This window comes from Lissotriton vulgaris, chromosome 3_2, assembly GCF_964263255.1.
Source record: "Lissotriton vulgaris chromosome 3_2, aLisVul1.2, whole genome shotgun sequence".
In the NCBI taxonomy this organism is placed as follows: Eukaryota; Metazoa; Chordata; class Amphibia; order Caudata; family Salamandridae; genus Lissotriton; species Lissotriton vulgaris.
In genome coordinates this window covers 207229691-207301779 of record NC_141690.1, presented here as the reverse complement: position 1 = coordinate 207301779, position 72089 = coordinate 207229691, and positions in this window count along the sequence as shown.

Below are 72089 nucleotides of genomic sequence, written 5' to 3'. Positions count from 1 at the left end.
AGTGTCTTTATGACGAGGGGGATGCTACTGTAAGGCAGATGGCGCCGCTCGAGGCTCATCTTGCCGCACGGGCTTATTGTCTCAGTTGTGCATCTCATTAGGCACGTCCCTTTGATGCCTGTATCTCGTGCTTCTCGACACTCCCCTTTTACACCCTTTCCGATCTCCCCACTGTCTCCGTCTTCCTCTGCACCTGTCTTCGTTCCTATTTCGATCTACTTTACTGCTGATTGGAATTTGCTAATGGTGGGAAGATGGGTTTTTACAGTTGGGAACCGCCAAATGTTTCCGCACTTATGTTCCGGATCTTGTGTGTTTCAAAGTGATCTAAGCGACCCCTCTGAGAGCGACTTGTGGGAACCAGGTTGTAAACTATTGTGTATCATGTTATCCTATGGGTAGAAACTGTATAAAAGGAGCGATCCACAAATACAATTTGAAGCAGTCTCCCCGAACTACACTCGATGTACTTCTTGTGACTTCTGTGTTCCCTGCAGTAAATAAACCTTGACTCTTTGACGCCGAAGGAAGTGTCCCGTGTCTCTGTGATTTGTACGCCGGAGCAGGTTACCCACGAAGGTTTCAGGTGTTGTGCCCTGGCACCGCTGGGTCCAAAGAACCCAGTCCTTCAGTTGGCGCCCAACGTGGGGCTGCATCAGTGGTACCGGTCCAAGCCTGACGATCGTGAGGAACTTCGTGTGAAATCTCCGAGGGAAGGTGCACCCCGCTTCATCGATCCTGTTGTCGAAATAAGTGGCCCGAAGACTTTTCCCGCGAAGATTCCCGCCTCCTAACGGCTGCGACGGACTGCTGCCCTGACTGTAGACCTGTTTTGGCGCCTGGCGTAGACCTTGGTATAGCGAGACGATTGACGGGCCTTCCTGAGGACGCCATTGATCTTTGAGTTAAGTATTTGTGGGTCGCCCCCAGAGTTCTTGGTTGTAGACACTTTAGCGAGTGTCTTTGTTGTAAACACTTTAGCGAGTGTTTTTGTTGTAGACACTTTAGCGGGTGTCTTTGTTGTACACGCTGTGTGAGTGTTTTTGTCGGTGACACTTTGCTAGCGTACTTTGTTGTTGTTGTATTTGTTTGACGACTGCAGCCGCCAAAGACCGAGGGTTTAGTTCTTTGCTGGGACTTGGTAAATCCCGAAATCCCGTAACCCTTGAAGTTTGTGAAACTCGGCTAGTGTGCAAGATGCCTGGTCGCAGTACTTTGTTCAGTTGCTTTAGACCGTGTGGTGCGGATTCCCTGCTGGAGGACTCGTGTCCGATACCTCCGGTTGGAACTCCTACATATGACTTATATAGCAAACATGGGCTAGGCCCGATTGCTTTTAACGATTATTGGATCAAATATACAAAGAAAGACGGCGATCTTCGTTGGCCACCTCACGGTAGCTTCGAAGCGTCGATCTTAGATAATTTGGAAATAAAGTTGTTCGAACGTAAATCAAGGCCGGCCATGTTTGATGCCTTTCGGTTCTGGCGCAAAGAAGCCCGACAGAAAGAGATCAGACAGAATAAACGTAGTGAGCGAGATAATGTTGCTACTATAGTGAAGAAAGCTGAGCAGTTTCAGCGTGATAAGGAGGATAAGGATAAGGAAGTGTTTGAGAGATTACAGCGTATGTCCATAGACAAATGCTATCCTGTTTTGTCTACGGAGTCGGATAAGAAGGAAGAGGCAGTTGAGGATTCTTTAATGTCCTATCTTATGAAGTCGCCACCTCCGTACGTACAGGGTACCGCAGCTCCTGTGGTCCCTGCCGTACCTGTTCCACCAGTTCCTCAACCTGCACTTGCTCTTCCGACTGTTCCTGCTCCTTTGCCTCTTTCTATTCCTACTGCTCCTCCGCTTCCACATACTCCTGTTCCCGCTACTGCTCACGCTACTGCTCCTGTGTTGTTAACCCCTGTTGCTGCTAACGTCTCTACTCCTTCTCTTGTTAGTCCTGTGTCTTACTCTTCTCCCTCTACTCGTAATCGTGATTCTCCCCTTGCGACAAACTTCTTTCAGTCGCTCGGACCTGTTTTTGGGTCTGCAGGTTCTGATGGTCCACAGAGACGTAGCCAGCTTCCTGGTAATAGAGAACGTGTTGCGCTATACAATATGGCGATGGGTTGGATGATAAACCCTGTTAGAAATCCACCTCGTGTTGTCCTCGAAACGTTTGATCAATTCAACATACCTACTCAGAGATATGTGTTTGATGAAATGTGCAAGTTCTTACATGATCAGATAGCGGCCAATGCGCCTGACGAGGTGCTGACCGCCCTGTCTGAACTCCGGCTTCAGTTCGCAACTGGACTGATAGTCGACACTAATGTCCGACGTGCTATTGAACGGTTGCTATCTCTTCGTCCCGCTCCTATTCCTCATGCATTGTTCGTTGAGGACATTGAACAACGAGATGGGTCTGGCCAATATCCTATGCGAGAAGTTCCGCCAGTTTGGGTACCCGCTGATAATACTAATGCTAATGCTCCAATACCAGCACATTTCCAGAGAGTGTGGATACACCTCCCTTGGAAACGATCGGAAGTGCTTCAGGTGAAACAAACTTTGCCTGATCCTCGCAAAAATCCTGCGGGGTATTACAAAGAATTATCGCAGCTCGTAGACGCTACGATAATGAATCTGGCCGATATCGACATGTTGTTTGGCAATGTCGTACCGCAACCGGTATGGGCCAAGATTCGTCACCAAGATCACGCGAATGAATTAGGTGGTGATTGGGCTGCCATTACAGCGGCAGACGCTGGACAAGTGGCTGCTACTAAACCCGATCAGTTGATTGAACTTCTTCCCCAGCGAATCATTACATTAATGAAAACGCTTATGCCAGCTATGAGGGTAAATTGGGACAAGTTGTCAGCCTGCAAGCAGAAGAAAGATGAGAGTGTTTCAGACTTCTTTACGAGGTTCGAGGAAACATTCGTCGATCATAGTGGGCAGGATATGGGTACTGAGGGTGGACAGAGGTTGTTTGTGGATAAATTCGTATCGAACTTATTGCCCGACTTGAGCCATAAATTGAAAAATTCAGAAAGTTCATGGGCCGTTTCTACCTCAGCTCAGATATTGGCTACGGCACAATATTACGAAAATAGAGAAAAAGAGGAAAATGACCGTGCCGATAAAAAGACGAAAGAGCTGAAAACTAAAGTGTTGTTACAACAAGCATATCCGCCGCGTTCTAATCAGAATGCGCCTCAGCAGAATAGATCGCAGTCGCAATCGAATCGATCGCAGCCGCGTAATGATTCATCTTTTCAGAGATCTTCGTTGGGGTACAATCAATGTGCTTATTGTAGACAGGAGGGACACATTAAATTTGATTGTCCTGCTTTGAATGACCGTAGTGGTGGTAATTCGTCTAGAGGAGGTCGTGGTGGTGCACAGCACGCATCACGTGGTAGAGGTCGTGGTGCTCAGAACGACCGCTCTGACAACTCATCAAATTCTAATAATTGTTTCGACCAACGTGGATCATCGCAAGGACGATCTGCGCAGTACAATGTAGACGATTATTACGTCGATCAGGGAACTGACGATAGTAATTACTAGGACAGCCAAAGACAAGGAGAGGGGGTGGTATCAGTTCCGGTTGATCAGAGAGGGCCTTACGTCGCAGTTGCTACATCGGGCGTCGTTGAGCCTTTTCTGTTGGACACTGGTGCAGCGAAAAGTTCTATCATGCATTCGAAACTCCCTGGCGCACCTTTGTCTGGCTTAACAAATGTATCCGTTGGATTCTCTGGCGCCCCCGTTAGCAATCCAGTTTCGCGCCCTTTGCCCCTTCAAATTGGGCCACGTGAGCTCGAAGCTCCATTGATTTTGTCTACTGGTTGTGGTGAAAATCTTTTGGGTCTGGATTTGCTTAAACGTTTGTATGCAACTTTGTATTGTTCTCCTGCGGGTATAAAGCTTACGTTAGGAGAGAGGGTAGTCTCTCCCATGTACTTGTCCCTCGATAAGCTTCCACCGGAATTGAGTTCTCTTCCTGCATCTTTGTGGGCGACGGGTCCAAATGACGTGGGCCTACTTGATATCTCCCCTTATGTTGTTCAGTTGAAATCGAATGTGCGATTGCCACGTATTCCCCAATATCGTATCTCCCTTGATGGTGAACGAGCTTTGTTATCGATCATCTATGATTTGATCGAGAAAGATGTCATTGAAGAAACTCGGGGAAACGTGTGCAATAGTCCTGTACTGCCCATTCTTAAACGTACTGATCCTACCAAACCGCCTGTTTATCGTTTTGTTATTGATTTACGGGAGGTGAATAAAATTGTGGTTCCTCAATTCCCTGTTGTGCCTGACATTACGGCGCTGCTGACTCTGATTCCAGCTACAGCTTCATGGTTTTCGGTGATTGATTTGAAAAATGCGTTTTTCAGCATCCCGATTGCCGAAGAGAGCAGGGACCTTTTCGGTTTCTCTCTTGGTGGACGTAGCTTCCGGTTCAAACGCGCTCCTCAGGGCTACTGTGAAAGTCCATCGATTTACAGTCAAGCTTTGAAGGGTCAACTAGATGCGTTTAGGTTGCCGGTTGGTGCGGCTTTAATCCAATACGTCGACGACTTATTGGTGGCTGCTGATACTCAGGACATTTGCAAAATTGCTACAGTGTCGTTGCTGCAACATCTCTGTGAGTTAAATCACAAGGTGTCACCTTCTAAACTCCAATATTGTTGTCAAGAAGTAACCTATCTAGGTCACTTATTGTCAAAGGAGGGAAGGAGATTGACCCCAGAGAGAATTGCAGCGATTGCGCGCATGGCTGTGCCACAAACCCAAAGAGATGTGCGTGCCTTTCTAGGTATCACATCGTACTGCAGGCAGTGGATTCCTAATTTTTCATTGCTAGCGAAACCATTGGTGGCTCTTACGTGCAAGGATGTTTCGACTCCTTTACCATGGACGGAAGAATGTCAGAAAAGTTTTTCTGAATTACGTGATTCATTGTGTTCGGCCCCTGTGTTAGGTACCCCTGATTACAGTAAACCGTTCACGTTATATGTTCACGAGAGGGAAGGTTGTGCTTTAAGCGTCTTAACGCAACCTTTTGGTGGTAAGCAACGTCCATGTGCATATTTTTCCTCGACCTTAGACCCAGTAGCTAGAGCATTGCCGAGTTGTTTGAGAGCAACTGCGGCAGCTGCGGTCTCCATCCGACAATCAGCAGGATTGGTCATGGATAATATGCTTACGGTGATGGTTCCGCATGCAGTCGATACTCTTTTGAACCGTACGAAAACTCAGCACTTGACGAGTGCGAGGTTATCTGGGTACGAATTGACGCTCTTGGCAAGCCACATTCAGATAAAACGTTGTAATGTCCTAAATCCGGCAACTTTGTTACCAATTAGTGCAGAGTCAGATGCAGTAACAGAACATGACTGTTACTTGCGGACAGAGGAGGAAACAAAAGGTCGAGTGGACCTTAAAAACACTCCATTGGAAGACCCGGATGGCATCCTGTATGTGGATGGGTCATGTTTTAAATTGCCGAATGGTGATGTGACTACTGCTTATGCTGTGGTGACATTGAATACTGTTGTTGAGACTGCGAGATTGAATCAGAATTCTGCCCAAGCTGCAGAGCTGATCGCTCTTACTAGAGCATGTGTATTAGCAAAAGGTAAACGTGTGAATGTGTACACCGATAGTCAGTATGCTTTCGGTGTAGCGCATAGTTTCGGACGATTGTGGCGAGAACGTGGTTTCTTGACGTCACATGGCACGAAAATACAGCATGGCCAGCTTGTGAACGATCTTTTGGATGCATTGACTTTGCCTGCTCAAGTTGCAATTGTTAAATGTAGTGCGCATCGTAAAGTGACGGATGATGTTGGTCGTGGTAATGCGTTTGCAGATGAGATTGCTAAGGAGACTGCCCGGAACCTAAGCACTCGAATGTATGTGACGAATTCGGTTAGGTGGCCTACAGAATCAAGTATGTGTGAGAATACTATAGAGAGTGTGAAAGCAATTCAGAATGAGGCCACCGACACTGAAAAGATGAAGTGGAAAGAAAGTGCGGGAAGGTTGGATGTGAATGGTTGCTGGATTGATTTGTCAGATCAGAAAAGATGGATGTTGCCTGATGCGTATGTACTGGCCGTTGTGCAAATGGCACATGGGTTAGCACATATTAGCGCGAAAGGTATTTGCAAGTTGTTGGCTGATGTGTGGAAGAATGATGGAATTACTAAGTGTGCTGAACGTTTGGTGAAGAATTGTATGGTGTGTATAATGTACAATCCTGGCAAAGGAACCCCAACTCCCCCTGGCAGTTTTGCTCCTCCTTCGTATCCCTTTGAGGTGATTCAATTGGACTTCATCCATATGGAGCGATGCAATAACCTAAAATATGTTTTGGTTGTGGTTTGCGCATTCTCTCGATGGATCGAGGCCTATCCCCTCAAAGATAATACTGCTTTGTCTACTGCGAAAATCCTACTGAAGGAATACTTTCCTCGGTATGGAATGCCTAGAGTCGTGTGGTCAGATAACGGAAGTGAGTTTGTTGGAAGTGTGATGAAGAGTGTGTGTAAGGGCCTTGGAATTAATCAGAAATTCCATAGCGCCAATCATCCCCAGTCAGCTGGATTGGTTGAAGGGTACAATGGCACCCTTAAACTAAAATTAGCGAAGATCCAGGCTACGACTGGACTTTCGTGGCCTGACGCTTTGCCTCTAGCATTACTGTCAACTAGGGCGACTGTACACTCCCGAATAGGGCTTAGTCCCTATGAAATAGTGTTCGGCCGTCCTGCGAATGTGTGGGGGGTTCCTAGGCCAGGTATATTCGTTGATCTTGAGTACCCGATGTTGATTGACTACTTACATGACTTGACTGCTAAACTGAGGTTAATTCATCAACAGGTTTACGACGCCTTGCCGACGCAGACGGAGGGTCCAGGCCACCAGCTCCAGCCTGGTGATTGGGTTGTCACCCGAAATTTTTCGCGCAAGAAGAATCTGGACCCCCGCTTTGTTGGACCTCACCAGGTGCTTTTGGCCACGAGGACTGCCGTTCGTCTTGAGGGACGGAAGAACTGGGTACATGCTACCCATTGTAAGCGAGTCCCTATTCCTTTGCCGGCAGACCCGTGGGTGAGGAAAGGCATTGCGTCAACAGAAGCAGCGACATTGCCGGCGTTTGTACCTTTCAGTGACGCACAACTTGTTGGTGAACACTCAGTGCAGCAGAAAGCCATTGTTGGAACATTGTCAGCAAGAGACTCAAGACCAGACCAACGAACTGATCAGCAGGACGCTGTCTCTTCGACAGATCCTTTGTTCGACGTGCAGACACGTCCCGGGAAACATCGATATTCTTTGCGATCTCACACTAAGGACAAATAAAAATTTTGCTTGCTTTGCTGAAATTGATAACTGCAATATCTTCGTTTCCCATGATCAACTTTGAACATTCGTATCATTGAAAATTGTTTTGTATATATATATATATCAAGCTTCTTCCTTGTATCTTTTTCCTTCCACAGCTGAATTATTGTGCTAAATAAATACATATTGTGTATTGAGGGCCGTAGGGCCGCGCGCGTACCTCCTTCTGGACAGTAGGTCTTGACGCTAGGTTAAAGGCCGTCGGTTCCTAGGAACTCCTGGGAATTGACTATTGCTGCACAGAACGAAGTGCGTCAAGAAACGTTGCGGACGGTCGTAGGGAAATGGCATTTTTGAAGCTGAATGATTTGGAAGGAGCTCAGGCATATAGAGTCAAGCTGCAGAAACTTAGTCGTACGAAATGTTTTGTATCCCAATTGTTTGTATTGTTTTTAACTGCTTCCGCATTTTTGGCGGGTGGGGTGTATTACACTATGTCTTACTTCTTACTTCCTACCCCTACTCCTACTCCTTACCCTAACATTACTTCTACTGCTTCTCCTCATTCCTTTCATATGTTACCAGAACACGAACAGGCTAGACGTGTAGAATTCCGCAACAATTCCTTTATCCAGCTCCTCCATCAGCATCAGTTAGTGGTTAACACTACTAATTGTTGGGTGTGTGGGTTGATGCCACATACTACGGGTAAGGGAATTCCATATCTGGTGTTACCGTATAGTTCCCAAGGGTCGGCTCGAGCATACCAAACAATGCTTCGAAGCGCACTAGGTTTCCACCCCTCTCCAGAACGTTCCCCCAAACCGGGTCCTACCTCATGGCAGTGGGTGGTATCGATGATAATACAGGATTTGGAAGATGAGATCTATGATGCTTATCTCATCCCTAAGGCAGAGGTACAAGCCTATAGGGCACCGAATAGAGGGGAATATAGTACGTTCACTAATGAAAAGCAGCTTAAAAGCTCGTCTCCAATATGGGTCGTACCCCACACTGGTAATCTTTGTCTTGTGGGTCGTGGCTCGCAAGCCTCACTTGGAGTAAGTGCTTGCACTGAAAGTTACGTTCTGTCAATGTCCCCGAGCCCTGTGCTTCTGGCTGCCAAGGGTACGTACTTCATCTGTCATGATCGTGCATACACATGGTTGCCCGCAGACTTCATGGGCTCATGTTTTGTTGCAAATCTGTTGCCTCCGACGTTTACTGTAGATGCCGATTATCATAAGACTAGAGTTGTACGAGGCGTAATTAGTGAAGAGGATACTGCCGGTCAAGAGGCAGGAGACTTTTTCAAGGGTTTCCTCCCGTTTTGGGGACCTATGGTTAATAGTAGGAACCTGAGACATTTGACTCGAGTGGTAGAATCGACAGCTAACATTACTGCCAGTGCCCTTGGTAATATCACCACAGAACTTCAGGCGGAGAGACTTATGACATTACAAAACCGTATGGTTTTAGATGTTGTCTTAGCAGATCGCGGTGGGGTATGTAAAGTGATCCATTCGAGCTGTTGCATTTTCATTCCAGATAATGCTCCTACTGTCTATCAAGCCATCTCGAAGTTGCACAAGATCTCCGAATCCATACACGTGGATGTAGGGGATTGGACGCTACTTGGTTGGTTTTGGGGCCTGGTGTCGACTTGGGGTTGGAAGATTCTGACGATCATCGGGGTTGTGGTAGTGTTCCTGTTCACGTGTTGCCTTTGTGTGCAGTGTGGTCCTGCCTTATGTGGCCTCTGTGCTACAACGTGTATGAGACAACCATCTGTTACCAAGGGGACTCGGTTGGACAGAGCTATGCTACAACGACATCTTGATGGTCTGATGAATATCGAGTATGATTCCGACTAGTGCTTGCCTACATGAGGGCAAAAGGAGCGTCTGAGGTTCCGTGACAATTGTAAGTGGTGTTTTCGACTCACACGAATATGGTCGAGTCTAGTATCTATGAACCGCAAATGACGAGTTTAGCAAGTGTGCGCAGTTTCGCTGTGCTAACTTAAACCGTTCGTTTGTTATGTGGGTTTGTCATCTGTACCCACGGGTTCCATCTTAGATACGGCATCCATTTTGTCTCTTGCCCTCAAGTAGCCAGCGAACGGACGCTGTCCGCTTCGCGACCCTGGGACTCCCAAGATATTTGCGGAAGACACATGTTCTTTGAAAGTGTCTTTATGACGAGGGGGATGCTACTGTAAGGCAGATGGCGCCGCTCGAGGCTCATCTTGCCGCACGGGCTTATTGTCTCAGTTGTGCATCTCATTAGGCACGTCCCTTTGATGCCTGTATCTCGTGCTTCTCGACACTCCCCTTTTACACCCTTTCCGATCTCCCCACTGTCTCCGTCTTCCTCTGCACCTGTCTTCGTTCCTATTTCGATCTACTTTACTGCTGATTGGAATTTGCTAATGGTGGGAAGATGGGTTTTTACAGTTGGGAACCGCCAAATGTTTCCGCACTTATGTTCCGGATCTTGTGTGTTTCAAAGTGATCTAAGCGACCCCTCTGAGAGCGACTTGTGGGAACCAGGTTGTAAACTATTGTGTATCATGTTATCCTATGGGTAGAAACTGTATAAAAGGAGCGATCCACAAATACAATTTGAAGCAGTCTCCCCGAACTACACTCGATGTACTTCTTGTGACTTCTGTGTTCCCTGCAGTAAATAAACCTTGACTCTTTGACGCCGAAGGAAGTGTCCCGTGTCTCTGTGATTTGTACGCCGGAGCAGGTTACCCACGAAGGTTTCAGGTGTTGTGCCCTGGCACCGCTGGGTCCAAAGAACCCAGTCCTTCACCCCACCCACAAAAGCTCTCTAACCTTACAAAACCTGGATAACTCTCAAAACAGTTCAAAAAGAAAGGGAATCGACAACCGAACAGATGGTAAAAAGAATATGTCTGTGACACTAAATAAAGATCAAAAACAGAGAAGAGCAATATACAACCTCCGGACACACAGGCTAATCATCCCTAAGTATCCACTCAGGAATCAGAAGGTTATCAAAGATCTTCAGAAACTAGTCTGCAACTTGACACAAGTCACAAAGAGTACCGTGCAAGCGATTGAAGAAATACGAGAAGTGACGGCAAGCACCCACTCCAAGATCACGAATATACAAAATCTCGTACACTCCTTACACAGAAAGAGCAATGAGATGGACCGGTCCCTAGCGAATAGGACCAACCGCCCAAATAGGACGAAAGCCTTGTCAAAGGAGGAAGCCCTTGCCTTACTCCGAACTTATGAAGCGCCAGAACGGAAGAATGAGGAGAACATCAAAACAGTCCCGATTGACTTTAATAGAACATCAAGAAAGAAGGATAGGAAACCCAACCATAACAATTTACAACAAGTCCAGTTTAATTCTGAATACGAAAATTTGAATAATAATAACCTCGGGAAACAACTGACTTGCCTCCTACTCAACTGCCGATCTGCTACCAAACATGCATCAGACATAGCAGACCTCATCATTGACAAGGAAATTGATCTAGCAATCCTCACAGAAACGTGGCTATCGGAAGCATCATCTCCAACCATGGATCTCTTAGTACCACCTCATTATAACATTGTGAGACTAGATAGACCAATAAAGCCAGGAGGAGGAATTGCCTGCATTCACCGAGCAGATTTAGAGGTCAGCCAAATTCAAGCCGACCCTCTAGAATCCTGCGAATACTTAGGTATCAATATAAGATCAGCGACCAACCAAAGATGCAATATACACGCGTTTTACCACCCACCAGGAGAGAATGCTAAGTTCATTGAGCAGCTAATGGAGATCATCACGATCAACTCAAACATAGATGCCAATAACATATTCTTAGGTGATTTTAACTTACATTGGGATGACTGCAACGACAAACTAGTCAACAAGCTTAAGGATTTCCTTGCTGAGCTAAACCTAAACCAAGCATGCACGGAACCCACACACACTAAAGGAGCAACATTGGATTGGATCATATCAGGCAACAAAAACACATCAATCCTCTCAATAGACCCGTGCGACTGGTCTGATCACTATGCAATAACCTTCTCGATACCGATATTGAAAAAAGGCAAGACCGTCCAACCTCCCAATTGCAAAAAATGGATCCGAGACACAAGAGAGGCTAACATTGAGCTACTAATAGAAACCTGTGAGAGTGACTTAAAGACACCTAACAACTTGCAGAATGTAAACGAGTTGACAGAACACTATTTAACATCAGTCGGAAATATCGTCAACAACACCCTGCCATTAAAACTAAAAAGAATCACGGAGAAGATGAAAAATCCTTGGTTTGATGTATCACTGAACGAAGATAGGCGCAAACTGAGAATGGCGGAAAGAAAATGGAGACAACACCCATCATCTCCTGAGCTGAAAGCCCTTAGAAAAATGAGAAACCAATATAACAAGAAGATCATCAATTCCAAAAAGGAGTTTATAAGATCGGAATTGGACAATGCCAAAAACAGACCACGAAAACTCTTTGAAATCCTGAAACAACAATCAATCAAACTAGCCAAAACAGCTCATGAAAACGCAAAAATGATGCTTAGCAGTGAGGAATTCTCAACATTCTTCACAAAGAAAGCCAAATCGCTGGAAACAGAACTCTTAAACGCCGCGACTAAACCCCCCAACCATTTAATGGCTACGGGCGATTCCAACCAGACGTCAGGATGTAGAAAGACAAAAAACAAGGCAAACTGGGACACATTCGAATTATATGATCAGGTCACGATAGCCAAAACGCTATCCAAAATCAAACCTAACAACCATTACCAAGATCCCCTACCAGCGAAATGCGTAAGAGGAATCAGCCATATTTTTGTACCAATCTGGACCAAAATAATAAATGCATCACTATCACAAGGGATCCTCCCAGACTGCCTAAAAACAGGTCAAGTGGTCCCTCTGATCAAAAAACCAACTGCGGATATTACTGACCCGAATAACTTTCGGCCAGTGACCAACATCCCTCTATTGGCCAAATTAATTGAGAAATGCGTGCAGGGCCAACTGAGCCAACACATCTCTAAGTTCTCCCTACTAGATGAATGCCAATCTGGATTCAGATCAGGGCATAGCACGGAAACAGCGATCCTTCATATTGTGGATGACGCACTACAGGCGCTTGATCGAAATCAAGCATGCTTACTAATTCTCCTGGACCTGTCATCTGCATTCGACACAGTTAACCACGAAGCATTACTGGCCAGGCTAAAGGCCAGAATGGGACTGGCCGGAAATGTGCTGAAATGGTTCGACTCGTTCCTACGAAACAGAACACAACGTTTCCTGGTCAACCAATCAATATCATCACCTTGCCCCAACTCGATTGGAGTCCCACAAGGATCAACATTATCCCCTGATTTGTTTAACCTGTATGTAGAACCTCTTACAGCAATTCTTAGAAAATCAAAGATATCCTACCATATGTATGCGGATGACACGCAGTTATATATAAAGATATCTTCCATTAAAGACATTGAGTGTATGAATGAAGCGCTAAAAATGACAATGGAATGGTTAACTACTAACCACTTGAAGCTAAATGCTCAGAAAACTGAGTTCTTACTAGTTTCTCCACCAAGGAGCGTCACGGAAATAAAAGAGTGGACCAAGTTGGTGACGGCGCTCAACTGCACCCCGACGCTCGTCAACTCAGCCAAGTCATTGGGAATTACTTTAGATGAGAACCTTGACATGAAAGCTCACATCAATTCAATGGCTAAAAGCGCCCGCTTCCACCTGAACTACCTAAGAAAACTGAAACCATTTATCTCAGAATCCGATCTGAAATTGGCAACCCAATCCTTAGTCATCTCGAGAATTGAATATGGTTGCACTACCTTAGCGGGTTTACCAAAAACATCCACAGCGCCACTAAAAGCTTGCCTCAACGCTGCGGCGAGACTCATCTCTGGATCAAAGAAGTTTGACCACATATCTCCGCACTTGAAAGCTCTAAACTGGCTACCCTATGAGGCCAGGATTCAACTAAAGATCGCATGTATCACCCATAGAGCACTTCACCACAATACTCCGGGATACCTATCCAAGAAAATTGTGCTGTCAGGAGGAAACAGACCGGCCAGGAGTGCCAAGGAGTTGGTGCTGCGACCAGCCATCTTCAGAAAGAAAAAAACTTATGACAGAGCGTTCTCTGGAGCGGCCCCTAGAATCTGGAATTCACTCCCCCCTAGCATCAGGAAAACTCCTAACACCTCAACATTTAAGCGGGAAGCGAAGAGCTTCTTAATGAGTAAATACTTTACGTAGAGAATTTCATGGACTACGATGTGATACAATCCTGTACTCAAACCAAACTCTTACGCCTTCTAATGAGAATATTCGACGTGATGTTGATGAAGAGAAACGATGAGGCAAAACTGATGACACCTCTTGTGATTGATCTGAACACCTACTGCTACCTCATGTTAAAGTGAACTTATACCATTATCTCTACCTGAAACTATATAACCATATAACCTACTACCTCATGTGTACGACGAAAATGACTGTGTTAATATCTTATGCTTTAAAGTACCATATAATGTAATAGACTAACATCTTAAAATGGAAGGAAGTTATTTATGCATTCACTAAAGCCTTATAATCATCTACCTCATACCTATATGCTGTTTAATGGGCTTCATATTATTAACATGCATATCTTACCTCTATGTAAAGCGCTCTGATATCCACGGGTCTTGTTCGCGCTAAACAAAACTTTTCAATAAATAAATAAATAAATAAATAAATAATGTCTTTCCTAGACCGGAATCCAGCATCCAAGGACCGGTTTCTGGCTATCAGCCTTCTTCAGCCTGGATAGCTTGACTCCAGTGATGTGGAGAGCCTGGGACTAACGTTTGAGCATACCCAGCCCACTCGGGGTGAAAATTGCAAAAAACACAGTTGATGGACAGAATGCAGAACAATGTCTTACATTCACCCCAGTACAAAGATCTGGGCCTAAATCCATCGTTTTTTTGCTCTCCACACTACCCTAGGTCAGACACTGGCTGTATGCAAATCAGCCTTGACCCTGGGCCTCATGGGAACAGTCCAGCCCGAACTACCAAGCCATGTCTTTCCTAGACCGGAATCAAGGATCCAAGGACCGGTTTCTGGCTATCAGCCTTCTTCAGCCTGGATAGCTTGACTCCAGTGATGTGGAGAGCTGGGCCTCACGTCTGAGCATACCCAGCCCACTCGGGGTAAAAATTGCAAAAAACACAGTTGATGGACAGAACGCAGAACAATGTCTTCCATTCACCCAAGTGCAAGGATCTGGGCCTAAATCCATCGTTTTTTTGCTCTCCACACCACCCTAGGTCAGGCACTGGCTATATGCAAATCAGCCTTGACCCCTTGCCTCATGGGAACAGTCCAGCCCGAACTACCAAGCCATGTCTTTCCTAGACCGGAATCAAGCATCCAGGACCGGTTTCTGGCTATCAGCCTTCTTCAGCCTGGATTGCTTGACTCCAGTGATGTGGAGATCCTGGGACTCACGTCTGAGCATACCCAGCCCACTCGGGGTGAAAATTGCAAAAAACACAGTTGATGGACAGAACGCAGAACAATGTCTTACATTCACCCCAGTACAAACATCTGGGCCTAAATCCATTGTTTTTTTGCTCTCCACACCACCCTAGGTCAGACACTGGCTATATGCAAATCAGCCTTGACCCTGTGCCTCATGGGAACAGTCCAGCCCGAACTACCAAGCCATGTCTTTCCTAGACCGGAATCAAGCATCCAAGGACCGGTTTCTGGCTATCAGTCTTCTTCAGCCTGGATAGCTTGACTCCAGTGATGTGGAGAGCCTGGGACTCACGTCTGAGCATACCCAGCCCACTCGGGGTGAAAATTGCAAAAAACACAGTTGATGGACAGAACGCAGAACAATGTCTTCCATTCACCTAAGTGCAAGGATCTGGGCCTAAATCCATCGTTTTTTTGCTCTCCACACCACCCTAGGTCAGGCACTGGCTATATGCAAATCAGCCTTGACCCCTTGCCTCATGGGAACAGTCCAGCCCGAACTACCAAGCCATGTCTTTCCTAGACCGGAATCAAGCATCCAGGACCGGTTTCTGGCTATCAGCCTTCTTCAGCTTGGATAGCTTGACTCCAGTGATGTGGAGAGCCTAGGACTCACGTCTGAGCATACCCAGCCCACTCGGGGTGAAAATAGCAAAAAACACAGTTGATGGACAGAACGCAGAACAATGTCTTACATTCACCCCAGTACAAAGATCTGGGCCTAAATCCATCGTTTTTTTGCTCTCCACACCACCCTAGGTCAGACACTGGCTATATGCAAATCAGCCTTGACCCTGTGCCTCATGGGAACAGTTCAGCCCAAACTACCAAGCCATGTCTTTCCAAGACCGGAATCAAGCATCCAAGGACCGGTTTCTGGCTATCAGCCTTCCTCAGCCTGGATAGCTTGACTCCAGTGATGTGGAGAGCCTGGCACTCACGTCTGAGCATACCCAGCCCACTCGGGTTGAAAATTGCAAAAAACACAGTTGATGGACAGAACGCAGACCAATGTCTTACATTCACCCCAGTACAAAGATCTGGGCCTAAATCCGTCGTTTTTTTGCTCTCCACACCACCCTAGGTCAGACACTGTCAATATGCAAATCAGCCTTGACCCTGTGCCTCATGGGAACAGTCCAGCCCAAACTACCAAGCCATGTCTTTCCTAGACCGGAATCAAGCATCCAAGGACTGGTTTCTGGCTATCAGCCTTCTTCAGCCTGGATAGCTTGACTCCAGTGATGTGGAGAGCCTGGGACTCACGTCTGAGCATACCCAGCCCACTCGGGGTGAAAATTGCAAAAAACACAGTTGATGGACAGAACGCAGAACAATGTCTTACATTCACTCCAGTACAAAGGTCTGGGCCTAAATCCATCGTTTTTTTGCTCTCCACACCACCCTAGGTCAGACACTGGCTGTATGCAAATCAGCCTTGACCCTGTGCCTCATGGGAACAGTCCAGCCCGAACTACCAAGCCTTGTCTTTCCTAGACCGGAATCAAGCATCCAAGGACCGGTTTCTGGCTATCAGCCTTCTTCAGCCTGGATAGCTTGACTCTAGTGATGTGGAGAGCCTGGGACTCACGTCTGAGCATACCCAGCCCACTCAGGGTGAAAATTGCAAAAAACACAGTTGATGGACAGAACGCACACAATGTCTTACATTCACCCCAGGACAAAGATCTGGGCCTACATCCATCGTTTTTTTGCTCTCCACACCACCCTAGGTCAGACACTGGCTATATGCAAATCAGCCTTGACCCTGTGCCTCATGGGAACAGTCCAGCCCGAACTACCAAGCCCTGTCTTTCCTAGACTGGAATCAAGCATCCAAGGACCGGTTTCTGGCTATCAGCCTTCTTCAGCCTGGATGGCTTGACTCCAGTGATGTGGAGAGCCTGGGACTCACGTTTGAGCATACCCAGCCCACTCGGGGTGAAAATTGCAAAAAACACAGTTGATGGACAGAACGCAGAACAATGTCTTACATTCACCCCAGTACAAAGATCTGGGCCTAAATCCATCGTTTTTTTTCTCTCCACACCACCCTAGGTCAGACACTGGCTATATGCAAATCAGCCTTGACCCTGGGCCTCATGGGAACAGTCCAGCCCGAACTACCAAGCCATGTCTTTCCTAGACCGGAATCAAGCATCCAAGGACCGGTTTCTGGCTATCAGCCTTCTTCAGCCTGGATAGCTTGACTCCAGTGATGTGGAGAGCCTGGGCCTCACGTCTGAGCATACCCAGCCCACTCGGGGTAAAAATTGCAAAAAACACAGTTGATGGACAGAACGCAGAGCAATGTCTTACATTCACCCCAGTAAAGATCTGGGCCTAAATCCATCGTTTTGTTGCTCTCCACACCACCCTAGGTCAGACACTGGCTGTATGCAAATCAGCTTTGACCCCGTGCCTCATGGGAACAGTCTGGCCCGAACTACCAAGCCATGTCTTTCCTAGACCGGAATCAAGCATTCAAGGACTGGTTTCTGGCTATCAGCCTTCTTCAGCCTGGATAGCTTGACTGCAGTGATGTGGAGAGCCTGGGACTCACGTCTGAGCATACCCAACCCACTCTGGGTGAAAATTGAAAAAAACACAGTTGATGGACAGAACGCAGAACAATGTCTTACATTCACCCCAGTACAAACATCTGGGCCTAAATCCATTGTTTTTTTGCTCTCCACACCACCCTAGGTCAGACACTGGCTATATGCAAATCAGCCTTGACCCTGTGCCTCATGGGAACAGTCCAGCCCGAACTACCAAGCCATGTCTTTCCTAGACCGGAATCAAGCATCCAAGGACCGGTTTCTGGCTATCAGTCTTCTTCAGCCTGGATAGCTTGACTCTAGTGATGTGGAGAGCCTGGGACTCACGTCTGAGCATACCCAGCCCACTCGGGGTGAAAATTGCAAAAAACACAGTTGATGGACAGAACGCAGAACAATGTCTTACACTCACCCAAGTACAAGGATCTGGGCCTAAATCCATCGTTTTTTTGCTCTCCACACCACCCTAGGTCAGGCACTGGCTATATGCAAATCAGCCTTGACCCCTTGCCACATGGGAACAGTCCAGCCCGAACTACCAAGCCATGTCTTTCCTAGACCGGAATCAAGCATCCAAGGACCGGTTTCTGGCTATCAGACTTCTTCAGCCAGGATAGCTTGACTCCAGTGATGTGGAGAGCCTGGGACTCACGTCTGAGCATACCCAGCCCACTCGGAGTGAAAATTGCAAAAAACACAGTTGATGGACAGAACGCAGAACAATGTCTTACATTCACCCCAGTACAAAGATCTGGGCCTAAATCCATCGTTTTTTTGCTCTCCACACCACCCTAGGTCAGACACTGGCTATATGCAAATCAGCCTTGACCCCGTGCCTCATGGGAACAGTCCAGCCCGAACTACCAAGCCATGTCTTTCCTAGACCGGAATCAAGCATCCAAGGACCGGTTTCTGGCTATCAGCCTTCTTCAGCCTGGATAGCTTGACTCCAGTGATGTGGAGAGCCTGGGCCTCACGTCTGAGCATACCCAGCCCACTCAGGGTAAAAATTGCAAAAAACACAGTTGATGGACAGAACGCAGAGCAATGTCTTACATTCACCCCAGTAAAGATCTGGGCCGAAATCCATCGTTTTGTTGCTCTCCACACCACCCTAGGTCAGACACTGGCTGTATGCAAATCAGCTTTGACCCCGTGCCTCATGGGAACAGTCCGGCCCGAACTACCAAGCCATGTCTTTCCTAGACCGGAATCAAGCATTCAAGGACTGGTTTCTGGCTATCAGCCTTCTTCAGCCTGGATAGCTTGACTGCAGTGATGTGGAGAGCCTGGGACTCACGTCTGAGCATACCCAACCCACTCTGGGTGAAAATTGAAAAAAACACAGTTGATGGACAGAACTCAGAACAATGTCTTACATTCACCCCAGTACAAACATCTGGGCCTAAATCCATTGTGTTTTTGCTCTCCACACCACCCTAGGTCAGACACTGGCTATATGCAAATCAGCCTTGACCCTGTGCCTCATGGGAACAGACCAGCCCGAACTACCAAGCGGTGTCTTTCCTAGACCGGAATCAAGCATCCAAGGACCGGTTTCTGGCTATCAGTCTTCTTCAGCCTGGATAGCTTGACTCCAGTGATGTGGAGACCCTGGGACTCACGTCTGAGCATACCCAGCCCACTCGGGGTGAAAATTGCAAAAAACACAGTTGATGGACAGAACGCAGAACAATGTCTTACATTCACCCCAGTACAAAGATCTGGGCCTAAATCCATCGTTTTTTTGCTCTCCACACCACCCTAGGTCAGACACTGGCTATATGCAAATCAGCCTTGACCCCGTGCCTCATGGGAACAGTCCAGCCCGAACTACCAAGCCATGTCTTTCCTAGACCGGAATCAAGCATCCAAGGACCGGTTTCTGGCTATCAGCCTTCTTCAGCCTGGATAGCTTGACTCCAGTGATGTGGAGAGCCTGGGCCTCACGTCTGAGCATACCCAGCCCACTCGGGGTAAACATTGCAAAAAACACAGTTGATGGACAGAACGCAGAGCAATGTCTTACATTCACCCCAGTAAAGATCTGGGCCTAAATCCATCGTTTTGTTGCTCTCCACACCACCCTAGGTCAGACACTGGCTGTATGCAAATCAGCTTTGACCCCGTGCCTCATGGGAACAGTCCGGCACGAACTACCAAGCCATGTCTTTCCTAGACCGGAATCAAGCATTCAAGGACTGGTTTCTGGCTATCAGCCTTCTTCAGCCTGGATAGCTTGACTGCAGTGATGTGGAGAGCCTGGGACTCACGACTGAGCATACCCAACCCACTCTGGGTGAAAATTGAAAAAAACACAGTTGATGGACAGAACTCAGAACAATGTCTTACATTCACCCCAGTACAAACATCTGGGCCTAAATCCATTGTTTTTTTGCTCTCCACACCACCCTAGGTCAGGCACTGGCTATATGCAAATCAGCCTTGACCCCTTGCCTCATGGGAACAGTCCAGCCCGAACTACCAAGCCATGTCTTTCCTAGACCGGAATCAAGCATCCAGGACCGGTTTCTGGCTATCAGCCTTCTTCAGCCTGGATAGCTTGACTCCAGTGATGTGGAGAGCCTAGGACTCACATCTGAGCATACCCAGCCCACTCGGGGTGAAAATTGCAAAAAACACAGTTGATGGACAGAACGCAGAACAATGTCTTACATTCACCCCAGTACAAAGATCTGGGCCTAAATCCATCGTTTATTTGCTCTCCACACCACCCTAGGTCAGACACTGGCTATATGCAAATCAGCCTTGACCCTGTACCTCATGGGAACAGTTCAGCCCGAACTACCAAGCCATGTCTTTCCAAGACCGGAATCAAGCATCCAAGGACCGGTTTCTGGCTATCAGCCTTCCTCAGCCTGGATAGCTTGACTCCAGTGATGTGAAGAGCCTGGGACTCACGTCTGAGCATACCCAGCCCACTCTGGGTGAAAATTGCAAAAAACACAGTTGATGGACAGAACACAGAACAATGTCTTACATTCACCCCAGTACAAAGATCTGGGCCTAAATCCATTGTTTTTTTGCTCTTCACACCACTCTAGGTCAGACACTGGCTATATGCAAATCAGCCTTGACCCGGTGCCTCATGGGAACAGTCCAGCCCGAACTACCAAGCCATGTCTTTCCTAGACTGGAATCAAGCATCCAAGGACCGGTTTCCCGGCTATCAGCCTTCTTCAGCCTGGATAGCTTGACTCCAGTGATGTGGAGAGCCTGGCACTCACTTCTGAGCATACCCAGCCCACTCGGGTTGAAAATTGCAAAAAACACAGTTGATGGACAGAACGCAGAACAATGTCTTACATTCACCCCAGTACAAAGATCTGGGCCTAAATCCGTCGTTTTTTTGCTCTCCACACCACCCTAGGTCAGACACTGTCTATATGCAAATCAGCCTTGACCCTGTGCCTCATGGGAACAGTCCAGCCCGAACTACCAAGCCATGTCTTTCCTAGACCGGAATCAAGCATCCAAGGACTGGTTTCTGGCTATCAGCCTTCTTCAGCCTGGATAGCTTGACTCCAGTAATGTGGAGAGCCTGGGACTCACGTCTGAGCATACCCAGCCCACTCGGGGTGAAAATTGCAAAAAACACAGTTGATGGACAGAACGCAGAACAATGTCTTACATTCACCCCAGTACAAAGATCTGGGCCTAAATCCATCGTTTTTTTGCTCTCCACACCACCCTAGGTCAGACACTGGCTGTATGCAAATCAGCCTTGACCCTGTGCCTCATGGGAACAGTCCAGCCCGAATTACCAAGCCTTGTCTTTCCTAGACCGGAATCAAGCATCCAAGGACCGGTTTCTGGCTATCAGCCTTCTTCAGCCTGGATAGCTTGACTCTAGTGATGTGGAGAGCCTGGGACTCACGTCTGAGCATATCCAGCCCACTCAGGGTGAAAATTGCAAAAAACACAGTTGATGGACAGAACGCAGACAATGTCTTACATTCACCCCAGGACAAAGATCTGGGCCTACATCCATCGTTTTTTTGCTCTCCACACCACCCTAGGTCAGACACTGGCTATATGCAAATCAGCCTTGACCCTGTGCCTCATGGGAACAGTCCAGCCCGAACTACCAAGCCATGTCTTTCCTAGACTGGAATCAAGCATCCAAGGACCGGTTTCTGGCTATCAGCCTTCTTCAGCCTGGATAGCTTGACTCCAGTGATGTGGAGAGCCTGGGACTCACATTTGAGCATACCCAGCCCACTCGGGGTGAAAATTGCAAAAAACACAGTTGATGGACAGAACGCAGAACAATGTCTTACATTCACCCCAGTACAAAGATCTGGGCCTAAATCCATCGTTTTTTTTCTCTCCACACCACCCTAGGTCAGACACTGGCTGTATGCAAATCAGCCTTGACCCCGTGCCTCATGGGAACAGTCCGGCCCGAACTACCAAGCCATGTCTTTCCTAGACCGGAATCAAGCATCCAAGGACTGGTTTCTGGCTATCAGCCTTCTTCAGCCTGGATAGCTTGACTGCAGTGATGTGGAGAGCCTGGGACTCACGTCTGAGCATACCCAGCCCACTCTGGGTGAAAATTGAAAAAAACACAGTTGATGGACAGAACGCAGAACAATGTCTTACATTCACCCCAGTACAAAGATCTGGGCCTAAATCCATCGTTTTTTTGCTCTCCACACCACCCTAGGTCAGACACTGGCTATATGCAAATCAGCTTTGACCCTGTGCCTCATGGGAACAGTCCAGCCCGAACTTCCTAGACCGGAATCAATTATCCAAGGACCGGTTTCTAGCTATCAGCCTTCTTCAGCCTGGATAGCTTGACTCCAGTGATTTGGAGAGCCTGGGACTCACGTCTGAGCATACCCAGTGCTACCTACATAGATACTGTTACACACACATATAATGCAGTAGACCACACATTTTGTATTGCAATTCATAAACGTTTGTATTTTGTGTTCTGTGGAAGTGTTATATTTAAATCTTTTAATCCTGTCCAAAGTTTAAGGACAGATGTTACAATGTACACACTTATATAAACCAATTTGTGGAGACCAAAGCCATTGTGTGTTTTCCTTATGCTTTTTTGGTTTAAAAAAAACTTGAACATAGAATATTCTGTATTGTTTGTCCCCATTTGAAAATTACGCTGGGTTTATTTGAAAAAACGTTGTTCATAATAGGATCTACCTTCAAAATATGCCAGTGTTTGGTAGGAATTTTGTATAACACGTGGTTCATGGAGTTGTAAGGAGAGATGACTGATATTGTCTGTTTCTGGTTATTTTATTTCTTGGTTTGATTGGTCATGAGTTGCTTGCAGTTCAGAGCCAGTGCCTTCTTTTTGGCCTTATCGGTTTATTGCCTAGCTGTATCTTCTAGTCTTGAACCTCGTAATGGCCTCACTCATTTCCATTTTGAACACCTCTTCCTCACTACAATTGCGTGTGATGTGTGTTCGTTCACCAAACTGAATGGATTGGATCTGTGATTTCGGGTGTGCTGTATCAGCTTACAGGATTGAATTGCACGCTGTGGGTTTTCTATATAGAGCAGATAGAATCAAACCATTTTTGACATACAGTTTGAAATCTAAGAACGGAATATCTTTCTTATCAAATTGGTAGGTAAATGCAATGTTACATTCATTTGAATTTAGAAAAAAACTGAAATCATGCAAAAGTTTAACATCACCAGTCCAAATTAACAAAACCTTGTCTATATAGCGCCCCCAATATACCATCAAAGCATCGGGGAACCTTGACCAGATGTAGGTTTTCTCAAGCCAACCCATGAAAAGGTTTACAAAGGTAGGTGAAAACTTAGACCCCATGGCAACTCCTTGATGTTGTTTAAAGCACATGCCATTATGTAAAAATACATTGTTGTTGAGTACCAAAGTGATCATCTCAATCAGCATTGATATGTGTTTCCATAGGGAGGCATCCCTAGTAGATAAAAAATATTTGACAGCCTCTATCCCAAGAGCAATGTTATTTGAGGTGGAGAGAGAGCTAACGTTCAAGGTAACAAACCAACACTCAGCTGACCAATTAAAATCCATAAGATGATTCAGAAGGTCTTTATTGTCAAGAACATATGATGGAAGCTTCTTAACCATTGGTTGTAAGAAATGGTCAATATATTCAGAAATGTGTTCTGTAGATGATCCAGTTCCTGAGATAATTCCAGGTTTGTGTATCTTGGGTAGGACATATAGACATAGTGTACCTGGATATGGAACGAACATGTATTTGTACTTTGACTCATTGATAAGGCCAAGATCTCTCCAACTTTTTAGATCATTTTTTATATAGCTGTAATGTCTCTCATAGGATTCTGAGATAGTTTTACATAAGCTTTTGTATCTGATATTTGTCAATCGATCTCTGTAATATAATCCTTGTATGCATCAAGACCAAGTTGCCCATTTGTCAGCTTCCTTCAAGATAACCCCTGGATTGAGTTCAACCTGTAGAGTGGCTGTCTCTCTCCGATTGTGAGGTTGTCTTTACCATAAAAGTTGTGTTGTTTGCAGGTTTCCTCCCAGGCATAGAGCTCTGTAGTGACAATTTGATAGAAAGCGCCAATGACATTGTCACTATTGAGTATTGGTTGAAAAGTTGATTTAGCTTTGAGGCCACAATCTAGACTTAGGTCAGTTTGTCAGGCATCAGTTATGAAATTGCTACAACTATGTCTTCTGAACCAGGGCCCTTAAAGACATTATAATTTATATCTGTTGCTGTGATATCCTCCCACTTAGTAGCTGTGATTTTTGTGTAAGTCAGGCTATATTCTATAAAGTTTTAATTAGGTATTCAAACCTGTGATACTCACCCACTTGGGACCATACCAATGTTCTTGCCCTTAACCACAGCTTAACTGTGATCGGTTCGGAGAGACTGTAATTGACAATATAGAGACATAACTGTCATCTACTCTCACTATCCAGGATATCACTATCCATTGAAGGCACCTGGGTTTCAACTGAGATATTATTTTAAAGATCTCTTTCTTAGTATTTGATACCTGATGTGAGCAATGTGTGAATACCCACTATAGCACTGTGACACGGAAATTCAGTATTTGTAAAGCGCGAACAATTACCCGAGGGCGTCAAGGTGCTTGGGGCCATGGGGAACATTATGCGAGCTATTTCCCAGAGTCACATGGTGGTAGGCTGATCTGCCACCGGTGCCAGGGATCGAACCGTGAGCCACCGTATTCTGGAGTCAGCCACCGTGGCCCCTGCACCACACCTCTTCCCATGCACTACCATTGATTATGTCCAAACTTGCATTGAACTATACATATTTGTTTGTAAGTTAAAGCTTTATAAAGTAAATGCACTTTGTATAAAGCACACTGAACAATCAGTGCCCTCAGATGAAGCATCAGTTAGGTCCCACCTAGCTATAGCAGACATTAATGCCATTGATGCCTTACATACACTCATAGAGATGGGCGAACCATTGCAGATAGGCATATCTGAGTCGGTCCTAGATCCTTTTGATACAAAATACCTCAGGGAAAGATCACTGATGTTTTGCATCCACACAGGAGAAGCAGGAGATACCTGATTTAGGGCCCCTTCTAAATATGTTCCACGACTTGTGAGAGACAACATTGATATATTTGGTGACTTGGTAGCACAAGACATACTTTTTTATTTATTTATTTATTTCAACTGAACAATTGGCAAAATATAGTCATTGCAGGATATGTCCACAAAAATTAAATGTCATTGGCAGGAAACAATATCTTTATAACATAGCCACTTTCCCTTCCCCTTGCTGATATTGGTAAAAGTATAAACACCACCCTTGTTTCTAATTGACCACCATGCAAGTGTATTAGAGATCTAGAGGTGGCCTCATATCTCCATTCGTGATGTGCCTAACATAAGTTCTCACCCTGACCCATCATGGGAGTTCCTTGTGTGGAATGCGTTGCGGACAGTTGTGTGTCATCCCCAATATCAAACCCAAAGTAACGTCTCCATGGGTCCCAGATCCTATGAAATCTTTTTGGACATCCCCTACTATGATATGTGACACGTTCAGCCGCCATAGATAAGTCTGTTTCCCTTGTCCATTCCTGTATGGTTGGTTTGTCGGCCATCCCCCATTTTCACGCTATGTCCCGTTTAGCAACCACCAAGCCCAAGAACGCTATATGCCCAGACGTGGGTCCCTTGATCACTTTGCCACTAGATTCAAGCTAGCCTGACTGATGAAGGGTGTTACCCAGAAGCCTGTCCCAGGATGCTTGTTTCCGGTTCAGGGAAGACCTGGCTTGGCAGTTCGGGCTGGACTGTTCCCATGAGGCACAGGGTCAAGACTGATTTCCATATAGCTGGGTCTGAACTGAGGTGGCGAAGTGAGCTAAAGAATGATGGTAGATTCAACCCAGATCTGTGACTGAGGATGAGTGTCTGAAAAGTTTCAGCACTCCGTCCATCATCTCCTTGTGTTTGCTTTGTTCGCCCTAAGTTGGCAGGGTATGCCCAGATGTGGGTCCCTTTCTCACTTTGCCACTGGATTCAAGCTAACCTGGCTGATGAAGGGTGTTACCCAGAAACCGGTCCCAGGATGCATGTTTCTGGTTCAGGGAAGACCTGGCTTGGCAATTCGGGCTGGATTGTTCCCATGAGGCACAGGGCCAAGACTGATTTGCATATATCTGGGTCTGAACTGAGGTGGCGAAGTGAGCTAAAGAATGATGATGAATTCAACCCAGATCTTTGACTGGGGGTGAGTGTCTGAAAAGTTTCAGCGATCTGTCCATCATCTCCTTGTGTTTGGTTTGTTCACCCTAAGTTGGCAGAGTATGCCCAGACGTGGGTCCCTAGCTTACTTTGCCACTGGATTCAAGCTAGCCTGGCTGATGAAGGGTGTTACCCGGCAAGTGGTCCCAGGATGCTTGTTTCCGGTTCAGGGAAGACCTGGCTTGGCAGTTCGAGCTGGACTATTCCCATGATGCACAGGGTCAAGACTAATTTGCATATAGCTGAGTCTGAACTGAGGTGGCGAAATGAGCTAAAGAATGATGATGGATTCAACACAGATCTGTGACTGGGGATGAGTGTCTTAAAAGTTTCAGCGCCTAGTCCATCATATCCTTGTCTTTGCTTTGTTCGCCCTAAGTTGGCAGGGTATGCCCAGACGTGGGTCCCTTACTCACTTTGCCATTGGTTTCAAGCTAGCCTGGCTGATGATGGGTGTTACCCAGAAACTGGTCCCAGGATGCTTGTTTCCGATTCAGGGAAGAACTGGCTTGGCAGTTCGAGCTGGACTATTCCCATGAGGCACAGGGTCAAGACTGATTTGCATATAGCTGGGTCTGAGGTGGTGAAGTGAGCTAAAGAATGATGATGGATTCAACCCAGATCTGTGACAGGGGTGATTGTCTGAAAAGTTTCAGCGCTCCGTCCATCATCTCCTTGTATTTTCTTTCCTCCAGCCTAATGGCATTTCTTGACCGCCCCCTCCATGCTGCCATTGGGGGACCTTCCGAGGAGCGCCAATGCAGTGTAATGCTTTGCTTTGCTAAGAGCAGTGTCACGAAGCGGGTTTCCACCTTTTTCTGCTTGTGTCCCTTAAATATCCCCAAGGCACTGGCCTCCCAGGTGGCGAGGCCCGTCAGCCCTGTGACTGTCTGTATTGTGGCCCAGTAGGACTGCAGTGCAGGGCAGGTCCATAGCATATGAACAAATGCAGCGTCAGGTAAGTGGCAGCGCGAGAATTCAAGCTGCGCTGCAGGGAGAGGGCGCGTAGCAAGATGGCTGCACTGCTGTGAGGCTATGCATGACCGAGAACTGCTCCGCCCAATATCCGCTACATCCTGTGCATCTGAAGCTGCTAAGTGCCTAGTGTGCCCTCCTGCTTGGCTCCTGTGCCACCTGGGATGTTTTGCGGCACCTTTCATCCGCCCATTGCGGTGGTTTTGGACTTTTGCACTGCCTCGTGGCGGGGCCTACTAAGGGCGGCCTTTGGGCTCTGGTGGGCCCTGGTGGGCCGGAGCCGCAGGTGATTTTGTTCCTGTCTGCGTGGCTCCCTCTCGGTGTCAGGGGGTGCCGTACTTGCGGTGCTGCCTTTGGACATTTGCTGTTCTAATTCGGGAGGCGTGCCTGGAGCCTTCCCGATATCTACGTGGATGAGCGCGGCCCCGCTGTAGCACGGGGCGGCGTGCCTGTGGCGGTGCCTGCGGCGGTGCCTGCGGAGGTGCGGCGGTGGCAGCAAGGGGCATGCCTGGTGCCTCCCCAGCCTGGAGCTGTTGGTGTGGCCCCCTGGTGCTGGAGGGGGCTGCGCCAGTGGTGCGGAGAGCGGGCAAGCACAGACTGGTGTGTGAGGCGTGCCTGCACCCTCCCGGTCTGGTGAAGAGGTGGGCCGGTGCCCCTTGGCCTGTGGAGGCAGCAGCGGAGTGGAGGCCTGCATCAAGATACAGAGTCGGGTGGTGGAGGAGTGAGGCCCAGGCGCTTCTGGACTGCGGTGCCCGTCTGCACTGGGCGCGATGAGTGGGCCGGTCTGTGTCTGGCCCGGACTGCGGAGGTGGGATCGGGCTGGGGACTGGGCCGTGCCTTGCTTGCTGGGTCTGGTGCAGGGCTGTGAGAGGCGGTGACATGGTGGCCGGTCTGCTGCGGGGTCTGCGGCCTGTGGGGACTCCGGGCTGACATCTTGTGCTGGGGGCGCTGCCTGGAAGATTAGCTGGCCTGCTGGGGTCCGGGCCTCCCTGATGCTGTGCACTGCTGTGCTGCGGAGGTTTGGGCCAGAGCGGTACGTGGTTGGTGGTGGAGTCATCAGCGACAGCCTAATGTGAAGTGTAGCTGCGCCCACTACAGAGGCCTTTGTCTCCTGCCTGCCCTGCTGCAGCTCCTCTGGCCTGTGAGATAGATCAGTGACTGTGGACGTTGCGAGGCATATGTAGGTGTAGCTGTGGTGGGCACTGTTCATTGCCAGTCACTGCTCATGACAACTCAGCTGACAGAGCATCAAGGTGTAGGGCTTGGGGAAAAGGGCTTCCGCCATTCTGCAGTATACTGCCCTGCGGGTGATTGTGGTCAGGGGGACATTTCTTCTTGCGCAGTGTGTGTGGGGCCACTTCACGAATATCTTCATGCCACTTTGAACATTAAGGAATATGCTTCGTGACAACCTCCTCACTGGGTGTAAGGTTTGAGGGGCGCAGTTTCAACGTTTACCAGATTTCTCTCTCCACACCGAGGGCTGACAGGGAGCACCTATACTAGGGCATTGACTGTGAGGGTCTGAGTCTGTGCCACCACTGGACCCATATTGCTCCGCTTGTGCCCCTCTTCGCTTTGATTCTGGCCTTCATTGACACGACGCTATCCGCAATCATGGGACGGTCCGATAGGACACAGCCTAAACTCTCCTTTGAATCCAAACATGTCACTAAGACCCCGCAGAAAACTGCTTCGGACTCGGAGGCGGACGCGGTGGCTGATGGGTCCCCCACACTTGAGGCCACGCTGGTCGCCATGCAACGGACAATACAATCCATAGAAGGTGCTATGGCAGCAGTCAACCACAGACTCGATCACATGTCCTCACAGTTAGAGAAAGAAAGTGCGCACATGGGGAAGTGGAACAGAGGGTCTCTGCCGCAGAGGATGGCTTGTCCACTGTTACAGGCAAGGCTCTAAATATGGAAAAAGTCCTCTCTCTCATACAGGCAAAAAACGAGGATTTGGAGGTTCGGTCCCGACGCAACAACATCCACATTACGGGACTGCCGGAATCCATGAATGTGGGCAAAATGGAGACCTATATGGAGCGCCTCATCACGGACATCTTCGGCACGAAACAATTGTCTAATATGTTCATTGTGGAGCGTGCCCACTGCTCGCTGGCTGCTCGCCCGGTCCCTGGAGCCTCTCCTCGTCCCATAATCGCTAGGGTTTTGAATTATAGGGACAGCTACACTATCCTGCGTTTGGCTAGAGAGAAGGGAACTATAGAGCATCAGGGGAACTCGCTTGCCTTTGTCCCTGATTTTACTGTTGCTGTCCAGGCCGCGTGAGTGAGTTCAGTACCGTGAAGCAGTTTTTGCGCAATGAGAAGGTGCCTTCGCATTGGCGCTGCTTCGGACAACAAGATTTTCCCCTCCCCTAAGGCTGCAATGGACTACGCGAAAAAATTGAAGCGCAGGAAGGGGGCCTCCATGGAGGCGCTGGGAGGGGAGGAGCAAGAGGATGCTGAGGGCTGAGGGTTCTTTTCTGTGCGTATTGAGACTGCTCTGCTGGAGGCCACTGGACATGCCTGACGCTATGTATGACTATTATTCCATGTTCCCACTTAGTGCTGGTCCTATAAGTTTGATGTTTTTTCTTTGACTCACAAAGAGAGGGTCTTCCCATGTATAGAAGTGCTGGATAAGTTCAAGATGTCAGGAGTTTTCTGTGCTGCTCTATCTGAGGGGCTTTGGCTGCATTGCTTATTTCTCCCTTTAAGGCTCTTCTGAGACTGAAAGCTTACCTGTTTTTCATGACTGCCGGGGCCTGGGTCGTTGCTTCTGCTTGGAATCCTTGAGGTATACCCAGCTGCACCGGTGCCTGCATATCTGGCCACATGGAGCTGGGATGTTCTATATTGCCACCTAGGTCAACTTTCTATGCGGGAGCTTTGCGCATCTTTGCCCCCTACACATGGATGTACCCCAAACCATGATTTCTGTTACTGTTGTGGGGGGGATTAGGTTGGGACAGGGGATGGCTTTGGCATGGTTGGGGTGCTGAAGTGGGTGGTCGGTGGGTGGGGCTGGGACAGGGGGGGGTGACTGTTTGTTGTTATTTACCAGGTGTACAGTTAGGATGTGTAATGGCTGATGCGCTCTGAGGACATATCGCCTTGGATATATCGTTTGCTACTTGATGCTCTTGGCACCGGATAATGGGTAGCTCTCTTAAGTTTGCCACTTGGAATGTTGGGGGGTTGAATTTGCCATGAAAGATCAGGATGGTGTTTGCAGGTTTGGACAGAATGGGTGTGAGTGTCGCTTTCCTCCAGGAAACGCATCTGACTGCTGCGTCGGTACGGAATGTTGGGGCCTGGTGGGCCGGTGTGCGGGCTTCCTCTTCCTACTCTTCGTTTGCAAGAGTTGTGCTCACGTTGGTGAAGATAGGGGTCCCCTTTACTGAAATTAAGACTGAAACGGATAACAATGGTCGGTGTGCGATAATGCATGGCAGGTTGGGGGGTGAGAGTGTGCTTTTAGTGAATGTCTATGGGCCAAATGTAGATGATCCAGCGTTTTTCTCAGATGCGTGGCGCAGGATTATGCGGTTTCCACCGGCTGAAATTATTTGGGGGGGTGACTTAAATGTGTACCTGGACACGTTTAAGGATAGGCATGGCATGTACAACATCCGATAGAAGCGAGCAGCGGAAGTGCTGTGGGGTCTGATAGATGCTGGGCCTGTGCAAGATGTTTGGCGATTGCACCATCTGGTGGCATGTGAAAGTACGCGTGTGTCTTCGGGGTGTGGCTCATGGTCGCGCATTGACTTCTGGTTAATTTCAGGAGGGGTGTATCAATGGGTCAAGAGTGTTTGTCATGTGGCCAGAACACTTTCCGACCATTCTCCAGTGCTCATGGAATTGACATTACCGGATTATAGAGCCCTGCAGTTTGCCTGGTGGCTTCAGCCGTCTGAATTGAGAGACCCAGTGTTTAAGCACACTATAGATGAGGCGATTGGGCATTACTTTACGGAGAATGAGGGTACGGTGGAAAGTGCCAGGGTCCTGTGGGAGGCCTTTAAGGTCCCCATCAGAGGGACTTGCATAGGGGCTCAGGCGGGAGTACTGAGAGATATTAGGCGCAGGATACAGACGTTGGCTGCGGATATTAGTGACCTGGAGCGAGCCTTTGACGATAACTCCACGGCGGACAAACTTGCACAGATCCGTGACCTGGTCTCTGAACACAATGATACTGTCAACCAGGAGCTGCGGCGTCAGATAGCGCGGTATTATGGGGAAAGTGGACGGCCGAGCCGTTCTCTCGCCCAGAAGTTGAGGGAGCCCAGAAGCCAGGAGCCCATAAATGAGCTCATTGATGATGCGGGTGAAGCCTGACACTCGACTGAAGAACTTTGTGATGTCGTATTGAAGTTTTATACCCACTTTTATGCGGCCCGGGAGTCCCCTTCTGACGAGGAAACGCATGAATACCTGGACAATGTGGAACTGGGCTGGCTGTCCAGTGCGCATTGAGAATACTTAGTGCAGCCGTTCGGGGAGGAAGATGTGCAGGATGCTATAATGGCTTTACCTACGTCCAAATCTGCTGGGCTGGATGGGCTTCCGAGTGAATTTTATAACACATTTGCTACACTCTTAGCTCCTCGGTTGCTGGAGGTCTATGCGGAGGCGTATGACAGCGGGTCTCTGCCGCCATCGCTTTGGGAGGCCTTGCTGGTCACACTATTGAAGCCTGACAAACCCCCTAATCAGTGTGGATCGTACAGACCACTCTCTATCATAAACATCGATACCAAAATCTTGGCGAAAATTATTGCCACTAGACTTCAGCCGCTGGTGCCCCTTCTGGTTTTGCTAGATCAGTCTGGTTTCGTGATGGAGAGATCCACTAAGCATAATCTGCATACATTATTTTCCACGCTGCATTATTTCGAACCTTATTTTCAAGCCGTTGCTGTGTTACTTGACGCAGCAAAGGCCTTTGGTCCTATATGTTCACGGTAGAATGGGGTTGCCCCTTTCTTTCTCCAATGGATTCAGGTTCTTTATAGCGGACCTGTCACCAGAGTGAGAGTCAATGGCAGGGTCTCGTCCCTATTCTCCATAGAAAGGGGCATTAGACAGGGTTGCCCCCTGTCCCCCATGATCTTCTCTTTGATAATTGAACCCCTAGCGTGCAAGCTCCGCCAAAAGCATTCGGCCGCGGCTTTAAGATTCCGGCAATGCCCTTTGATAGTATCGCTATATGCGGACGATATGTTACTTTACGTCCGGGAGCCATCAAATTATCTTTCGCCGATTCTGAGGGAGTATGTCCAATTTGAGAGGTTTTCTGGTTTAGGCATTAATTGGTCCAAGTCCGTGGTTTTTCCTTTAACAGAACGCACAACGGAGGTTGAACTGGACTTCCCGCTGTCCTGGACTGCAGAGCCAGTGAAGTACTTGGGGGTGATGATCCATAGAACGCCAACGGTGGTGGTCGCAGAGAATTATGGGCGCGCCGTAATGCGTATAGTGGAGCAGACGGAGGAATGGGCACGTCTTCCTCTGTCGCTGGCGGACAGGATCGCTGTTGTAAAAATGGTGTTTCTGCCTCAGTTGCTGTACTTCTTCATTAATATTCCCATTAAGTTAAATCTGGCCTTTTTCCAAACATTGCAGTCGGCCCTACTTACATTTGTCTGCGGGGTAAGAAATCACGATGCTGCTGGGATCTTCTGGTACAGCCGTTTGACAGAGGCGGCTTTGAAGCTCCGGATCTTCGCTTATACTACCTATGCGCACAAGTGCATTTCACACATTATTGGCCTTTTTCCGCTGCGCTTACAGCCGCATGTCGCTGTTGAGGCAGACGCGGTTCGCCCTATTCCGGTGCAGGATATGGTCTTATCGGGCGGCGCCGGTGGACCTCGGCAGGAAATCAGCCCCTCCTGGTGTACATCTTGGGCGTGGAGGGCTCTGGCTACTAGAGTACCACTTCCGTATCTGTATGCCCCCCTCTTGCCCATAGCTTCTCATCCGGGAATTTCGGCTGCGAAGGAGCCCGCTGCTCTGAAGGAGCTTTCAGCTGCGGGTATAGTCCGATGGGCGACCTGTACGCAGGGGCTCATTTCAAAACTCTTGGGGTAGCCCAAAATGACGTTAATTGGCCGTTTATGTTTAGATTCATGTACGTCTGCGTCCGACTGGCAGTACTGGATGTCTTCCCGAACTGTCCGGAGGAGCCTACGACTCTTAGGGCACTACAGGTAATGTTAACGGGAGCGAGCCGTAAGGGGCTTATTACTCGGCTTTACTATGCCTCTCAGAGAGAAACAGAGTTTGAGGATTATCAGTCGCGTCAACGCTGGCAAACTGTGATAGGCACCCCGCTTCCGATGGAGATATGGTCGGCTTGTTGTCAACTCACAGGACGCCTAACGGACAACTGCAATCTCAGGATTATTCATTTTAAGTTTTTGCACCAAATATATTATTCTCCTCTACAACTTCATAGGTATGGTCTGCGAGAATCTGCTAAGTGTGTGAGATATGGAGTTGATGATGCAGATTTCTTACATGTGGCCTGGCTGTGTGGGAAAGTTTTGGCGTTCTGGGTTGAGGTAGCTCATATCCTCTCGGAAGTGGTACTAGAACTTGTCGACTGCACTCCTGAGATATGTCTCCTGGGTTATGTTAACCGCTTGAAGCCCTCCAGCCGACGCCTTGTGGCGGTCTCCACCCTGATGGCAAAATGGGTGGTGGCGAAGAGGTGGGGGTCGCGAACTGCTCCTACTATAAAATTGTGGCTTACTGATCTGGCATACTGTAGAGACCAGTTGCAGACTTATGGGGAAGACCTACCTGAGGCCTCCCGTCCTAAGGACTTCGGGAGCCCTATGACAACATACATGGTTGCGCACTCCGAGTTAGTTGGGGAAGAGCGGCTTTGCACATAATGTCCCTATGAACGTTGCCTTGGATCTATCACTGTTTGGGATATTCTGCGTTGTTAGCCCTGAATGCTATGCTGTATTGTTACTATAATGCTACTCACTGTATACACTATTCACCATGTGGCACATGCTTTACTGGAGTTGTCTAGTTGAGAGGACACGGAAATACTTGTATTACCTGGTAGATGGGGTGGGGGAGGTGGGAGGATTGGGGGGAGGTGAGCTGTTTTTCCTTTACGGTAATGTTTGCATATACATGGAGTATCTTGCTGAGACTTTTGCATTTTGCTGATTTCTATTTGTATGCTGGCTGCAACATGCATATAACTTGTGGATATATGCTGTATGTTGTTATTCTTGAAATGCAAATAATTTTACATTTCTGGCCATTTATTAGTAAATTCTTAAAGAGTCTAGTTTGTATGTTGTAATGCTTGTCAGTTGGACAATGTAGAATGTTGCACCCTTCTCAAAGCATGTCTTTCCAGCCTCCCTCCGTTTCTAATTTACTGGAGTATTTTAACATTTATTGTATTGCTGTATTCTTGTGGACCTCTGTTGGAGTTCCATAACAAATAAAATATTGAATTGGAATAAAAAAAAAAAGGTGCGCTGCAGGGAAGAAGAGCTTGAGTTGCTCCGGTGTGAGATACGCACGGTGCAGTATATGAAACTGGATATTATTGAAGCACTGGTTACGCAATACTTTTTTGTGGTGCTCTAATGCGGTGAGCCATTCGTTATCGTGTAATGCGCAACCAAATTCTTCCTCCCATTTTAGTTGGAGCCGCGTTAGCGGCACACATGTGAGATCCATGGTTGATCTATATAGCCATGTGATGAGGTGTCTCCCCGCTCCCATGTTTAGTATCGCGTTGTTATGGCTGGATTTTCCGTTGAAATGGGATCAGCCCCCAGGGGCCCCTATGACCCAGCCAAAACGTACTCACCTTCCCTCCTTAGACAGTATTCACAATGGATAGATGTACGGATATATATATATATAGGTCGTACCTAAGGATGGGGAATATACATAGATTTTCTACAATATCTTATTCACATCAGTTGGTCTCGCGGCCACCCCGACCCAGACCGGTCTACCCTAGGGCAGATCTGACACACAATCCGGTGCGTCTACACATGGGCCTGCAGAACCCAATGCTCCCTTTTCCAAACTGTTCGCAATCCTGCGAAACTACACGCCAGTGTCCTTCCTGGCGTTCTCACTTATTCAAGCCACAATCCTGTGGGTATAGGCATTGGTCTCCCACCCAACGTTCTCACTAACGCCGCATATCAACGACGACCACATTCCTATGAACCATTATCAGGACAATATCTCAGTTACCTACTCGGGATAAAACTATAATAATGACTTTTGATACGGTTCCCAAATTATATGGTGTACCTCCTATTCTTGGCATCAAAGGTCCACTCACTCCCTCTTTGTTCGATCACTATTTACCTGATCGGGATTTCACATCCGCTCACATAAACAACGCTCAACTAGGAGATGCATTTACCAAGATTGAACATGAACACGAGGCACACGATAATTCCATAAGAATTAGGATATTTATTAACAGTAGACACAAATCACATTACTATGCAACATAACTTCTGCAAAGAAAAGGTAAAGATTAGAGTGCACGTTCTATGAGCAATGGACGGACATCACCTGGTTAATATGAAGTCTGGGCTCGGCAGTCATCTAGGTTCCCTTCTCGTCTCTGTGTCCTGGCTCGCCTTGCAGTCACACCCCAGCCGTCACAAGTACACGTCTGCACCGCTAGGCTCAACCTCGTCTGCTTCCCTCCAGGGCACCGGAACCTTGCTGGTTATTAGCTACCGTCTCTCTCTCTCTCTCTGTATCAGTGCGCTCCGCGCTAATTCTCCTTCAGTCTTTCTCAGAGAGTTTCGGTCTTAAATCTTTCTAGGACTTCAAAGATGGCGACTGTCCGCCATGAGATAATTAATGGCAGAGATGCTAACGGCTAGATGCCGCCTACGGACTAACTGAAAAACTGACTAACACCTTCGCTAATATCAAAGCCCGTTCCTTCATGGAAAGCTACGGCCAGTAACCTGCCGCCCACCAAATTCTTGTACCTCCCCGTACCAAGGACACGTTCCCAGCCGGCCGGCCTGAAGTTGTGTCTTCGGTGTGGAGAAAAATACATTCCTTCGATAAGGGTCAGCCTGAACCGGTTCTCTCCAAGCGAACAACAGCTTGAAACTAAAACATTACACTTCACCTAGAAAGCCTTCTCGAGCTACCAGGCAGAAAGCAAAATGGAGTCTGTCTCGTTTAAGGCCTACGGAGCCCACAATATGCATAATTCCATGGAAAATATCCTAGCATGTTAGCAAATGGACAAATCATGACTAATACTTATATATCTATCCCCTAACTTAAATTCATAAGCCCTACATTAGGGAAAGTAGCACGAAAATGCCCTAATATATGTAAGACAGGGGCCCTGTCTATAGTCCTAACCCCTATGCTATGGGGGTGATAGGCTGGAGTCACTCTCCATCATTCTCCCTCTCCAAAGAGCCAGCAGAAGGGCAGCCATTACATTACACCCCTTGACTCCAGTCTATTAACCACAAACTAAATGGAACTAACATCAGTAGAAGAATAATAGGAAACAAAATTAACTGATCTATGTCTCTTACTAAGTCTAAAAAATTGGAGCAAGGAAGGGATACACTGAATGAAGCAACAAATAGCTATCAAGACACAAATAGCGACAATAACTCCCCCTAAAATCTGTCGTAAGGAATGCAAGTCAGGCAACCAATTAAAAAGCCAGTCAAAGAAACTCTGATCTATATGTTGTCTAATTTCTGCAGTAAAGTCGTGGAGTTTGTCAATATGGGATTGGATAGCTTTAGAATGATCGGACAAATTAAAACAGCACAGACCTTCAAAATCAGAACATTCGTGTCCATGTTTTAACAAAAGATAATCAATAGCAGCTCTATTCTGCAAAATAGCTCTACGTTCACCTTGGGCATCTAATAAAAGATCAGACAAAACAGTAGATGTCTGATTGATAGACTTAACCATCCAGCAGGCCATTTTGCCGATTGTCTTGGCATTATAAACGGCCAATGCGGGCACTCCATAATAGAAAAAGCTAAACCAAGGTATTCCGATCTAGAATAAAGGTGAACAGAGGAATCACAATCTTCATGCAATGACATTGAATCACGTACAATACGGGAATGTGAAGTAGGATGTGAGGAAAACATTAGCAAACTCAATCTAGTGATGGCACACGGGCCACCAGAAATATTCGCAGGAATATAAGGCCAAGATGAATTCCCGCAGGAAAATAGCCATCCAGCTGGCAGTAACATTGAACGATAATGGCTAGGGGCAACTAATAAACGTTTACAAGTCATATTGTTCTTTACAGAAAGACATGAATTCGGAAGTCTCTGTAAACACAGCAATCGTTGATGAGCTGAAAAAGAAGTAGCGGCCCGAATTGTCAATTTTAAACATTCGGTAATAGCCTTAGGGTCACACGTCATAATAAAACATAGATCTCCAGGGGTAATATTAAAAGTAGTTATTCGGGAATGAATAGCAATATCAAGGTCTGGAAGAGCAGTACATGAGGGGCAGAATTCATGGGCCGCGAAGTCGCCTAGAATAACATTAGGTCGGGCATTTGAGATATTAAAAATATGTCGCAAAGTCTCGGTAGATGCAGGGACAGCAACCAAACAGGTCGCTAAAATGTCAGTGACAGATTTCATTGGGGTAAGACAGAAATGCGGAGAGTTCGTCACTCGCTTTGCGAGTGTAATCCAAAAGTTGGACGATGCAGCCCACGCAGACCGCGGGGCTCGGATTATCCCATCAACCGGCGTCGGTGGATCCTCTCCTCTCCCGGCGTAGCAGGCCAAAAGGAGTCCAGCGCCGACACATCCTGCAGCAGCAGTCCAGAGAATGATCTGAAAGAATACAAACACAGGCCTTAATCATTCTCGTAAGTAACATTTATCAGCTGGGACAGCTTCCCAGCCATCTTTCCCTGGCTTCATCACCAAAACGGTGTTGTCATGACCGGTCGCAATAATATCAGCCTGTTCAGGAGGATTTTTAGGCGATTGCACCCATATCGTAGCTCCAGGAAGATCAGATGATCCGAAGCCTTTTTGTCCTCGCACAGTTAGCAACGTTGGGGCAGAGCCTTTTTTGATCTCACCACTGAAGACAGGCATAATCAATAACTGGGCAACACGGTCAGACTTTTTGATCAACAAATCCGTCTCACTGCTATTAAGAAGGAGAACCTTAATCTCTCCCTGATAATCACTGTCAATTACTCCTCCGAGCACTTGTACACCTTTCAGGGCCAGGCCAGATCTAGGGGCAATTAATCCAAAACTACCGGCAGGTATACAGACACCAACGCCAGTTTCAATAATAATACGATCCTTTCCTGGAAATTTAGCATCATTTAAAGCATGCAGGTCGAGGCCTGCGGAACCTGGGGTTGCTCTACATGGAGCCAAAGCACCGGGGGTAATTTCCCAATACATGACAGTGTTCGATAAAGAATTAGGTTTCACATCAACATTTGGAGGAAACAAACGCATTAAAGGAGATTCAGCATGTAGCAAAGGGCGATTATTCAGAATTAACAAAGCCTGAAGCAGGACATCTCTCCACTGGCTGTAACGGTCATCAGTCAACTTGCGCAACTGTTCTTTCAACAAACCATTCATCCTCTCAATCAGACCTGAAGCTTGTGGGTAATATGGAATATGAAACACCCAATCAATATTATTTTCCGCACAGAATTCCTGCACCAATCTTCCACGAAAGTGGGATGCATTATCAGATTGAATTTGGAATGGGACACCATAGTACAGAATAATTAGCTCCAGGGTTTTAATGGTATTTACTTGGGTAGCGTTCTTACAAGGGGAAGCGACCAAAAGGCCACTATAAGTGTCAACCACTGTACAAATATATTGACAATTTCTGCTCATAGGGAGCGGACCAATATAGTCAATCTGTCAAATTTGGGCGGGCAATTTACCTCGATGTAAGTGTCCTCGAACAATCTGAGGCACCTCTTTTTTCCTAGAATGCTGACAAATGGGACAATGTAGAATGACATCTTTTATTAAAGAAAAAGGAATATGAATTCCTCTATCGGCAGCCCACCTGCTAGTGGCTTTCTCTCCAAAATGTCCTGCTTTCTGATGGGCCCACTTCGCCAATCCCGCCAAATCAGAATCCTGCATGTCCACCACTGCCTCAGCAATTTTAGACTTTTCATCTGCAATGTTATGGAAAAATTTGTCAAGGGAGTCAATTGGAGTGTGAGCATCCACGTGAAAGATTGTTACAGTGCTCTGCGGGAGCAGCTCCCAAATTTCTTGCCACAATTCCTTTCCCCACAACTCTTTTGAATGCAATTCCCAATTATGAGAATGCCATGTTGGTAACCATACCGCCAGTCCATTCGCAGTGGACCAGGAATCAGTGAAAATATGACACGTGCCAGGTAATTCCTGTTTCAAAACTTGGTAAACTGCATAGAGTTCAGCATATTGACTACTCTTACCATCTCCAGTTGTGCTCAACAATTTCTGCGTAATCGGGTTGAATGAAACAGCTTTCCAATGTCTTTTGTCACCAATGAACTTCGCAGAACCATCCGTAAACCACACATGTTTTCTATCCTCCACGGATAGATCATCAAATGATTTACCCCACTTCACGGGAGACTCCTGCACCACGGGAACCGAACACTCACTTTCAGTCTCATTGGAGGGCGCCTGCGCCACTCGCTCATGTAAAACCGCCACACCTTTCGGACCCACACGTGCCCTGTCCTGAATGTACCATTTCCATTTAATGACACTAGCCTCCTGAGCATGTCCAATTCGATGGGACTTCGGTGAACTCACAACCCACTGCATAATGGGAATTTCAGGCCTCAAAATCACAGCATGGCCTAGGGTCAATTGCTCGGTATCTACCAGAGCCCAATAACAAGCAAGCAACTGTTTTTCAAAAGGTGAGTAACGCTCACCAGCCTCGGGTAACTTCTTGGTCCAAAAACCCAATGGCACTTTTTGTCTGCCCTGCTTTTGCCACAGGCTCCAATTGGCATACAAGCCTTCCACGGACACATTCAAATCCACATCACCTTCACTCACGGGCCACAAATCCAAGGCATACTGAATAGCTTCTTTAGCCAAATTAAAAGCCGTCTGTTGAGACTCACCCCATGCAAACGCATTCTTTTTACGAGTGACTCGATACAATGGAGCTAAAATCTGAGTTAGATGTGGAATATGTTGACGCCAAAATCCAAACAAACCAATGAAGCATTGAGCCTCTTTCCTGTTTCTGGGAACTGCAAAATCAAGTATTTTACGCTTTACCTGTGGGATCACTTCTCTGTGACCTTCATGCCAATTAATTCCTAAAAATTTCACATTCTGGGATGGAGTTTGTAATTTATCGGGATTAATTTCCCAGCCTTTCGCTCGCAAACAGTCAATGATCTGATCTAAATGGGACTGAACCTGGTCTTGCGTTTCACCTTGAATCAAAATGTCGTCAATATAATGACAGACTTGAACTCGTGAATTCGTGGGCACTTCAGACAAATGCTCTGCCACCAGCCGGTGACAGATCGTAGGAATATGCACATAGCCTTGAGGAAGACTTCGGAACGTCATTTGACGTCCATTCCATGTAAAACTGAACTGTTCCTGACATTCGGGGGCAATCGGTATCGAAAAGAAAGTATTAGCAATATCAATTGAAGCATACCACGTACCTGGATGCTTTTGAATTCTCTGAATTAGCGTGACAATATCAGGCACTGCGATCGTCAATTTAGGTGTGTTTTTATTCAATTCTCGATAATCAACAGTCATGCGCCAAGAATTGTCACTTTTGCGCACGGGCCAAACGGGATTATTCCAAGCAGATGTGACCGGAGTAATGACTCCCGCGTCAACCAAATCCTGAATAGTAGCAGTAATCTCTTCATGGCCACCTGGGATACGATACTGCTTCTGACAAACCACCTTCGTGGCTAAAGGTATTTGAATAGGTGGCATTCGTAAACGGCCAACCCGTACGGGTCTGGTCGAAATGTACTGTCTAGTTCCAAATTGATAACAACCATCCTCCAGATGCAAAGTCATTCCTTTCAAAATGTCAATTCCAATTATGAATTCCAAAAGTGGTACAACCAACACAGAGTATTCTCTACGAGGAATCCTACCAATCTTAATTTCGAGTGCAGTTTGAACTGCGGGTGTTTCTTTACCACCCAAACCAGTAATCGTAAAAGATTGTCCATGAAATTTTTTCGACTTACCATGAATTAAAGTGGCCTCCGCCCCAGTATCAACTAATGCTCGGGCCCTTTGGATATTACGATGTTTCCAAAAAATCTCAATATCTACATAGGGTCTGTTATCTCTGTGAGCCCACTTGCGTACCGGAGCTTGACCTATTTCCTAGTCCTTTTTCCCGCGTTCCGTCAACCAAGACAAATCAGGGTAAATGCCCTCAGTTTTCTTTGGTATCAAAATATCTTGTTCATAACCGTCTCCAGTACGAAACGGATTAGTGTCATGTTCAAAAAATTGTGAATTACGGTCAGAAAGTTTGTTACGATCCTCTCTCCTTCTCATGTCAGGGGAATAACTCCTTTCATCTTTTCGTCTGTTAAAAACACGCTCCTCTCTCCCCCTCTCATGATCATCCTCTCTCCCCCTCCCGTCATTACGATGAGGGGATCCATCACGTTCATAACGCCGATCATCATTGCGATCAGAATTCACACGTCGCTTCTCATCACCACTGTCATCTGAACCACGATCATACTCATTCTTTCGCACACGACGGGCACCCTCCTTCCGATCCAAACCACGCTTACGAAACATGTCCCATAAGCGATTATTAGGCTCACCGTCAATGTCTTCCCTTTTGATAATAATGACACAACAAAGTTATATACACAATTATAAACAAAACTTTATACGTACAAGCCGAGCGCAAACCAACAAGATTAAAACAATACAATGCACACAGGCTTCGTAAACAGTTCGTGACGCCAGATGTTATGGCTGGATTTTCCGTTGAAATGGGATCAGCCCCCAGGGGCCCCTATGACCCAGCCAAAACGTACTCACCTTCCCTCCTTAGACAGTATTCACAATGGATAGATGTACGGATATATATATATAGGTCGTACCTAAGGATGGGGAATATACATAGATTTTCTACAATATCTTATTCACATCAGTTGGTCTCGCGGCCACCCCGACCCAGACCGGTCTACCCTAGGGCAGATCTGACACACAATCCGGTGCGTCTACACATGGGCCTGCAGAACCCAATGCTCCCTTTTCCAAACTGTTCGCAATCCTGCGAAACTACACGCCAGTGTCCTTCCTGGCGTTCTCACTTATTCAAGCCACAATCCTGTGGGTATAGGCGTTGGTCTCCCACCCAACGTTCTCACTAACGCCGCATATCAACGACGACCACATTCCTATGAACCATTATCAGGACAATATCTCAGTTACCTACTCGGGATAAAACTATAATAATGACTTTTGATACGGTTCCCAAATTATATGGTGTACCTCCTATTCTTGGCATCAAAGGTCCACTCACTCCCTCTTTGTTCGATCACTATTTACCTGATCGGGATTTCACATCCGCTCACATAAACAACGCTCAACTAGGAGATGCATTTACCAAGATTGAACATGAACACGAGGCACACGATAATTCCATAAGAATTAGGATATTTATTAACAGTAGACACAAATCACATTACTATGCAACATAACTTCTGCAAAGAAAAGGTAAAGATTAGAGTGCACGTTCTATGAGCAATGGACGGACATCACCTGGTTAATATGAAGTCTGGGCTCGGCAGTCATCTAGGTTCCCTTCTCGTCTCTGTGTCCTGGCTCGCCTTGCAGTCACACCCCAGCCGTCACAAGTACACGTCTGCACCGCTAGGCTCAACCTCGTCTGCTTCCCTCCAGGGCACCGGAACCTTGCTGGTTATTAGCTACCGTCTCTCTCTCTCTCTCTGTATCAGTGCGCTCCGCGCTAATTCTCCTTCAGTCTTTCTCAGAGAGTTTCGGTCTTAAATCTTTCTAGGACTTCAAAGATGGCGACTGTCCGCCATGAGATAATTAATGGCAGAGATGCTAACGGCTAGATGCCGCCTACGGACTAACTGAAAAACTGACTAACACCTTCGCTAATATCAAAGCCCGTTCCTTCATGGAAAGCTACGGCCAGTAACCTGCCGCCCACCAAATTCTTGTACCTCCCCGTACCAAGGACACGTTCCCAGCCGGCCGGCCTGAAGTTGTGTCTTCGGTGTGGAGAAAAATACATTCCTTCGATAAGGGTCAGCCTGAACCGGTTCTCTCCAAGCGAACAACAGCTTGAAACTAAAACATTACACTTCACCTAGAAAGCCTTCTCGAGCTACCAGGCAGAAAGCAAAATGGAGTCTGTCTCGTTTAAGGCCTACGGAGCCCACAATATGCATAATTCCATGGAAAATATCCTAGCATGTTAGCAAATGGACAAATCATGACTAATACTTATATATCTATCCCCTAACTTAAATTCATAAGCCCTACATTAGGGAAAGTAGCACGAAAATGCCCTAATATATGTAAGACAGGGGCCCTGTCTATAGTCCTAACCCCTATGCTATGGGGGTGATAGGCTGGAGTCACTCTCCATCATTCTCCCTCTCCAAAGAGCCAGCAGAAGGGCAGCCATTACACGCGTGTAGCGTGGGGTATGTTTTGAGCTTCCGCTACGTCAGGTGCCACACCCTCCTACAGTCTGATGTAAGCTGTCTGCGTAAGAGGATCTGTCCAGCAGGTAGCCCACACTCCTCTGCCAGGCCCTCGAAAGAGGAAAATTGGCCTTCCATGAACAGGGCCTCTACCTCTGTGAGTGTGCATTTTCACCAGGTCAGGCGTTCTCTATAGGTGTGGTGTCTGCGTCCCTTGAGGAGACCCGCCAGTGGCAACAATGGGGAATATAGTGGTGTCGCTCGGGAGAGGTGATGAGTTCGCAGCATGCAGGATCTGGCCACCCTCACCAGGATGGGATGGGTCAGATTAGGTTTGGTCCCCGGGAGGAGCATTCGAGTAATCGCTGGAACTGATAGAGGCGCTTGTTTTAATAAAGCTTGTGTTGATACCAGCAGTGGCCAGTTCCATTTCACTGTTTCATTGATGCACTATATGTAACTGGTGGTTGTGCTTCACTCAAATCAAATCAAATCAAATTAGCTTATTCGGTGTAAGTAGTTTCACCATAAAAACATTCTTTTCAGATAAAAGAAATTACAGTTTAAGAAAAATACAAATATACAATCAAAACATAAAATCAACAATTCGTTATCATAGAATATATCTAGTTACAATTCTTTTTTGGATGAGAAATGCAATCTAACCTATGACAACAAGATTTGCAATCAGAGGGAAACAAACAATTCATAAACAGTCAAGTACAGAAAGTGCACAGTGTTCAGATATATAGAAACAAAATTATCTTGACAAATACATGCACAATAACACAGGTATAATAGCCTTTCATAGTGTTTAAATAAAATACCTGATGCTGTTATATATACACAACTGCGTTCATGCATGATGGGCAGCAAAAGACAGTCAAACAAGTGTATAAATATACATAGCACTGTTAAGAATTACATAGCTACGTATTATCATCTAATTATTCATACAATGATGTGTCCAAATGTGCATGAGCCTTTCTTCTCCTTATAGCTGGTTGTATATACAACGTAACTGCATCAGTAATTTTCAGATTTTCCAAGCTACATATAAAATTAAAAGCATGTTTATAATGAAAAAGCCTTTTAGATAAAAACAAAGGTTTTAAAATGGATTTCCGAATATCAATATACAAACCACAAAAACGCAATGTAGATTGCGGGGACTTTCCATCGCACGGGCAATTCGGGAGTTTATGGCACCGCTTATCCTGTTTCGGAAATGCTATTAAATAATGAAGGGTGCCAAGCCTGAGTCTTGTCAGATAAAATAAGTGCTGTATATTTTGCACCTGTGTTAGATGAATTTGTGTACCCCTTACTGATGGAATTTCACAGTAGAAATTAACACTATGTTTTTGGCTTGCTTCGGCCATCTAACTCCTTCCATGGCATCCATATACCTTGTCTTAAGATCTTCATGACTAAAATCTAGTATAGCTGCCGGGTTCTGTTTATCAATACACACCTTACAGCATGCCAGGAGGGTATGCATGTGTCCAAGCCAGGGAATTTTACTACTAAAGTCAAGAGATAAACAATCTAAAATTAGATCCTTTAAAACTTTAGACTCATCTTGGCCCATATTCCTTGCCAGTGGATAAGGTCAGCCATCTCTCAGTTGAGTCAGATGTGAATGGTACAGAGAGTTCTTTGTGTGTTATATAATCTGCCGTGGAACAAGGGACTGCCAATAGTCTTTTTAGGAACTTGTTTTCAAGGGTCAGTAACAGGGCGGCATTCACTCTCCCCCATAATGCAGCCCCGTAACAAACACCTGTTACACATTTACTACGGTACATGGTGAGAATTTCCAGTATTGGTTTATTTCCTATTTTGGCAGAGAATCTTAATATACCCTCAGTAGTTCTTAAACATTTTAATTTACACAATTCCATATGTGTGTTCCATGTGCCATTCCTGATAAAGTCAAACCCAAATATGAGAAAGTTAAGACTCTATTAATGGCAACCCCTCCCACATGATGTTGTCTGCTTTTCAATTTTGAACTCCCACACGTCATGACATAAGTCTTTTTTAAGTTGATCTGGAGATCTTTTCCAGACATAAAGGAGTTAAATGTATCTATTAAACATTGCAGATCGTTAGCTGTTCTCGATAACAGAACAGCGTCGTCTGCATATAGAAGAACATAGAAGAAGTTGGGCGCGCCTTAACTTTTGGTGCGTCTGCTACCGTATTTTGTAAAAAGGAATCTACACCATTAATATATAAAAAAAAATAGAAAAGGGGCTAAAACACAACCTTGCCGTACTCGGCGAGTTACTCTGTGCCAAATATGTGATTATATCGTATGGGGCACCTAGCGCCTTCAATGTCTTCCATAATTTAGCATGATTTACAAGATCGAAGGCGCTAGTATGGTTGACAAAACAGAGATGAATAACCCAATCCTTAGCTAAGGTGTACTTCCCTGTCAGTAGCTCCAAGTTGATGCATGTTCCACCGTCCCAATACCCTTTCTGATTCCATACTGGACCTGAGTCAAGATGTTATTTTCCTCGGCCCAGTTTTCTAACCTTTCCAACATTATTCTCCCCATTAATTTAGAGGTGGAGTCCAGAAGGGATATGGGACGGTAGCAATTAGCCTTTCCTCTGTCTCCTTTTTTAAAATATTGGTACAATTACACTTTCCACCCAGGATATGGGCGACACTCCGCAAAAGGTGGCATTAAAAACATTTGATAAAATTGGAGTCCAGAAATCCATATTGTGTTTAAAAATATCAATAGGGACTTTTTTGTAGAGCAGACATTATTTCATCAGGCATAATATGGGATAGTGTTATTGGCTCCACTGTGATATAATTATCACTTTTACTCTTGATATATTTTACAGCGTTGGGATTAAAAATGCTCTCAAAATGCAATGTCCAATCACCTGCGGGGACAACAGCATCTATTTTTACTGCAGAGTTTTCCATAAAGAAGCTATGGTCAATTGTTTTCCAAAACAAGGCTGCAGTACCTGTCTCGGCAGCTTGTAATAATGAATTCCTCGCCTCCTCACGGATCTCATGTTTCCTATCTTTCAAGGCATTTTTATAACTTTTTCTTAAAGATATGATCCTTGCGCTGGCTCTTGGCCTAAATTTCAGGGCCATTTTAAAATCTCTATTTAGCTTTGAACATGCCTGATTAAACTATCTAGGGTCAAAGTCACTTCCATTATTTCTCATTTTAGTAGTTAATGTGCTAGCTATTTCAGTTGTAATATTACTAAATGCATTTATTACACACAGGCTTTTCTAGGTACTATCGGAGCATATGTCTATATCTCTCTGTTTTTGCCCTTTTAAATTTTCCATAAAGGAAATAGGATCAACAGATGCCCATCGTTTAGTAGTCCCATCATTACCCTGGGACCTAATATTCAAATCCATAGACTTATCCCTTTTTTGGCGTGTCAGGGTAAGTCCTAAAGTCAATATTAGCGGGTGGTGATCACTTAATAAACTCTCACAAATAAAAAGTTTTTCCACCAAATCCCCGCAATTTGCAGAAACAACAAAATGATCAATATTCAACGATGACCTAGCCTCCACAAACGTTTGTAGATTTGTTACTCCAACAGGGATAGTAGGGTCCAGAGCAATTATATTAATTTCATAAACTATCTTATTAATTGCCTCCCCATAAGGCTCGTGTGGAAAATGGGAGAGTTGACCACCAAAACAATCACAATATCCATAGTGTTTACCCACTTCATTGTTGCATGTTTCATAACTGAAATCGCCCACCCAAACTAATACATAATCCCCTTTTATTTCCACAAAAAATGATCAAGATCTTCTTCCATTGACTCAATAACCATATCTCTTATTTTGTCAAAGATATTATTATAAAAACTAATTAAAATAATAGACAATTTCCCCTCCAAAACAAAATGAAAGAATTGATAAAACTCTGACAAAGTTTTGGCCTTGTTTAAAGTTAAAGGCGATGTTATCGAAACTAGCACCGCTAAGCCACCTTTGGCTCTCCCCATTCTTGATGGGGTGGCATTCGTGCACACAGTTTGAAAACCATCAATAAAAAATGTCTCTGTCTGCCAGGTTTCCTGTATTAGGATTAAGGAACATCCCTCTAGAGTTTTTAGCCATATTTCATCGTTAATTTTGTTTTTATCCCTGCAATATTCCAAGTCATAATACAAAAAGACTCATCAGATCATTTTATAACGGAATCAATGTCTGACTGTGTACAGGAACCACTATCCAACTGGCTGCAAGTTAGGAGGGGGTCATTATCATTTTTATTCATCTGTGAACCACCTCTAGGCCCCTTCAAGATGTACCCACTTGTTTCAGCCAGTGGCTGATTATTCCCTAGGTTATGAACCTGACCCTGGGACTGAACTTTATGATCCCTATCAGCTCAATAGCTTGAATCAAGGGTTAACTTTTTACCAGTTATCATTGGTTCAAATTTCTCAACAGAGACGGTACCTAACCATCTATCTGTCAATCTATTTCGCTACGTCTGAGCAAAGGTGCATACCTAATAAACAGTGGGATCATCACGCAAGAATTATATGTAGGCATTAAGTTGGTTGTACTAATGATGTAGCTGTTATATATTCCTTATGTCTAGAGCCTGACTCAATAGTATTAATAGAGAGACCTTCCAACAAGTTCCCTACAAGTTCTCTGCTTCGACAATTGACCACAACACAATCACCCTTGCATAATTTTCTGGAGCTGCCCACCCAATGCACCCTCCTCAACATTATAATATTCTGGTATAACACATTTAGGTCATAATTAGTCTTTCCACATATCCAATGTACTACACAGTTTTTTAATGTCTTGTATGTTTCACTCTGGTTTACTGCTAATGTTGGAACATTATTCAGGACAATTACATATGGAGTGGCTTGCGGAGGAAGATGTAACGATTCCATGAAGTTATCATCATCGAGTGCTTTACTCTATTTAATTCACCCTCCCGGGTAGATTTTACAAAACTCTGTGGGGGAGCGATGACTTCTCTATTGGTCTTTAGATTGCGACTGGATTGGTCTATTCGGCAAACCCTTGTTGAAGGAGCAGGGATGAACTCACTCTGGTTACTTTTACTGGCACTAGCACACATAGATGTGGGCATAATCGTGGTTGCACCTATTCCTTCTTTAGTTCCATCCGTTAAATTATGCAATCAAGTGTTTTTATTCATGGTATGTTGGGGCAGTAATTCAGAGATCAAATCTACTAAGGAAGAAACATCCTTTTGTACCAGCTTAATTTCAGCCATTATGCGTCATTCAATGCTATCTAATTTACTGTGTAATTTTTTAGATAACATTTCAAAACCTTGAAATTTCTGTACTTAATTCGACGAATTGAGATCCTCCCTCATTGCACTTGCGTTTTTCCCTCCCTTTTTTCCCTTCGGTTTTATTTTGCCATTTTCTGATTGATTCCCCATAGATATGTTAACCTTTTTTAATGGAAGTTGTTTTGCTTTTTTTGCTGGTGGCGATAACATATGAGAACCAGTTATTAGCGCTGTAATTTCCAGAGGGGTTGTGAGTATACATGGATTGGCCAAGTCACATTTTAAGTCCTTAGTTATAGGTGCGCTAATTTGCACTTGTTCCTGCTCAATGGCCTCAACATACTTGTGTCTTTCTTTATCCATAGGAACTTGATACTCAAACCTTTCATCAGGTATAGGCCCCTTTAAAGCGGCATCTAGGGCACTTTTAGTGGCTGCCAACTGTTCCTCCACATGCAATATCTTATTATTAATCATCCTCACAGCACTTTTTAGGTAATTAGTAATAGGTACACTCTTTATAAGCCCCCTCTTCTCACTTTGCGGCAATTTCCTTTTACCCATACTGAAAGTTCAAATAATTAATTGGGGTAACAATACTAACAAAAGGTTTTCCCCATGCTGACGTTTGGCTCCAATGTAAGACTTCCACGAAGGGAGCCAGAAAAACCAAGAGGGTTCGTCCAGCCCAGCCTCAGCCAGCCGCTGACGGGTGCAGATGGGCCTGCCCTTGGCCCGGGCCCACCCGTGCGCATCCCGCACTGCAGGGGAGCCCAGTCCGCGCTTAAGAGCCCTGCTGCCCTGGTCAGGTGAGCGGCTCCTGTAGCGATGCAGTGTGGACCTCAGAGTCCCTATTGCCTCGACCTTGCCGCCAAAACACAGTCTCAAACTGCCAGAGTATCCCATGCTGGGGGAGCACGGTCCGAGCTTAAGAGCACTGCTGCCCTTGTGACGTGAGCAGCTCCTGCTGCGATGCATTGTGGCCCTCAGAGTCCCTGTTGCCTCTTCCTTGCCGCCAAAACACAGTCACAAACTGCCAGAGTATTACCGATAGTTCGTAGCATGCAGGATCTGGCCACCTTCACCAGGATGGGATGGTTCAGATTAGTTATGGTCCCCGGGAGGAGCATTTGAGTAATCGCTGGAACTGATAGAGGGGCTTGTTTTAATAAAACTTGTGTTGATACCTGCAGTGGCCAGTTCCATTTCACTGTTTAATTTGATGCACTATATGTAACTGGTGGTTGTGCTTCACTCATGACCCGTGACGAAGGCTACGGCCGAAACACGTTGGGGGTAGCTGTATCATTAAACTCATTTCACAGCAATGTATATATATATATATATATATATATATATATATATATATATATATATATATATATATATATATATATATATATATATATATATATATATATCCATACTGTTAAACTCGGTAGAAACCGAGAATGCCATGTCCTTGCCGCTTACGACGGCGGCCCGTGGAAAGGTGGCGAACCTACTAATCAATCAAAAAACGCTGCCAATGGATCCCACCAGAACACAGCAACCACGGACTCGAAATTGCATGAAAAGCAGTATTTTATTCTGCAAAATTAACCGGCAAATTCACTCAACGTGTTTCGGGACCCAGTCCCTTGGTCACGAGTACACTTAGTGAATTGTCATTGGTTTAAATAAAACATGTGATGAACAGAATCATAAACATGAAAACAGACTATCGCTGTTACACATCTTACAAACAGAGACAGTGCTATAATCATACGAAAAAGTATCTTGCAATGCCTTTAAAGTTAATTTTCGCGTTCCAGCCACAGAATGATATTCTTGAAAATTAAATCAGGTGAATGTACTCGCTTTTTGACCCCGCAGTGATAAGGGTTATTTGTCTTGGAGCATTGTCGCTGATGATATCTTACCTGACTTCGATCTTGCGCTTTTCAGTGTCATTGCCCTAGTGCGCTGTTTGAAACCTCCAACTTTATTGACTGTCAGCGGAGACACTAATCACGTCCCGGTGGGCTTCTTTTGCTTGAACTCCACAGTTTAATCGACTATAAGCGGCAGTCCACGTTTTTAAACCTACGGAGTCCCTTTCAATGAACATTCCTTTTAAATTTTCAAGGAAAAATACCATCTTACTGATTGCCCAAGTGGCCTTATGCATGCAAAAAGTGTATGAACTTCTCAAAAGGCTTACATCGAAGCTATAGATATTTTTGCTCTTTAACAGTTCTTCAGAACACCGTATTCTGCACTATCTGAAAAAATATAAACAAAAAAATGTGAAAACCCAAACACTAATTGTGAGTAAAAGATTTCTAATAAGCATAAATTCACAAGCAATTTGTACATAATCCTATACTAGAATAAACATTCGGAAAACTTGAAAACAGTAAAAACTTAGAGTACTTTAAAGTTGGAGGTTTCAAACAGCCCACTAGGGCAATGACGCTGAAAAGCACGAGATCGAACTCACGTAAGATATCATCAGCGACAATGCTCCAAGACAAATAACCCTTATCTCTGCGGGGTCAAGAAGCAAGTATATTCACCTGATTTAATTTTCAAGAATATCATTCTATGGCTGGAATGCGAAAATGAACTTTAAAGGCTTTGCAAGATACTTTTTCATATGATTATAGCACTGTCTCTGTTTGTAAGATGTGTAAACAACAACATAAAAAGTCTAATACTAAAAACGTAATATTGTTTTTCACGTATGGCATATGACAACAAACCTGTTCCTGTATGAATACAATTCGGTAATATAAACATAGCCTAGATCATAGTTCTCAGCCTGATGCCTGATAACTGGAGCTTGATTTTACTTTTAAATCCATGTGCAAAATACTCAAAATTCAAGTATAAATACAATTTAGTAAAACTACACATAGTTAACAACGGTCTATGTACATTGCTTATAATAAAGGAAAATTCCGAACCTAATGTCATTTATTACCTTAAATGTGCAAATGGACATGTTACTGCTGTGAAAGTATATCCTGCTGCTTGTAATGTGCTATGTGGTTGTGCAAAAAGTGTGTTGAATGATGTAAACATGGATACAGTTGTGTAGTATCTGTTTGTGAACCTCAGAGATAATATATATAAAGTGCTAATGTGCTGTCACAATTACCTTAGCATACTAAGGACGGCCTAATATGAACATCCTTAGTAGTGTGAAAAGGAAAGGAAACAAGGTAAAAAAGAGAGAGAGCGATATATATATATATATATGAGGCAGTATTCCTACAAAGATAGATGAATCTATTCTGCTGCTATCCTTATAGTGGCTAAACCTGGAATTCAAACAAATGAGATCAGTTAATATGTAAATCATATGAATAAAAACTACATGTGTGTATGCCCTCTGTGGTATTCAGGCCGTTGGGGTTTTTGAAATCTAATTCAAGAATGTATTTGGTCTCCAAGCGTCTGAGTGATGTAATATGTGACGTCATCAGCATTGGATTGCGGGCGCGCGAGTTATAGTTAGCTGAACTAACTATAACGGGTGAATGTCAATGGTTTTGTATGAGTGAAATGTCCAGCTAACTATAACATGTGTGAAACCTATGGTTTTTTCAGTGAATTTCTAAGGTTTTTTAAATGCTAATTCCTAACTATAACGTGGCTGAAACCTATGTTTTTTTTAGTGAATTTCTAAGGTTTTTTAAATGCTAATTCCTAACTATAACATGTGTGAAACCTATGGTTTTTTCTGTGAATTTGCAAGGTTTTTTAAATGATAATTTCTAACTATAACGTGCCTAAAACCACTGGTTTTTTCAGTGAATTTCATAGGTTTTATAAATGCCAATGTTTATACCTATTAATTGTTATATTTTTTTTTAACTAATTTAGTACATTTTTTATAATAATTATTTTCAGCTATATTATTTTTCAAATTACATTACATATTTTTAATGTAAATAAAAAAACTAAATGTAAAAATGATTTTTTTATTATGTTAATTTTTTTTCAATATATTAAAGTTAATTTCTATATTTTTTTGTGATAAACGTATGGTACACGTACTATCCTTGCATTATCCTTCGCACCTGTAATCGTACTGTACGCGTACCAGCCCATACCTTGCGAATACGTTTTGACCGAAGACCCTTACTTTGTCTCCCACCATTACGTTGTCAATTAGTGTGTAGGCAAGGAAATGGAAAGGAATAAAGTACATGCCAACAGATGTACTGGTATGTGCAGGACACTGAATTAAGCACTAAAGAACCAAGGTCAGATGTAAAAGACAATACCCAGAAGGCTTCAAAAATACGACGGCGGATCATGTACACAAACTGGTAAGTCAGCAAAACAACAACAAGGCTAAGAACACTGCAACAAACGGACGCTAAACTGTGGAACTGATTGACATAGGAGGTAGAAGATTACTGTAAAAAAAAAGCCAGGTTAAAATACAAAAAAGAGAAAAAAGATATCATATATCATGACAAAAACACTGGTGTAACACTCTGTTGTCCAACACAGAAAAGATCGTAAAAAAATTATATGTTAAAATGTTTAAGGAGCTGCAAAGGGGGTACCCAGATAAATAAAATATAAATATATTTATAAATAAATAAAATTTAAAAAAAATAGGCCTATATATGCTCCCTTCTGATTTAAAGGGTATGCAAAACTACGGGAAACACAAATACTATCTGCTCCCTATCAGCGCCAGCTAAACCCTAGTCCACTTACACTGCCAACCTAGAATAGGCCTGTATAAGCTGTCTCTTCCGAATAGGAAAGCTGTTTCCAATGACAGGGTGGGAGCCGCGAGGCCCTCACCCTGTCATTGCAAACGGCAGTGTCCCGGTGGTGTGCCCCCGTGACACTACAGGAGCCGGCCCTGGGGGGTGGCAGTCCCCACGGCCATCTTGGGCTCCAGGCGGAGAACCCAGCGGCCCCCCTCCAACACTTTAAAGAAGCCCCGAGGGTGGCGGTCCCCGAGGCTCCGGGGCTTCAAAACCCCCCTCAATTAATATTTTAAAGCCCAAGGGGGTGGCGGTCCCGGAGTTGAAAGGGCCTCAGAGACTCCCATCAATTAATGTTTTAAAACCCCGAGAGGTGGTTGTCACTGGGGCTGGGGGGTCCCAAGAGCCCCCACACACATATACATTTATATTTACTGCAAGGGGACAGTGAGCCCCCCCACATATATTTAAAAAATTCCCCGGGGGTGGCGATCCGTGGGGCTAAGGGGCCCCTCGGGGCCCCTCATTATAATAAACGACATTGCCCCCAAGACTTGCCCCCCCCGGAGCTAAGTAGCACTAAAGCAGGCTTCAGATTTTCTTTTTTTTTACGCGATACGCGTATCGTACGCGCATCCTGCGATTAAAAATAATATTAATAAATAAATTGGGCCTTCGGGATCCTTCTCAGACCCCCTGGGGACGCCTAGGGCGTCAGGGTGTTTCTACCCTGCCCCCTTTGCGTCTTTTGTGCACTTGTTTTTCAGTTTTCTTGTGCCTCGGTTCTACCGAGACACAAGATGGCTGCCAACACCTCCTGGTTTGGAGTGTTGACAAACAGTTGACAGCCAATTAGCATGCAGCTCGTGCTCGTAAGGGTACGCGTATAATCCTCGGACGGTACTTGGTCTATAGATATATCTATGATTTTACTTTTGAGTTTCTCAGGAACTACTGCACGGATTTACACCATTTATTAAAAAGGATTATCTGCGAACCAAACTCTACCTCTCAGCCAAATTTGGTGTAATTCCGTTCAACAGTTCGGGCGGTAGCGTCTTAAAGATCACTGTGAAAAATTGAATGGGGAAAACACATTTTGGGACCCCCCTTTTTTCTCGGCCCACGCTTGACGAATCAGCGCTGAAGCGGGCTTCAGGTTTTCTTTTTTTTTCCACGCCATACGCGTCTCATACGCGCATCACGCGATTTTTAAAAAAAAAAGAATTATTTTTTTTAGGCCTTGCGGGTCCTTGTGGGACCCCCTGAGCAGGCCTAGGGGGTCAGGGTGTTTCTACCCTGCCCCCTTTGCGTCTTTTGCACACTTGTTTTTCAGTTTTCTTGTGCCTCGATTCTACCGAGACACAAGATGTCTGCCAACACTTCCTGGTTTGGAGTGTTGACAGACAGTAGACAGCCAATTAGAATGCAGCTCGTGCTCGTAAAGGTACGCGTATAATCCTCGGACGGTACTTCGTCTATAGATATATCTATGATTTTACTTTTGATTTTCTCAGAAACTACTGCAAGGATTTACACCATAAAGCAACATCTGTGAACCAAACTCTACCTCTCTGCCAAATTTGGTGTAATTCCGTTCAGCAGTTCGGGCTATAGCCCGTCTTAAAAGTCCCCATGGAAAATTGCATGGGGAAAACACGTTTTGGGGCCCCCTTTTTACTCATCCCCCTCTTGATGAATCATCCCCAAACTTACAGGAAAGGAGTGGATTGGAGCAAACCATCTTCTTGGAGAATTTCGTGAACATTCATCGACCGGCGCCAAAGTTGTTCCAAATAGAATGTTGCTGATTTCCTATGGAAACTAGGTCCTAACTGTAACTACCTCCTGGCGACCGCCAGTAGGTAAAATATATATATATATATATATATATATATATATATATATATATATATTCACTGAAAAAAACATAGGTTTTAGGGGTGTTATAGTTAGCTGGACATTTCACTCATACAAAACCATTGAAATTCCTCCGTTATAGTTAGTTGTACTAACTGTAACTCTCGTGCCAGCAATCCACTGGTGATGATGTCACATATTACATCATTCATGACATCGTCAGTGACATCACTGATGACATCACTGATGACATCATCCAGTGAATGTGGTTTGGTTCCATATTTAAATTTGATTATATATATAGCAATCTGCATTGAAGAATGAGTGGATGTATAAGTGTCTGGGTGGACGATTTAGTAGCAGTGTTATTGACAGTTTACTTGACTAATTTATAGTGTCTCACTAATTATAATGAATAGTGACTAGACTGTGTGAATATCTGTATTACTTTCTCAGTTGTTGTTTAAACTGCTGCACCATTTGGTTACTAGCTACGTGAAAGTCTATATTAGTTATTGATTAGTGAACTGATTATTTGTATGGGAGAGTGAATGTGCTTGTGGTTCGGTGGGGGGTGTGTGACTGCCCAAAGATGTGTCAATAGTTGATTCAGTAGGTATATGACGTTCAGACTACATGTTATAATAGTTGTTTGGGTGAGTGAATATGTATATGAATGTTCTGATGAGAAAATATATCTCTCAATGGTACATGTCCAACAAACTACAATAATAAAAGGCAGTGTATGTGACATTTGTGGTATATAAATAAGTATACATAAGACTCAGCGATTGCATGAGTGTCTGTATGGATCACTGTATACTTGTAATAGTGATTTTATAACACACTAAATATGAGTTACTATCTATATGAATAAATGAAGTGGTGTTTGTATAAGTGTGTAGCTGAGTAAATATAAGTATGATCCATTGTCTGCATAAGTGAGTAGGATGACTCCATAAGTAAATAGGATGTGTGCTGTTGTGCAATATCAATATAGGTGTATAAGTATATTTGATAGTGTTCTATTGATCATTGACAGCATGTATGAGTGAATCTATAGGTAATTGATTAGATGTGTGTGTAGATCGAGGAATCACTGAGTGGGTTTTTAGATACTTGTATTGGTGTGTCAATGGATTCAAATAAGATACTCTGTATTTTACAGTGAGTGGTGAAAGATTTTAGTAGTGTATGATGAGGTGTATATGATTGTCATGTGGATGATGTCATCAGTGATGTCATTTGAGATGTCATCAGTGATCATGTCATGAATAATGTAATATGTGACATCATCACCAGTGGATTGCGTGCGCGAGAATTACAGTTAGTACAACTAACTATAACGGAGGAATTTGAATGGTTTTGTATGAGTGAAATGCCAAGCTAACTATAACACCCCTAAAACCTATGGTTTTTTTCAGTGAATTTCAAAGTTTTTTTAAAAGATAATTCCAAAGTATAACCTGCCTGAAACCCAAGGTTTTTTTCAGTGATTTTGAACAATTTATTTAATAACAATTTTTAATATATTAATTGTTATATTTATTTCTTTGAGACTGATTTACAAATTTATTTTAAATATATTTATTTTTAGATATATTATTTTTTAGATTACATTACACATTTTTAATATATATATTTTTTAAAAATGTAAAAAATATATATATTTTGTATATTTTTTTTAATATTTTGTGTTTTCTTTTTTAATTTTTTTTTGGAGCAGTCCAGCACCCAGAGCGCACCTCTCTCGATTGCTGTGCAGAATGTAGACTCCATTTTACAATTGTTCTGTAGGATGCGCATAGGGTGTGCAAATGGGGGCGTATTTTCATGTGCGATTGCTATGCGACCCGTACGTAACTTTAAGCGCATACGCAACTTATGCGTATCATGCCACACCGCGCGCGCACGTTTTCCGCATGACGTCATGTACGTGTTCAACCCGGTGGGCGCACGACTTCCACGAAATATTTAGATATAAAAAAATATATATATATATATTTAATATAAATATTAAGGGGAAAAAATAATATTCTTTTAGTTTTAATAAACGTATATTACTTTTAAATGCAATATTGACAAGTCACGCTAGATGCGTGCTGCGTGTACGCACCCAACGCGGATCCCATAAGACCAAAAAAATGAGATTTTTTTGGTTTATAACACTAACTGTTCTAACTATTGAAGAACCCCGCCCATTTCAATTACTCCTCTTAGACCTTCCGTACGTGACTTTAAGCGCATACGCAACTTATGCGTATCATGCCACACCGCGCGCGCACGTTTTCCGCATGACGTCATGTACGTGTTCAACCCGGTGGGCGCACGACTTCCACAAAATATTTAGATATAAAAAAATATATATATATATATTTAATATAAATAATATGGGGAAAAAATAATATTCTTTTAGTTTTAATAAACGTATATTACTTTTAAATGCAATATTGACAAGTCACGCTAGATGCGTGCTGCGTGTACGCACCCAACGCGGATCCCATAAGACCAAAAAATGAGATTTTATTGGTTTATAACACTAACTGGTCTAACTATTGAAGAACCCCACCCATTTCAATTACTCTTCTTAGACCTTCCTTACGAGAAGACCTATCCTGAAAAGAACGTCACTTTTTGTTCATTGGAAACCTGAACTTCTTTTTTGGAATCAAAAATGGCTACACCACTGCAACAATCATCTGATTCTGATGATTTTGTTACTGAAACATTTCTACCAGAATCTCACCCTCCCAATAGATACACATCCATCGTATGGAAGTGTTTTACTTTTTCAGAGGGGCAAAAGAAATGTAATGCCACCAAAGTAACATGCAAGATTTGCCAGGCAGTACTGTCCAGAGGAGATCCAAACAAGAAATACTCCTGTGGCACTGCTAATATGCGCAAGCACCTCCAATCCATGCATCCTGTCAACTATGCTTACGAAGAATGTAGAAGACTGCGCCAAAATGTACCTCCACTACCGGCAATACCAAGTACCTCTACAGCATCACCTTCAACATCACCACCAGACATACGTCCCCAATTCGTGAAAGTTAGAATGCACTGCGTGAAGTGCAATCGTTTAATTTGTTATGGGGAGCAATCAGTAGACCTAGTTTGCAGAGCAATTGATAACCATCAATGCTAGTTTTTTTTTTATTCCCTCAAAGTTCATAGTTTTGTTCGTCCTGTTGACTTTTTTTTTTTCTTTTTAAAAACCCCCCAAAAAACTAAAGAACGTTCTAAAAATAAAAAAATATATAAAAGTACAAAAAACAAAAAAAAAGTTCTTTTCAGAATTACTACTCTGGTTAAAGAAAGAGCTAAATGTATATGCTAGTGTGTGAAAGTTTACAAAAATGTATACATACTGCATAATTGACTAAAGAATGCATTTGTCATATATGGTGAATGTATAACTGCAGAACTATAAGAAAGTGCTGTAGCATGACACTGTAAGCTCTTTAGCCAAAGCGTACTGAGCTACTTCCGAAGCAAAGAGATGCAACATATGTACATAAATATGTTGGAAGTCTATCCTTCCCTCTGCACTGCTGCTTAAACTGCAGGCATGTGGTGATACAGGCACCCTTGCACCATGGTACAAAAATATCTGTGTCGTGTGGAGTTTGTTTTTGTGCAGGAAGACACACCTTCCTGCACAAAAACAATCAGTGAAGGCATTTTTCTCCTACGATGTATGCTGTGCATTGTACCATATATTGAAGGAGAAAAAATGAGCAGAAGTGAAAACAATTCTCCTAGGTAGTGCATTGGTCTTTGTGTAGATTAGGGGTCGTGTTGGTGGAAGATTTAGCGTTTAGGGTAGTACACTGGTGTTTGTGTAGTGTAGGGGGTCGAGCTGAGGGTAGTGTTTTAAGGTTTAGGATAGTGAAGTGGTGTTCATCTACTATAGGGGGTAGTGTTTTAGGGTTTGAAGTAGTGCAGTGGTGCTTATGGAGTATAGAAGTTCATGCTGGGGGTAGTGTTTTAGGGTTTAGGGTAGTGTAGTGGTGTTTGTGAAGTGTAGGGGTTGTTCTGGGGATATGAATTAACCTTACACTATGACCACCCTAAGCACAATTATCAGTAGTAACCATCAAAAAATTCCAAGTGAAGTTATGAACAGAATGCTAGGAAAACGTTTATCAATATTAAATGCTTCTAATCAAGTAAAATTCAAATCATCACATGCAGTGTGCCACAAATGGTATTACCACAGCAGTAAGCCTCCCCAACTTAGATTTAAAGTGGATAAACATGTTTCATATGACAGACGCATAGGCCAACGCTGCAGCTTGCACAAGCTTCAACACCCGCCACATACTCAGCAAAACCTTCAAATAGACCCATCCCCGAATCAAGGAAGACCATCACTCAAGCACTCATCACCAGCAGGGTGGACTACAGGAACGCCTTCAATGCCGGAATCAACAAATCTCTACTCCATAAACTACAGACGGTCTGGAACACCGCAGCCAGACTCATCCTCAGCATCCCACGACAGGACCACATTACCCAGCATAAACGAGCACTTCACTTGCTCCCCGTCGAAAAAAGAGTGACCTTCAAGCTGCTCACACACACCTATAAAGCCCTCCACAACACCGGACTCCAATACCTCAATCTCCTTCTACACCCCCAAAAGAAACCCCCACTCCGCTGACCAGGCCTTGGCCGAAATCCTCTGTATCCACAGAACCAGACAGGAGGCACACCCTTCTCCTGAAGTGAACTCCCCCTCAGCATCAGATGAACGCCCACACTGAAAGCATTCAGGAACAGCCATAAGACCTGGCTTCTCAAATCACCAAAGCTGCACAAATCCCCCGCACATACTCCCCCAGCGCCTGGAAACCCTCACAGGTGAGTACTGCGCTCTTTACATCCCTAATTGATCAATTGATACACCACCACAGTGTGTGTTTGAGTGTTATCAACACCCCCTGCCATTGGTTTGGCTGTCTGTAACTCTTAAGGGTAGTGAAATGAGCATTACAACATTCTTTAATATACACAGAATCTCTGAGATTGGCTTGGTTTGGCTTCACCTCTGAGAGCTGCTTTCAGGGTGCTGGTGAGCTACCAGTAGCTCCCAAGCTACTCGTTGGAGACCCCTGGTATGTATAGTGAGTGGGGAATTTTAGTACTGAAGCACAAATGTGAAGGGTATGACACCACTACATGCATAATACATAGCAATTTGAATCACTCCATTCCCTAAAAGCCTGGCTCACTGCATGAGTACATGCTTACTGACTGAATGATTACATTAATATAAGTAAAGACATTGGGTGAATTCTTAATTGGTTGACTTTTACTTTAGTGAATTAATTACTACATGGTACTGAAAGACTCATTTTGAAATAGCAACAGCAGTCACACTGTGTTTTCTGGAGAATAAAGATAGTGACTGGGGAATTGTAGGCCTGAAGCACAAGTGTGAAGGTGGTTACACAACTACATGCATAATGCATAGTAGTTTGAAGCACTGCATACCCTAAAGCCTGGCTTACTGCAAGAGTATATGTACTGATGTAACTGCAAACATATCAACCAACCAAATCATTCTCTCTCAATTATGCCAAATGGACACTGATTCATAGTGCGATTCTAGACAAATAACAGTATCCCTTGCAGTGTATAAAGAAAGATTAAAAATATTAGATAAATAAATGTATCAAAACTCAGAGTAATGGAATTAAATAAATTAATAGTCAGATATAAATTAGAATATTTAAAGTTTAATAGAGAGTATCTCTGGCACAGGATGCAGGAAAAATAGGGGTTTAGGGTAATGAAGAATAATAAAAAAAGTTTTACAAAAAAAGAGAGGTTACTAGAATGATAAGTCGAAAAAAGAAAAAGGCGAAGGAATGTTAATACTCGTATTAAAAAAAGTAACCCAGAGAAATGCTTTAATAAGAAAAACAAATTTAAATAAAGCATTTTAGAAAATATACGAAAGTTAAAAAGTAAGGAAAGAGGCACGTTTACATAAACACGCGACGCACTAAAACAGTGGAAATAAGAACACCTGTCAACTGAAAAACGTGACTTAAAAGTGGGAGGAGCAATAAATTGATCCCATAGAGTGTTAAGTAACCAAAAATTATATAAACCACACCCGTGGGATAATTAGTTTTGTTTCAGAGAATCAATACGGGCAAAGAAACTACGAGCAAGGTAATGATTCGGGACTGCGGAAGCATCTTCAGAATATCTTTCATTTCCTCATTGGGAACATATTGTTAATATATATTTAAAAATACATTAGACATTATCTTCCTTCCAGAGGAGTTGGATGAATTTCGACGGAGGAAGGAAAGAATATCGAAGAGAGGTAAATTATCTGAATGGGTATATGTTTGATATTTTTTTTTAAAAAGCAAAAAAATTAAAATGATTATAGAATGTGGTATGATTAAGTTTTAATGGAATATAATAACAAGTTGACGAAAGAACCATTACAAAAAACTATAAGTTAATTAAGGAATTACTACGCGCAAAGTAATAATTAGGAGCGATGCCATCATCTTGAATTTATCTTCCATTTCCACAGAGGGATCATATTGTTAATGTATATTTTAATTTATATATCACTTTCTGATCCTTCAACTGGAGTTGGATGACTTTCAACAGAGGATTTCAAAACATAATAAATAATATTTTTTTTAGTATGCAAGTATTTCTTAATGAATAAAAAATGTAGTATAAATAAACTATCAACGAAAAAACGAAATACTTTGGAATAAAAGTGAATACTTTTTATCTTCTAGAAGGAAAATGGGCTAAAATTATTTATATTGAGTAGTGCTTTCACCAATTTTTACTTGTAAAGAACAGGAGGATTATCTTCGCAAGCACTTTTTTGGAAAGAAATAATATAATTGTGGCTTCAAATGTTAATAATTCTTTCCTTTTTTAAAAATGATTGTTAAATGTAATATTGAAATGAAATGTACATAAAAAAGGAAGATAAAGTAGTGAGGGAGTGTTTGTCGTAGCACTTCTATTCTACTTTAGCTGAAAGTAAAAAAAGCCCAAACATTTAAATGAAAATGATGGGGCAACACTTATATAATGTAAAATTAAGGAATGAGTGCTTATGATAAAATAAAAAAAATGTGGTCCAACGCGTGATACCAATGAATGAAAAAAAGATTTTGCATTTCACCCATGTGGTGAATATAAAAGACTCAATAAAAATATTTTTTAAACTTGTGCTTTTTTCTTTCAAGGATGGTTTGAAGAATTATACATTTAATGAAAGGACAAAGTACTCCATGCTAAAGGAGAAAAGTCAGCACAATTATGATAGAATAGAAAATAGGATAATATTTTTAAATACCTTCACAGTCAACAAACTCGTAAGCACAGTAGACAGTTTAAATTAAAAACACCCTACCACAACTGGGGGCATATTATCAAGAAGGGTTTGAAACTCATTGTAAAACAAAGTGTGTCACAAAATGGGCTACATACATGGTGAGGGTATCGTAACATCACATAGAAAAAACAGGCCAATCAACATTAGGATCAGGAAGGTAGAGTTAACCACACAACAGCCAATCAAATGTTTTTCAAAATCTGCGCAAGAAAAGGGATTGGTCGGTAATACGTCTTCTTACAATGCTTCACAACCAATGAAACAGAGGTGTAGAAAGTTTCTGTTTTTAACATACGAGCACATCAGATGACCTTGCAAGTACACGCAGTGAGAGGCATTTATTAAAGATGACTTGCTTTCGCAAGATCCCGAAAGGCTTCTTGCAGAATAAGTACGCACTTATCTGCCAGACCCCATTTAAAGATTAACCGGGCTGCAAGCCTAAACACGTCGAAAATCATCTCTCGTCACTTTCTCTTCTTCCAGGTTCACTGTGAAAGTGCATGTCTCCTTCTCCTTTAACTCCTTTCTTTTTCATAGTAATTGTTACTCATACACTATCCAACAAATACCCCACAGATGCAATCCCCTGGATTTGCAATAGTAATTGTTACTCATACAGTATCCAACACTTACCCTACAGATGCACCCGCTTGGAGTTAGAATAGTAATTGTTACCCCTACACTAACATACACCTACCCTACAGATGCACCCCCCTGGAATTAGAATAGTAATTGTTACCCCTACACTAACCTGCACTTCAAGTCAAGTCAAGTAACTTTATTCGATTGTAAACCTTACAATCATAAAAGCACAATTCATAAACATACAGTTAAAAACAATCCGACCATTTCATTTATGAGACAACAATTTTCTTAAACAGTATAATACAGGAGTAACAGGCAGGATAAACATTTTAAAAATATAAATAGTTACAGCAAGATGAAGAAAAAGTTAAAAATACCTAACGGCAATAGCAGCATAGTTATCCCTCCATACTTTTCCTGAAAGTAATTGCTAGTTTTAGAAAACTACAAACAAATAAAGTGCAGTCACATTTCATAAGTTGAAGGTAATAAAGTGCTGGTTTAATCTGTGCAAATTTCAGTTTTTTGAGGCAAGGTTTTAAATATAGCCTCCGAGGTACTGTATAATAAGGGCAAAAAAATAAAAAGTGTGCCAGATCTTGCGGAGACTTTCCGTCGCAGCCACAAGCTGGCAACACCTGTCCTCGATGGGCCCCACTCGGTACCGCCAGTAAAAGATGAAACAGATCAAAACGGAACCTTGTTAGTAGATAACGATCATAGCCAGTCATAGGCCATGATAGATATGGTTCCATTTGTAGACAGGTTTTAAGTAGAACATGTTTCCTAACACTGTCTTTCTGCAGCTCAACCTCCTCCCGGGCCGTATACCTGGTTGTCATGAGTGTGTTTTTCACAAAGATGACATCTGATTTGGTAATAAGGTTTGGGGTTAAAAACAGATCAGGCCGTCCTATTTCGGTAAGGCAGTCATTAATATACTTCAGCCACGGGACCTTTAACCTACCGTCCCATGTTAAGGCTTCTTTTAGTATGTCATGGGTGAGAAGTATATCTTTGTTAAGCCAGCAGTTCATCCAACACAATACGGGATTAACTGCTATTCTATCACTTAAGTAGGGCACACCTAACTCCTCATGTACTGAAAAATTTCCGGTTCCCCTTGGTAACCTCAGTATCTTCTTCAGGAAATTATTTTCTACAACCTCCAAATCGCGTAACTAGCTGTAGTAGCCCCAGAGCTCACTTCCATAGCAGGCGACGGCAACACTCTTGGCTTGGTATAGTTTAAGTAAGGCAGACACCGGGCTATTGCCTATTTTTCTCGCGAAGCCGAGTATGGCCACGTTAACACGGGTTACCTCACCCTTCTTCTTGAGAACAGCGGGGCCCCAAGATAATTGGTGATCAAGAAGGACCCCAAGGTATGAAAAGGTTTTGGTGGTTGGAATTTTTTCCCCATTTATGCTAAATAGATTAAATTTTCGAGACCCTAGGCCTGTCTTCATAGCATAGGACTTAGAGTTATTGATACTTAGGCCTCGGGACTCCATGAAATCAAAAAAGGAGTTTAAAAGTGTCTGGAGGCCGATTGCTGTCCTAGAAATAAGGACAGCGTCGTCCACGTAGAGCAGAACGGGAACGCCTTTTCTGCCTACATAGGGGTAATCGGCTCCTGTTTTTAGCAGATGTTCCTCCAACTCTTTGATGTACAAGTTAAAGAGGAATGGAGCCAAGATACACCCCTGTCGAACACCCCGGTTGATTCTGATATCCCCCGTCACTTTCAGGTCTTGAGTATATCGGACATTTGCTCTTGTGTCGGAGTGCAGATCAGCCAGAAAATTAATTAGATTCTGCTCTACACCCATCTTTAGCAAGGTGTCCCATAATTTGCCTCTGTCCACGCAATCGAATGCGGACGATAAGTCCATAAAGGCCATGTGGATGGTTCCCTGCCTGGCCACGGTGTATTTACCCAAAAGCAAATATAGGTTCAGACACTGGGTAACTGTCGAGTGACCAGGTCTGAAACCATATTGTATTGGGGATATAACATTATTCTCATTTGCCCATGCGGTTAATCTGTTCAAGATTATACCCCCTACCACTTTGGCTACAGAATTGATTAGAGATATAGGCCTGTAGCATAACGGGCTATTACGATCGCCCTTTTTAAACACGGGCACTATGGTCGATAACCCCCACGACCTTGGGCACCCAGAGGCCGCGGCTGCATTTACTACAGCAGTAAGGACAGGGGCCCATAATGAGGTACAAGATTTAAAAAGGTCCGGAGGCAAGCCATCCGGGACTGGGGCCAAATTACTAGTTAGCCCTTGGATACCCTTTTCTACTTCGTTAACTGAGAAGCACAGAGAATTCTCCGTAAGAATTGAAAAAACATTTTCTGCCTGTTGCTCGTTACTTTTAAAAATTGCACTAAAGTGAGTGACCCAGTCCTCCTCTGGGATATTAGTGCCAAGTGCTGTGTCATTGGGATTGTCAAACAAAGGTTTATTAATAATTTGCCAGAATTTACTGCTATTGCCCAGAACTGATGGATCAAGTAGAGACTCCCAGGTACAAGCCTTAATTTCTTTTTTACGAATAGCAAGTGATTTCTTGTAAATCAGTCGCAAGTTTTTGATTTGGCCTGGGTCTCTGGGTTTGGTTTTTAGCGCCTTTCCCAAGTCTCTGCTTGCCTTAGAGCAGGTATGGTCAAACCATTTAGGATTATTTCTAGTTTGTCCCTTCACTGGAGCTGTTAACATAGAGCCAACTAATAATACCACAGCCTCAAAACCAGCTAAAGTTTGCTCTGGGGATGTGGATGGTGACACACAGGCCGCAAGTTCCTCACCACATAACTTATTTATTTCGGTGTACAAATTCTCATGATTTACCATTGACCATTTCAGTCGACGTTTGCCATTAATACATCTTAACGTTCCCCGGTCTTCGCAGGTCATTCGTTGTTCAAATAATCCCCAACCCAGTCTGATGGTTAAGGGGTTATGATCACTATAGATACTCGTTTGAATGGTAAATCTGGAGGCCCAGTTGGCAAGGTCTGCAGATAATAGTATGTGATCTATAAAGGACCCCTGGCCTGAACCTTTAAATGTGGGGGCATCAAAGACCTTGGACTCGGGAACCATGGACATGGCTACAGTTAAATTATTTTCATTCACCAGATCATTGAGATAGGCTCCACGTCTAGAGTGGACAAAATGAAAGCCATCCACACTGTTACACCCCAGGGAACCCATGGGGGTAACTCCTGGGTTACCACATGGGTGTACATTAAAATCACCTACAATCAGTACATTTCTTGACAGTTTACCTGCGCCCTTTCTCAGCATCTCATTCAAAGGCAATATATTACATTCACCTTGACTATTTGTAGCATTGTAAAAATTAATTAAAGTCAAGGCATGTTTGCCTCTCTTCAATTCAAGCACTTGAATGTTCTGATTTGCGTGGTAACAATTACTTATTTCGCAACAAAGTGCCAGATTAATGAAGATAGCCAAGCCCCCCTTTGCTCTTCCACTAATTGAGGGAGCTGCAGGTATAAAAAAGCTTTGGTAACCCTCAATAAAGGCATTATTATCTTCCATCCATGTCTCTTGGAGGCATATAACTGCATATTTCTTGACAAATGCCAACCAAGCAGAATCACATATTTTATCAGCCAAACCCGCTATATTCCAGGAGACTAAGCTCGCATTACAATCACCAGACTCTATTCCACGGACAACGTCCGTGGTCATAGGTTCTGGAAACTGATTAAGTTGTTCTACATATATGTCTCGCGGGGTTTCGATTATAGAAGGGTTTAGTTCTGCATGGATTGGAGGAAGGTTAAGAGCTCCGGGCAGATCATGCAATGTACTATTGTGCTCATGTGATACAGAGCTATCCGTTAAAGGATCTACGAATAGCTCTGCCTGGCTATTGTTTTCTAGTTCAATGGTCAGAGATGGAACAGTTATTGCTTGTGTATGTGTAACCCCAATTTCCCCCTGTACAGGTTTACTTTGCATATGACCAGTAAGCGTTGGTATGGCTGGGGCAACATGAAGTCAGTCGACCCCCTCCAAACCACTCTGATCATAGAAAACATCAAACCTGTTTGAGATAGGTACGTTAAAGTAAGTGTTGGGGCATGTTAATTGAGGATGGTCGCGGTAGTTATATGACCCATGTGGAGCTTCCCATCTCTCTTGATAGGTTACTGGGTGGGTAACCTGTCTAGTCTCCCAGGATGTATCTCTCCTATACTGTCTTTGATCTTCTACAGTGTAGTGGCCGCGATTCTTTGGGGTTACTCCATTGTAATATAAATTAGAGTTGTCATAAGTTTTCTCCTGCTCAGGAACGGGATATGGGTACGCTTTATTTATACTATAATCATTTGAGGGATAGAAATAACTTAGATCCATGGTACGGATCAAGCTACTAATTGGGCCATCCTTCCAGCCGGTGCTGTGCCTTGCCACACGACTATCCTTAAAGTTGACGACAATACAGTCGCCCTCAGTGGATTTAAATCTGTGACCCACCCAGTCGACCCTCCTAACATTTGTTATTTTGCCACTAATGTGGGGAGGGATCGGTCTATGGGCGGTTAACCAGTGACTCACTTTGTTTTTCAAATCCCCATAACTCTCTATCTTGCCCACTTCTAGTTGCGGTACACCAATCATTACTATGGTGTATAAGTGGGATTCAGGAGGGAGATTAATGTGAGTGATTTTTTTGGGTTGTGTCAGCTTAGGTGTTTGCGCTGGTCGTGTGTTTATGGCTGCATTTTGTGATGGTATTGGCCTTTGAGACTCAACCTGGTCAACAAGTGGGTCAGGGGGTAAACCTTCCGCCGCCCATTCACTCTCATCACTACCGGTTGTAGAACCCTCTGAGATAGTAGGCAGGGTCGGTGCTACTACTGAATCGGTATTTGCACAGTTTGAGGTGTTATGAACTGTGACACCCGTAGAAGAGGTAGATGGCGGATTAGAGATATCGCTTTGGGTATTATTCTTGGCTCGTGTCTTTTTAATGTTAGATTGCTTATGACTGCCGTTAGACAGTAAAGAGCTATCCTTCAGTGTGGGTGCAGTGAGAATCTTTAATATGCTCGTAGTGTCCTTTTTTTGCGATTTTTCAAGCTTCACTAAAGTTTGCTCTATATCATTGATTCTATCACTTATAGGTTGCAAGAGGGATCTAACTAGGTGTTCCAGTTCTGTCAAGTATAGTTTATCTGACGTACTTGCCCTTTCGGTCTGACTTATCTGGTCTATGTAAGTTTTGGTGTACTCTGGTTGTGTTTCATTGGACAATGATACGCCCTGGTTAGAAGACATTGTAGTGAAGTTAGATGTTCCGGTAATTGGTTTAGCCAGTCTAAAGTTTAACCATACATCCTTTGCTGAGGGCTTATGGATACCTAGTGGTCTGTATATTTTCCTCACTATAGATTTGGTTTTAGTTTTTTTCCCGAAACGTCGTTTTGTCTTTTTTGGGGAAAGTGGTTTATCTACTGCTGTTATATTTGCAAGAGGCGAACTTTCGACAAATACATCCCCTGGGGAATTTAGTGAAATAATTGCTGGTTGAGGCAAACACATATTACCCCCAGAGTTAAAAGTAAACAAGGGACTTCCTTCTATACTATTTACTGGTATTGGTGAGGCTAGTGTTGCATTTTTCCTACTACTTTGGCCACTAGGTAGCCCTGTGAATGATTGCAGCAAAAGAGATTCCTCCAAATTAATAGAGGAATCCGCAGTGTTGTTATTGGCAGTAGTATGCAGTGACAGATTGGGGAAACACAGATTTGGAGTCATTGAAAGGCGCCTCTCCGTGTTTTGAATAGCATCTGCAACGACACCTATAGTCTTTTGCAACATTAAGTCAATGGCTGTAAGCGGCGGTAAAGGTGTAGATGGAACAGTCTTATTTCTAGTCGACGATCTTGTAGCCACAGGAGTCTTTCTTACTTTAGTCATCATGAGGGATATGACCAACTATTATTAAGAGAAAAACTTAACAGCTATAACAGGCCTCACGTACAATGAAGAAGTCAGTTGAAACACTTTCACCTTGTGCAGTGATCCAGGGTGATGGCGATAAAAGGGGGGTGGCCCGTCCCGTCTCCTTCTGTCCCCTGAGGGCCACAGAGGGCCCGCCCTTTGCCTGGGCTTAGCCCCAGGCGCTCCCGCGCGCTCCCGCGACGCGGGTGATGACGTTATTTTTAAGTGCCTCCTGGCGCGTCCCTGGCGTGTCCTGCGCACTGCTCGCTGGGAAGGGTAGTCCCCCACTCGGCGGCCGCTTGGTTGTACTTGCGGCGGCGGGGGGACTACAGGGCAGAGTCAGCAGCGGCGGCGAGGCAGCGTTTCTGTAGCAATCCTGGAGGGCGAGTAACAGGGATAATTAGCGGCAAGCGTTCACTCCAACGCTCAGGTCAGCAAATGTCACAGCACCCGCTCCCCCGGTGATGACGTTATTTTTAAGCGCCTCCTGGCGCGTCCCTGGCGTGTCCTGCGCACTGCTCGCTGGGAAGGGTAGTCCCCCACTCGGCGGCCGCTTGGTTGTACTTGTGGCGGCGGGGGGACTACAGGGCAGGGTTAGCAGCGGCGGCGAGGCAGCGTTTCTGTAGCAATCCTGGAGGGCGAGTAACAGGGATAATTAGCGGCAAGCGTTCACTCCAACGCTCAGGTCAGCAAATGTCACAGCCTGCACTTAACCTACAGATGCACCCTGCTCTCTCTTTCAAAATCCAAACCAGATTTACAACACCCTTACACCATTTTCGCGTCACTTTTCCCATCTTAAAAGTAATGCAATAGTAACGCAATGAACTTGTAAACCTGTCCCTATCAACATTACGAGCAAAACAAGTGCACAACTCATTTACTTCTTTATCAATCACAATTAGACAGTGTGGTTTCAAGATTCACAATGAACTTCAATAAATACTTGGTGCCTATTTAAATGGAAGACGAGATTGTCAACATTACAAAACTTAGTGGCATATTTACAAAGACAGAGTTAAAGTTGACGTCGCTTTAATGCCTGCAAAGAACAACAAAAACACTGAAAATAGACATAAAAATCCTTTTTTTATCTTACCAGAAGATTTTCTCAACATTGCTGTTTCCTATACAAGACTGAGAGCCACGCCAGGGGCTATAAAACAAATGGTTGTGGGGGGCTCCAAGCTCAGGCCCTGCAAAATTAGAAGTGTGGGGACCTCAACTACCCCCCTTAAGCCCCGGGAACCACCACCCCGGGATTATGTGTATTGTGGGAGGCAGACTGCATGGCCCTCCACCTGGAGCCCTCGAGGGCCCTGGGGACCACCACGTCCTAGGGCCCGCTCCTGCATTTTCTCGGGGTGCCTACCCCCAGGACACTGATGTTTGCTATGAGAGGGCAGGAGTCTCATGGCTCCCGCCCTCCCATACCAAACTTACTTTGGATTTTGAAAGACACAGCAGTGAAATCTATTCTCACTTTTAAAATCCAAACCAGATTACTTTTCCGTATGCAACTTAGCATCTCCCCATGTGGAAAAGCAATACTGGTTCCCGAAGGACGCAAGGATCCGGCGGGACCGTGGGGACATTGTGGCTCCCCCCACAGTCCCCAACATTTTTTATAAGACCTGGGGGATAGGGTCTCCGCGGATATTAGAAATTACTAATAGGGGCTAATTTTTTTTACGGTAAAATACAAAGTCGCACACCTAGCGCAGCGCTCAGTGCGGCCCTCTGGTGTACACGCGCTGGATGCACGACTCATAATCTGTAGGGTGCACGACTCCAGCGCCTTTGGTGCACAACTTCTACGCGTTTGGGAGCCGGCATTGCTTTTCCACATAGGGAGCTACTAACATGCAGCTCCCCATGTGGAAAAGCAATCTCATTTATATTTTGAAAGAGAGAACACATTTCATTGCTATGGGAGGGCGGGATGGACACCCCGGGACACTGCAGGAACCGTCCCTCCCACAATACATAAAGCCCCGGGAAGTGGTGGTCCCGAGGCTTTGGAGACCTTGCAGCCCCCCCAACCATTTGTTTTTGTAGCCCTGGGGCGTAACGGGGCCCTTGAGTGCTCCAGTCCCCCTCCTATGATACATAAAGCCCCAGGGGGTGGTGGTCCCCACGGCTTTGGGGACCTTGGACCCCTCCCCCCACGATTTTTTTCTTTTTAGCCCCATGGGGTGACGACTCCCGGGGCTGGGGGGGCCCCTATGGGCCCCC